The sequence below is a fragment of the Citrus sinensis genome, chromosome 4 (assembly GCF_022201045.2).
Source record: "Citrus sinensis cultivar Valencia sweet orange chromosome 4, DVS_A1.0, whole genome shotgun sequence".
In the NCBI taxonomy this organism is placed as follows: domain Eukaryota; kingdom Viridiplantae; phylum Streptophyta; class Magnoliopsida; order Sapindales; family Rutaceae; genus Citrus; species Citrus sinensis.
The window spans coordinates 5,828,247-5,900,105 of NC_068559.1; the positions used below are offsets into that span (position 1 = coordinate 5,828,247).

The 71,859-nt window shown below is 32.7% G+C and overlaps 6 protein-coding genes across 16 annotated transcripts; 3 read left to right on the forward strand and 3 right to left on the reverse strand.

The window, feature by feature from the left end:
- Positions 1-2,282: 2,282 nt before the first annotated feature.
- LOC107177862 (putative glycine-rich cell wall structural protein 1) lies at positions 2,283-2,747 on the forward strand. The gene has a single exon (XM_025101143.2). It carries the CDS (start codon positions 2,283-2,285, stop codon positions 2,745-2,747), a length of 465 nt encoding a protein of 154 aa, XP_024956911.1.
- Positions 2,748-3,405: 658 nt separating this feature from the next.
- LOC102622480 (protein BTR1) lies at positions 3,406-10,589 on the reverse strand. 2 transcript variants are annotated; one of them, XM_006485242.4, is made up of 9 exons: positions 10,321-10,589; positions 10,072-10,174; positions 7,971-8,209; positions 7,782-7,891; positions 6,253-6,446; positions 5,193-5,320; positions 4,216-4,311; positions 4,075-4,136; positions 3,406-3,978 (listed from the first exon to the last, which is right to left on the reverse strand). In XM_006485242.4, exons 2-9 carry the CDS (start codon positions 10,154-10,156, stop codon positions 3,882-3,884), a joined length of 1,011 nt encoding a protein of 336 aa, XP_006485305.1. In that variant the 5' UTR covers positions 10,157-10,174; positions 10,321-10,589; the 3' UTR covers positions 3,406-3,881. The 2 variants fall into 2 exon arrangements, with proteins under 2 accessions (XP_006485305.1, XP_006485304.1); XM_006485241.4 differs by having other exon boundaries at positions 10,072-10,181.
- Positions 10,590-13,255: 2,666 nt separating this feature from the next.
- LOC102621133 (uncharacterized) lies at positions 13,256-17,841 on the forward strand. Of its 8 annotated transcripts, none has more exons than XR_008054306.1 (8): positions 13,258-13,562; positions 14,228-14,418; positions 14,744-14,789; positions 15,557-15,639; positions 15,739-15,855; positions 16,823-17,254; positions 17,357-17,467; positions 17,563-17,841. XR_008054306.1 is itself a non-coding variant. In XM_006485238.4 (7 exons), exons 1-6 carry the CDS (start codon positions 13,340-13,342, stop codon positions 17,426-17,428), a joined length of 732 nt encoding a protein of 243 aa, XP_006485301.1. In that variant the 5' UTR covers positions 13,262-13,339; the 3' UTR covers positions 17,429-17,467; positions 17,563-17,841. The 8 variants fall into 8 exon arrangements, 3 of the variants coding, with proteins under 3 accessions (XP_006485301.1, XP_006485302.1, XP_052296201.1); XR_008054307.1 differs by having other exon boundaries at positions 17,574-17,841; XR_001508795.3 differs by having other exon boundaries at positions 13,256-13,567; positions 17,357-17,841.
- Positions 17,842-26,025: 8,184 nt separating this feature from the next.
- On the forward strand, positions 26,026-32,027 carry LOC102620844 (uncharacterized). Its single transcript, XM_006485234.4, has 8 exons — positions 26,026-26,314; positions 26,511-27,948; positions 29,171-29,292; positions 29,589-30,194; positions 30,287-30,599; positions 31,104-31,269; positions 31,425-31,527; positions 31,648-32,027. The coding sequence occupies exons 2-8, from the start codon at positions 26,788-26,790 to the stop codon at positions 31,763-31,765; spliced, it is 2,589 nt and encodes an 862-aa protein (XP_006485297.1). The 5' UTR covers positions 26,026-26,314; positions 26,511-26,787; the 3' UTR covers positions 31,766-32,027.
- A 2,496-nt stretch (positions 32,028-34,523) lies between these two features.
- On the reverse strand, positions 34,524-42,823 carry LOC102620580 (uncharacterized). Of its 3 annotated transcripts, XR_008053989.1 has the most exons (10): positions 42,570-42,823; positions 41,609-41,806; positions 41,386-41,508; positions 40,962-40,999; positions 40,712-40,880; positions 35,956-39,903; positions 35,769-35,858; positions 35,506-35,642; positions 34,727-35,145; positions 34,524-34,597 (listed from the first exon to the last, which is right to left on the reverse strand). XR_008053989.1 is itself a non-coding variant. In XM_006485233.4 (9 exons), exons 1-9 carry the CDS (start codon positions 42,651-42,653, stop codon positions 34,935-34,937), a joined length of 4,998 nt encoding a protein of 1,665 aa, XP_006485296.1. In that variant the 5' UTR covers positions 42,654-42,823; the 3' UTR covers positions 34,524-34,934. The 3 variants fall into 3 exon arrangements, 2 of the variants coding, with proteins under 2 accessions (XP_006485296.1, XP_024956853.1); XM_006485233.4 differs by having other exon boundaries at positions 34,524-35,145; XM_025101085.2 differs by having other exon boundaries at positions 34,524-35,145; positions 41,609-41,823.
- Positions 42,824-70,551: 27,728 nt separating this feature from the next.
- Positions 70,552-71,450, reverse strand: LOC102620005 (uncharacterized). Its single transcript, XM_006485231.4, has one exon. It carries the CDS (start codon positions 71,270-71,272, stop codon positions 70,829-70,831), a length of 444 nt encoding a protein of 147 aa, XP_006485294.1. The 5' UTR covers positions 71,273-71,450; the 3' UTR covers positions 70,552-70,828.
- Positions 71,451-71,859: the final 409 nt, after the last annotated feature.

Genomic DNA, 71,859 nt, shown 5'->3' on the forward strand with positions numbered 1-71,859 from the left:
CATCATTAATAATCAGATGATAACGTACGAAACCACTAGTAAGCAATTTTTGTTAAGTTGATATGCATGATCAAGGATGTTTATTAAAAAAATGTATTTGATTAGTGAACGAAATTGTGCATAATGATTAGAAATGAAAGTGCATAGAGAGCTAGGTGGTTCAATTCACAACAAAGTTATTAACCGGAGGAATTCTATAATATATCAAATGTGATACAATCAACTAATGCATATATGATATGTAAAATTGAATTTAATATAACCATCACATGCATGGTATTTTCTAAAAATAAATGCACACATGTCATAACATTATTTACTTATTGTATGATTGACATGATATGTGTAATGTATTCTCGAATAATCTAATTTCTCCAGCAAATGATGAAAAAAAAAAAGAAGAAATAGACCTATTGTAAGAAAAAACAAACACAGTGAGTTAATCAAATAAAACCAATAGGTAAATTAACTGCAGCAATGTAAACAATAACTGGAAATCACAACTGGAAAAGCAGTAAGGAAAAGAAAAATCGAAACAGAAAATGAAACCCGAGGCCTGTACAGGATAATTTCCTTAAAACAGATTTACCACCTACTGAAGTATTTTAGGTCTGCTGGTAACTGTTTCCCAGGATACAACGGGCACGAATTTTCGGTCAACCACAGACAGGTAATTCCAGCGAACCACAACAGTGGCAAACTCGATCAGAAAAACAGACAAAAGAAGGAGAAAAGAGAAATTGCAAGTGCTTTGTGTGCTGGTTTCAGTGTGTGCAAAAACAGAAGACGAGGTGCCTTTTTATACTCATGTGAGGATGTAACAGCAACATTGTATTGAATTTTTGAATTCAATATATGCCATTAAATAGTTATAACAACCAATTGGGCTGACATTCGCGTACGCAGAACGCGCACGAGTTTAAACCAAATAGGTCTTGAATGTGCACCCCCCTGCGCACGCGCGTGTGGAGAGAGCCTCTATCCTTATAATTCTTACTCATCCATGGTTAAGTGTTTATATATAAATACTAATCCCTTGGCTTCTTTTTCCCATGTGGGATAAGCCTCATTTGCCATGTGGGATAAGCCTCATTTCCTTTCAAATTTCTAACTTCAAAGGTGAACTTTGGGAGACAATTTCTCATTTACCCAAATACCATTTCGAGAAAATAAAATTACACTTTTGAAGTATTAACGGAATAGAATCCGAACCTCACAAGATTTCTCACTTTCGCTGAGTGAGACGCACTCAAAATGTGCCCTTAAAATAACATATAGACATGCTATTTTTTCAACACCTATCGTGTTCTTGAATGCAAGACGCCATGATTGAAAGCATGCTATGCAAATATGAAAAATGGCAAATGCAAAATAAGAATTGAAATTAGGGATGATATACTTGTCGTGCATGCCAGTTGTCAACCTTGCATTTGAAGAAATAAGGATATCAATATGACAATATCCCACTAAAATTCGTCAAGATGATTTTGATAAGGAATTTTGATAGGCGTGTTAGTGGAAGTGTTTATGCCTTAGGATTTTTTGGGGTCAATTTCCACAAATAAACTAAAATAATTTACAAAAGGGATGCAATTCCTACATTCTTAAGAAGACAAATGTTGCATACCATCACCACATGAGAAACTAGCATTGGCATGCATGCACTGAAAGCGGTGTACTTCAAATGTGAACAGATTAACAAACTGGTGCAGAAGCATTAAGCATCAAGCATGCACATGCATTACAATGGTCCCCTTCAATTCAAAAATGCTATGTAAATCGTATGTTTTAGTTTAGGACCCCTTTAAAGTCAAAAGTAGAGAGAGAGAGAGAGAGAGAGAGAGAGAGAGAGAGAGAGAGAGAGAGAGATTTAACTTTATTCTTTATATGCAAAGAGAGAGAGAGAGAGAGAGATGTGGCAGTGAGGCGAAGACAAGGAAACAAGATAATAGAGTACACACCCACAATATCACCGTCACCACCAACACCACTAACTCTAACCCATAGAGACACGTACGTTCTCTACTTATAATCTTTAAAATTACTTAAACGCTCTTTCAAAGAAGCTAGAATTTCGGCAAACGTTGGATAAAGGTAACCCTTTTCAGTCCTATATATAGGGACCCTACCTTGCCATATAATTCACTTATCAGCAAGAAACTATAGAGATTAAGTAGTTTTGTATGTACTGAGTGTGTGTTTAAGTAAACAGTGAGTGAGCTTTGTACATTGTTGTACTTCTTGTAAAACCCTACGTTTGAGTTTTTGAGAGTTCGGAAAATATGGCAAGGTTTAGGGTGATTGTTGGTGTAGCGTTCTTGATTATGGTCCTTGTGGACTGCTCCTTTGCCGCTAGACAATCAAAGGCTTTACATGGAGGAGGTGGCGGAGGAGGAGGCGGAGGCAGAGGAGGTGGTGGAGGAGGCAGTTTTGGGTCGGGGAGTAGGTATGGGTCTGGTAGTGGATATGGGTCTGGGTATGGAAGTGGTGGAGGAAACGGTGGAGGTGGTGGAGGCGGAGGCGGTAGAGGAGGTGGCGGTGGTGGAGGCTCCGGAGTTGGAGGTGGGTCTGGATATGGAAGCGGGTCTGGATACGGAAGTGGATATGGAAGTGGTGGAGGTAGAGGAGGAGGAGGCGGTGGAGGAGGAGGAGGAGGAGGCGGAGGAGGAGGCCATGGTGGCGGATCTGGATATGGGTCGGGCCAGGGTTCCGGATACGGTGGTGGAGGAGGTGATGAATCCCCATAAACATGAACACATGAAGGTTCCTGTTTCATTAGGTAGCAATTAGCAATGCACTCTTCAATCCCACTTTTTACTTTTGGCATTAGTAATTCTCAAATAAAATTGTAGCGGATTCACTTCATGCATGCATTTCACTTTTGGCATTTGTAATTCTCAAATAAAATTGTAGCGAATTCACTCCTTGCATGCGGTTTGTGCATGCATGGCGGGGAAAGTTGCATTTCTTTCTGCATGTGTCTCTACGATACTGCTATACACATGCTTTGTTATTACCAAGGTTTATTGATACATCAATGCAAAATAAAAATTTACCCGTGTGCTAGTTATAGCATTATTCAACCAGCCCTTGTATACATTTCACACCCATATCTATGGAAGTTTCGAAACCATGAACGTTTTGTCTACATCCTTATATTCAAGTGAAACGGTTTGTTGAACAAAAACATTGCTGTACATTAGGCTTTCTTCCAAGAGCGTTTCAACAACTTAAATAAGGAACTGGTAAAATTTGAAGCAACAACCAAGAGGCCGCAACAGGCAACTTCCTTTCCAACAGTGTCAAAAAAACTGACTAGAGTGAAAAGAGTTCATGTAAGATGACCAGTGACTAATACAAGACCTTTCAAGACAATCGGCCTGTTATCATATTAAATGGCAACACTAGGAAGAAATGACGACAGCATATAACATTCAATAAGGAAGCAAATGACAGTGTGTTTAAGCAACAATCATCCGTTAGGAGAAACATTGTTTCAGAACAAAAACCTCATAACTTAATCTAAAGCTTAGTTTCCTAACAAAAAACATTAATTTAATGCTGGTTAATTTAGAGAAGGCTACAACTGAATGAGAAACGAATGAAGCTAACTCTAGTATTCAGCAAAGCAATGATGGCCTATTCCGACGAACTTCTTTATATGGAGCTCGATGTAAAGCTGTATATTAAGAATCCCTGTATGATGCTCTGCCTCAACAAAAGTAAATACCGTTCTTCCTTCTATTCCCATTACTGTTATCAGATTTCTCACCAACTCATTTTGCGAGGACACACACATACTCACATGTATTTTAGATCATCAAATCATAAGCAGGTCCACCAAAAGATTGTCAACGACAATTAGTTGCAATACTTGAGAACTAATCCATCAACCGGTCGGAAGCATATGCTACCTTCTGCATTATCATGGACTCAGCTGTACGGATTGATCGCTGGGGCCCAGAGATTGTGACTTTCCTGCAAGCCATGTACCAGAAAGCAAAAGATTAGAAAAGCTTTGAACTATAATTTTCCAAAACAACAGATTGATGAACTCTTTGTTCACTTTTGTACCTCTCAGATGTTCCAGAGAAGAAATCACCCCTATCTGATACCTTTATCCTAGCCCCACTGATCTGCAATATTTGAGTTGCTCCACTTCAGTGCATACGTAATCTTATATAAACTAACTTAAATAATTCGCCATTCACTAACCTGACTAATTTCCATTATGTTCCTTCCACCACGACCAACAACAAACCCAATATGCTCATCCGCCACACCAATTGTCAGTGAGTTCGTACGATCATCCTAAAAATCAAAAGAAGGCTGTTGGTCATTCAAAATCAACATACTCAAAAGCATTTTTTACTCCGAGAATCAGTTATCAGAAAAGCACATTAACATGAAATATTAAAACAGAGATTTCTTATTTGAACAGGTTCAATGCATTCATTTGATACAAGAATTTGCCACAGAATAAACCACTTTTTCCATTAAGGCAGCAAATATACGATCTAATAAGTATAACCAGGATCCCACTCTACAAGTTCACATGGAGAGGAGTCCACAAAGAGAAGATGTAAATTCATATGCTTGAACAAATTGTCAAGCAACTATGTTTCCAGGACCTTAGAAACAAGGAAATTCCCTTTAAGCATTGTGACTAACATGATTCTATAATCTGTTTCTGGAAAAAACTTGAACTTTTAAAGTTTTCAGCAGTGCAGATATCAGCATGAAGATGCTATACAAAATAATAATTGGTTAAACTACCTAGTCAACTTAGTATCATCCGGGTAAAAGGTCAAGTTCTTGAAAAGAGGGGGGGGAGTTTCTATTACACAATTTCATAATAACCTGGAAGAAGATCAGGCAGCTGATAAATTAATCATGCTAATTTCAACCCAGTGTAAAAGTGAAGTTATTCCAGAAACAAGTAGCATAAGACACAGTGTCTCAAAGAGGTGGGGCCTGGCCTAATTCCAATGAGCCCAACCAAGCATGTTTGAACTTCTGAATTGCACACATTCATTAAGCCTCAATCTGGGCAAGCAGACATTCTCAGCAAATCAGCATTCATTAAGTCTTATCTCTTCATATATTGACAAACTAAAATGACAGATAATTGGCTGAGCAATTAAAATAATTAATAACATTCCAACAGGATTCAAGGGCCATGGAAGGAGAACCTTGTTATTCTGAAACTTTCTTCCACCCATATTGGGTCCATAGTGTGCTGCTGTATTGTGTGGCACTGCTGGAACAGGAGGCGGCACAGCCCCATATGGCATGCCGTGAAAACCAGAGAAGAAAACACCTAAAAATTCAAGTTAAAAACAAATTAAAATTCCAACATAATAATTGAGACAACGTAGTTCCAGCAACGACGAGGATCATGCTACATTAATCAACTAATAGACTATAAATTACAAAAGAGGAAGGATCATTAACAATTAGGGAACAAAGCCATAGCACTAATTACTAACCAAAATACTTTTGGAAATTAAAAAAAAAAAAAAAAAAAAACTACAGACATAGCATAATTTCAGTACTCACTAGGAACCATGTACATTGATCACAACACGCAATTTTTAGAAGTTACAACAGACAAATGAACATTAAAATTAGTACAAACCATACAACTGACTAACGACCAAATTCTTTTAAAATGTTTTTCTAAAAAAAAATTCCCAAATATCACAAACGAATCAACTCTTTTCTCTCATATACTGACTCAGAATTAGATATATGGTAATCTTCCCGAATGCTTTTTGCCAGGGTCAGGTTCCACTAATCCAATTCCAGTCATTTTTCCATCAACATAGCTGCTGTACTTGTTTGCTCTTGAACATTGTGCCAGCAGCAATATAGAAACACTAGGAAGCATGATTTAGAAAAGAAGGGCGGAGTGAGAAACGGAAGAATGGATAGGTGTCAAATTCCAGTTCTAGCTCATGGTACACCCCAAAATAAATACATCAGGAAATTTTAAACTTGCAAGATAGAGTGCTTTTGAGCCACTTCTTTTACTCAAAATAATAACTAGAAACTCCAGATTGAGGAAATCTGACTTTCACATTTCATACCAGAGCCAAAACACAATCACCAGATATAAAAGGTTAAATAAAGGTGTCAAAAAGAAGTTTAAAGCAAAGCAAAGCATTTAAAACTTGAAAGTAGCATACAAAAAACTACAAGGAGATGGTGTGACAACAGCGGGATTGAATACACTAATCATAAAAGACATACCAGCATATGTATAGGGAACTGTCATAGTCTGCGAGTAAAGAGTATCTTCCGATAGCTTTAACAGAATCAATTCAAGAGCCCTCATCTGCTCATCAAGAGTTCCTGTCAGGGTCACTAGCCTATCATTCAACCCATAATAACTATGATCCAGACGAGATATTTTAATAACAGCTTGGGAGTCATCCATAAATGACCTGCACAAGGTCAAAATGATGTCAGTGTTGACTTATTTTTCATTTTAAGGGCTTTGGTAGCGGATATAGGAATATATAAATGACCATTTGCTTTTCACCATATTCTCAGGAGCAACTGTTAAGGAACCACGAAATGCAAAAATGGTCAAACTTGAAATCCAATACAAGTAGAAAACTAAATGTAATGATCCTTAAAGTAACCCTAATTTTTACCTCAGCCAGGACTATGGTTTGGGCCACACAACTATAGATCTATTGATAGGAAAGCTTGATTTATTGTTATCTTCTTCTTCCCCCCCCCCCCCCCCCCCCCCCCCCTTTTTTTTTTAACTCAGAACAGGAAGAGGGGGAAAGGGATGGGAGTGTTTAAAGAAACAAGTACAAAAGGTGCTTCCTCTAAAGCAACCAACAACATACACTTGTAATCTTGTTTTATATATTAATCTAACTATTATAATTTCTCGTCCAAGGGGGAAAAAAATGCACTGTGGAGGCTATGGAGCTAGCAGCTTAAGCCATCATGAAAGAATTAAACATCTGTAAGAGTACGTGAGGTTTTTTTGATGCAAAATTTTCTTGGTTTCCATTGGAACAGTTACCATAAGGGGTCTGTTTGTGTCAAATGGTAGAAGGTATTCACATAAGATAAAACAAATATATGAAAGCACGAAATCCAAATATGAAGAAAATTTTACTAGGCATTAAGGTCAATATAACCAATCATTCGGTAGGGTTATATAATTTTATTAATAAATAATCCATTAACAAGTAACTAAATACTGTAAAGGACCCATAACTCTAACCATAAACCAAAAAGGGTTCACTTAGAAGCAATGAGTAAGCATTACAGCAAAAGGCCGATTCAATTTCACACTTAAGAAGAAGCAATCAATACTATTCCCACAAACCCCAAGATGTTTAAGATTTTACATTAAGGTATTAGCTTGGAAAAAATAGAGTTTAAAGTTAATAGCAAACAATTGTCAGCCAATATACATCTCTCAAGAATTTTATAGAACACCCTAAATGGACCAAAAAAACTATGTAGAGCTGCATGTGGGATGAGACTTGTTCATTACAAAAGCATTTCTCAGATCTTCCAGGTTCAAATACTATTTGTCGATTCCATAATACTTCAAAAAATGATTTCCCGTAAACAAACACCACATTTGTATGAAAATTATGAATAAAATTGTACTCATAACCCAGTTATTTTTCAAGCTCATCCAAAAGTTTCAACATATAACAGAACACAAAAATGCTTTCATCAGTTAAGGTTCAAAGGCATGGCAACTGAACAATTTAAAGCAGAAAAACAAGAAGCAGTCTTCATACTTTATAGTGGCCCCTGCCTTCCCAATTATGCTTCCACAGGAGCTATTAGGAACAATTAGTCTCAGCTTTGTCTTTGTCCCAACATCATCAGCCTGATCTTCAGCATGAAGCTGACCAAAAATAGAAACTATTATTACTAATAGAAAGGAATAGCCTTATTAAGTGCAATTCCAGCATCATAAAGAATACCTCAGTCAGCAACTTATCAATAACGAGATCCACGGCCCTGAGAATTTCATCAATTGTTCCAGAAATCATAATGATCCTATCAGTTGTTCCTGGAAAAAATTCATGACTGCGAGACAACTGGATTCTTGCTCCAGACTGTGACTGAAAATCATTAATTGTGGAGCCACCCTTTCCAATGACAGCACCAGCTAAGGGATTCGAGACAAGAAACCTAATGTATGTGGGCTTCTCGGTAGGATCTGGCAGAATCAAGTAAGATAAGAGCACTTAGCAAAAGTAGTAAGGTTAATATGAACAGTCTTTCCATAGATCAAATGCAGACTCAAAACCAAACAAAAGTGAGGGGAAAAAACTACAGAACAATAACAGACAGTACAGATGAGGCTGATTTAAAGGTATCTACATGTCACTTCAAATGCAACTATAATGCATTAACAAGAACACCTCAAAGACCTTAGGAAGTGCAATCATCTATGCTATAAACTAAATATTTGTGAACTGCAAACAATTTGATAGCTTTATAGAATAAGAAAAATAAACTGTAATTCAGGGAGGCAGCGCAAGACTTTATTGTCCGTTTATAGAATGAAGTGGAACAGCACAGAACTTAATCTTCAAGGAAACCAAGCATCATATGCATGTTCATAAATTATAATCAACTGCACAGCACTTAACTACACATAAGACATTGTATAGAGCCAATTAAAATGCTAGTTTAATGTGCTAGGAATATTTTGTTCTGGGTGCCATTCAGCCCAACTAGAAAAACCTCTAGGGTAGAGACTCACATAGGTGATGACGGGACTTAGTTTCTAGTCATGCTATGCTTAAAAAAAAAAAAGGTATATTTTCTGTTAAATGGAAATTCTGTATAATAAAAAAAAAAAAATTCTACAGTTTATCCCCTAAAATCAAAACTCTGCAACCAAATGAACCAAAGCTCAGTCAATAAGTTCTTCACTTCTCACAGGTCCTAACTAGAATCTAAAAAGCAAGCAGTTCCCAAATGCTAGAACAGAGGATACTTCTCTCTATTCACCATAATTGAAACTGTTGCAGAGATAGCTACATCAATTCAAGCCTAAGCACATCCAGACCAGAAAAAGAACTGAAAAGAGGTGACGGAATGGAAAATCAACTTGAGAAAAGTAAATTCGCAGATGAAGCAAGACACACACATATATATAAATATGTTAAACAAAACTCTTACATCTCAGAAAGTCCAACTTGTCACTCAACCACAAAGGCCATTTAACTGACATAACTCATTTTATAGTAATACATCTGAACCAAGCCAATTACTAGGACTGACACCGAACCTTGGGCAATTGGCACATGGGCAGAAGGAGGCAAGGTTGGGCAGGCATCGAGACATTCCTTACAAGTCCAACATTAACCTGGCTACATCTTCCTCTATTATTCCTTGAATCTCTCTCCTTCTCTATACAACTAAAATGAATTATAATCTCTATGGTTTCCTTATATCAAATACCAACAGCATGGGGCCAAAAAATAAAAAATAAAATATAAAAATAAAACAACAGGATGGGGAAAGGGAGGTGTTTGGTCAAGCATTGGGCACAACGTACACAAAGGAATTTTGTTTTCATATTTATTCATTTCTAAAAAAATAAAATGTTGGAATTGGAATGTCAGGAAACCTAAAGAATTTTGCAAAAATAGACGATAGCAGGTGACGGCAATCCTATATCATCTGGAACAGCCACATCTAAAATGCTGCAAAAAGCACTCACGAACGAAAATATCAAAATAAGAACCAATTCTTTTATCCAACAGCACAAATAATAACAATAGCCATTACGTTTATCACATTTCACTCCCAAACAAAACATACACTCAGATGCATTTCAACAGAACAATAATAGAAACTGTTAATCTCAGCATCCAAACAGAGCCTCCCCTTCAAAAAATGCCAAGAGTTAGGATTCCAATTGAAATAACAAATACATAATTCAAAACCAAAACGATTCACAATACTCGACCGAAAGAAAAAAAAAGATTTAAATTAAATTAAATTAAATTAAAAAAAAGCGCGCGCGAAAGAGAAAGAGAGAGAAACAGAAAAGATCGGATCAGAGACCTGAAGACAGCGACTTAACCGGCGCCGTAGATCGCTTTCCATGCACATCCGGCGACGGGACGTAAGACGACTCGTTCGTCTCCATTTTGCTGCTCCTCTTCTCCTTCAAACTAAAGAAATCACAAAAGATAAACTTACGCACACACTCACATTATCAAAAACAAATATAAATTAATTACATTAATAAAGCAAACACACAAAAAAAATAGAAGCAACAGACAGAGAAAGAGAGAGAGAGAGAATTTTTACTTGTAAATTAATATTTAATTGAAAGCTATGAAATTTGATCGTGATAGAAGAACAAATTTGATTATATTTATTTTAATATTTATATATATTTTCTTTTTTGTTTGGAGAAAATGAAGCTAGGGATTGCACAGATTTTGTGTTGCGTTGTGTTGTGCTGCGCTGCGCTGCTGCTGCTATCCATCCATGTTTACGTTTTTTGGCTTCTCTTTCATTGTTTGTTGTTTGATTTAGGCGTGAAAATCGCATCTTTTCTGATTTTTTATTTTTTATTTTCTAATTTCTTCTTTTCTTATACACGTAATATAAGCTGTACACAGATTTTTTTTTTGTAAATATAAATAAATTTATTTGTGATCACATATTTATATCATGGACTATTTCCCGTAGACCGTAGCTCATTTCTCTCCAGTCCACCGCACGTGCACAATTTTTTTTTTTTCGGTAAAAAAAATATATTAATGGATACTAAAAAATTTTTTTAGAGAATTTAAATAATTTTTTTATAAAGTATTAGGATCCAAGCTTATTTTTTGGATGATCATTATTTATTTTGTATTTTATTTTTTTATTTACCACCATTAATTCAACATTTAATTAAAAATTCAACTCAAATTTTTTTTTATAAATTAAAACGATTAATTTTAGAACGACAACTTAACAACCATATCTCACAGCTTGACACTTTTAATTAGAGATGGCAAAACCCCGGGCCGGGTCCGGGTATTGCCATGACCGGACCCTGCCCGGATGCAACCGGTCTGGGTTTTAATCCGGGTACCCGGATTTTATATTTTTTAATATTTTATGTGTATATATTTTTTATTTTTTGGTAATTTTATAAGTTTTAAATTTATTTCAATAAAATTTGACATGAAAATATAAATTTTAAGTGTTTAAAACTTTATATATGTATAATAAATAAGTTAAATAAATATAAAATATTTAAAATAATATATATTTTATAATTTTTTTTAATAAAATCTGGGTTCCGGGTTTATCAAGTGATGCCCAAGACCGACCCGGCTTCATACCCGGGCCGGGTAACGCTCGGGTACGGTCCGGGTCCGGACCGGGCGGGTATTTTTGCCACCTCTACTTTTAATTATTAGATTTTGTTATTTTCTTTTAATCCATGATGCTAAAGTTGTGGGCTATAATACCTTTTAGCCGTTCGAACCTTGGTTTAGAATATTTTTAGTATGCTTTTAATTTTTTTATAATATATAATGGAAAAGCGAATTTTTGTACTTTAATTAAATTAAAATTGAATAATATCATAGTTTTGTACGTTTAAATTGGTTTTTATTTTTAAAAAAATCTGAGGGGATGAAATTACTTTTTAAAAAATTTAATATATGGATTCTTCATTTACAAATTAACAATTTTCACAACAAATAATCTTGAAGTTAATTAAGTGATAGTAATGAACTAATGATGTCTCATTGAAGGTTATGATTTACTATTAGCAATGATGATTGATGAGACTCTATTGAGTGATTTAAAAGTTTATTGAAGGGAATAGGGGCCAGTGAAAAATGATGACGACGATGATGATGTTATTATGAGAATCTAATCTTAATTGTAATTTGATTTTGATGACAGCATTCGTGATTACTCACTATTTTAGTGATCATAACAGATGATAAGGTAATAAGAATTAAATAACAATGAAAATTATCATTAGAAATTATATCACAGTATAGCTGATAGTCATAAAGGAAATAATTACACATTTACAACAATATCAACATGCTACTAAAGTTGTGGTTCCCATATCAATAAATCGACTCAACTATTAAGGTAAGCCCACTAATGATAGGGATTGCAAAAAAATTGAAGGCATGTTATGTTAAGATCAAGTATAAGATCTGATTTTATTTTTATTTTATAAAAAAGATTGGGTTAGAATATAATTTTTCATAGTCGTTGGGTCGAGTATGGGTATAAAATATGAGTACATATATACATTCACTAAATTTATTGGACAATTAATTATTTGTTTTTAAAGTATTTTAAAAATTAAAATTAACAGCTAAATTCAAAAAACATTAAAGTAAAAAATTAAAATCCTAAAACAGAAATATTAGCACTTAGCAGTTTAATAATTCAAACGACTATCTAATGTAATGTCATCCTACTTATTTACTTAGAGATTTTAGACCAGACATTTATTAGACTATTTAAAATCTTGTCTTAATAATAAATAAATGATAATAAAGTAATGTTGAAATTAAAGTCAGTTGAAAGGAGTCAAGTTTAAATCTTGTCTTAAAATTCCTAAATGACACTAACTTTAAACTTAATCTTGTCTTAATAATTTTAAATCAAACTCACTTTATGGGTGCGTTTGAGATTGATGTTAGACGGCTGTACCTTAAAATTTGCAGCATTAAAGTATGTGATAAATACTAACTGCTGTAACTTGAAACCTATGATGATATGATTTTTCATTTATAATGGAAAATTTATTATATCTTTAATAATTTTATCAAAATTATCATTTAAAAATTATATTTATTATATATTACTGACTTTTATTTTATAATTATAATTTTTTTTACAGCAACTGTAACTTAAAATATTAAGTACCTCAATCTCAAACTCATCCTAAAATTTATTCAATAATTTCCACATATTTTTGTGTTTTAAAAGTGCTCTACTGACCGTCTTTGTGATATACCCTTGTATGTCCACATTGATTGTTACATGCGTTGTTGCTGAACTATTTTTATTCGTTCCATTAATTCATTTGCATTTTATTTTAATTGAATTTGCAATATGAAAAAACAATTATATTTAAAAAAAAAACCTTTAAAAAATTCAAAATCTTCATTATGAGAAAAATAAATAAAAAAGGAAACCACGTGACTCTCACGTGAATACGATCACGTGCATAACACGTGCCCTTATCTCTCTCAGCTCTCCCGAGTCCGGCTTCCAAAGTCTTTGGTCGAAAGTCGAAACTCGAAATGAGATAAGAGAATTATTAAATCTTTTAAAAAAGGAAAAAAACAGCAAAATGAAAATGGCGCTGAACTGTTCTTCATCAACCTGTATTACATTTCCATATAATAAAATTAGAAACCCCACGAACACAAGCTCTCTTACTCTGAAAACGGGTTTTTTTCACTTGACTCAAAAGTCCCCGTTTCGCGTTTCGGCAGCAACCTCTCCCGCAAAAGCGCGTTTCGTTGCCAGCCGCAAAGAGTCCGTTCGGGTTCGCCAGCTCCAGCGGCCTCTAAGTAATGTTAGCAACCTTTTTCTTTTTTCTATTTCATTTAAATATAAAACAAGCGTGTGTTTAGAAATAAAAGTGATTCTGAGTATCAAGTATTTTGTAAGTGAAGAAGCTCATTTCTTTAGCAGCTGGAAGCGTGTTATATGGTGTGTTTTAATTGTTTTCGCATTGCGAAATCGCTTTCTTGGTCAAAAAGTGAGTCCAAATTGCATCTTGCGTATGGGTTTTGTAGTGTTTAACTGAAATGTCTACAAGTGCTTTAGTGCTTTTGCTAAATGCTTTTTCTACAAACAAAAGCATTTGAAGTGGTTTCTAAAAGCACTTGTTAGGTACTTTTTCTAAAAACATTTTCAAGTGCCTTAATGCAAGGCATTTTTTGCGGATAACGCACCTTTAGTAATAGAGTAACGGTTTAAGTGTTCTGCAGAAAAGTATCTACAAAAAGATCCCACATACGACAATCACAAACTCAATTGTCAATATTTCATATAGAGAGTTTGAACGTATATTATTATTCTTTATCTAATTCAGCTAAACTCTACAAATTACACACAATATGCAGTTTTGGAGAAACTACTTTGGTGGTGTCAAAAGCACTTCCAATTACACTCTTTAATATTTATGCTTGAAAATTTGAATTTTTGAATATATACATGTAACGTGTTGCAGTTGAATATATGAGCTTGCCAGCGAGTCAGTACTCGGTGTTGGATGCAGAGAGGATAGAGAGGGTGGATGACAACACATTCAGGTGTTATGTATATAGATTCAAGTTCTTTGCATTCGAGATCTGTCCTGTTTTGCTTGTTAGAGTTGAAGAGCAGCCCAATGGTTGTTGCATTAAGCTCTTGTCCTGTAAGGTTTGTTTGTCTTGAATGAACTTGTTTTCAATCATCTTCTTTAGTTTATTCCATTTATCTTTGCTTGCTGAAAAAATTTAAAATGAGAAGAAATATTTGGGATTCAAAATGTAGGGTGTCGTCGTGTAACTGGTTAAGATGACCTGAAACTGAAGCAAATATAATTTTACTTACTCCAACTGTTTTTGCGTGCTGAACTATCCGTAACCCTTTTATGAAATAAAAGTTAAATTGGCTTAATATGCTAAATGTAGGATGTTTTGTGGAGTTATTGGGATATGCTTGTATGATTATGTTGTGACATGTATCTGTTGATTGGTGTCAGCTTGAGGGCTCACCGATTGTGGTTGCACAGAATGACAAGTTTGATGGTAAGCAAAATAACGGGCTTTAACATCTCAAAAGAACTAAATGGATTTGTTTTTCTTTTCGTTGTAATTGTTAGGATAAATGACATATGTTGTTATGTAAGCTATCAGAACTAAGCAAGTGACTATTGTTTGATGAGAAAATTTACGTGAAGCATTTGAATTATTTGTTAGTTGGTCAATTTCACAAGAGTAACTTGATAATGTTAAGTAGATTTAAATTGTTATGCAAATTGGACTTATATTTTTAATTTGGTGATCTCAGATTTTCATAGTGTACTTGCAATCCACCAAATTGCTTATTCAATCTCAGAATGAAACAAGTGGACTATATATTGTCTGGTTTGATAAGTATTTTTAATTGGAATAAAGAAGAGTAGAAGAAATTCATTGATGGAGTACAGTCTAATGGAATTGGCTTTGTCTTGCATAAATCCATGGCAAAGAAAGTTTGATGGATTTTTTTTTTGCCTTTGACATGATGAAATTCTGTTCCTTTAAATACATGTTAATCTATTTATGCCTCTCAAATTTCCTCCAATGAGCAGTTTTCAGTTGTTGGATCCTGCTACCTTGATCTTTGTATCTTTTTATGGAAGATGGTAGAGGATTTGTACCATCATCAATATTCTTTGTAAACGATGCAAATAAGAATCGGAGAGTTTCTCTTTTGGAACAATTCCATGTTGGATTGAATTTTAATTCTGAGTTCAAGTTCAAGCAATGCTCTTCTCAGGACTGATTTGGCTCGCATTTCTTGTGCTATGCAGCTTCTATGATAAACCGAATATCATGTGACAGCAACAGTCGCAACTCAGAAGTACAACAATTAACTTCAGATGCATTCATCGAGGTAGGGCTTGCATATTGATGACTTCAATTGCAGCATAAAAATAAACAAATGACCATTTATTTCTCAATATGTTTTTTGTGTTTCCCATTGGTACTCTAGGTTAGCATTGAGGTCCCATTTGCATTTAGAGCTTTTCCGGTGGAAGCTATTGAATCAAGTGGGACACAAGTCCTAGACCAGATACTTAAGCTCATGCTTCCACGCTTCATGTCGCAGGTTAGTAGAAGCATCTGTTATAGTTTCATTGAAGTGAATTAAGTAGAGTGCAGTTTAGTTGCTAATCCGATCACTGCATTTTTAGTTTATTCTGTTATACGTTGTCAATTGGTTGTGTTAACATTATTTTTCTGTTCTTTAAATCTCAAAATAGATGAAAATCACAGTGTAGACTATAGAGGATGTGATGCTGGGGTGTAGAAAAACTGATAGCTATAATACAAATGATGCCAAAGAATCGACTTAGATCATATAAAATTGTGTGTTTTTAAAGTTGGAGTTGTTCAAAAAAGATTTTAGGGGGAAAACACACAAAGAAAGAAAGAAAACAACTCACTGGATTTGGTTGTTGGCAAGACTGTCGGTTTACATGGATTGTTGGACAAATAAGTATTCACAACAACTTCGGTTTGTAATGACTGCTTCAGGTATCATAACATAGTGAAAGTAATTATGATTTAATGGATGACTGACCATAACCTTCAATGAAAGAGGATGATCTTATTCCAATCAGATATAGCACCAAGTTCAATTGTGAAATTGAGAGCTAAATAATGAAAGTTGATGGCTGGCTTGCGAATGGACCATTCACTAGGTCCTCTTAGTTGTTTATACTTAATGCTTCAGGTCAAATATTTGTCAGAATTAGAGCAGATAAAATGAAGTAAAAAATATAGGCCGTTAAATAAGTTTTTTGTGTTTATCATTGGTATGGTAATTTACAAATTTAATTCCTTATGAAGTTGATTTAATATAAAACTAAGCACCTTAAGCATTGAAGCTTTTGCCACTCCTCACAGGTAGACAAAGGACTTGTTTCCAGCTGTAAACTATGCTATTTTTATTGATTGTAAAATTGTTTGTCTATTGAGAATGTGGAGAGACATTTATGCTAGCTAACTGACTAAGAAGCAAGAAGAGAAAACTAACTGTTTGTCTCTTCTTCTCCCCTTATCTTCGAAGTCAGAATTTCATTTGCGAATGGTCACCAGAAACTAGGGGCAATTGGAGAGACTTAGGAAGCGATGCTGAAAAAAATTATCTAGTCAGTGCTAACAAGTGGATTGTTTTAATGTCTGTTACAAGTCCTACCGCAATGCAAGACAGCAAGAGCATAAGCTTTGACCGGGATTTAAATATGTTCCTTGCCGATCCAATCTGCTGCTATTGAACATATGCTATACAAGTGCTTTCATGTAGTATGATTGGGTGTCTCATGGAAGCAAATGGTTGTGTTGTGCTTCATTGTGTGTGAAAGTGAAAAAAATCAATCTTTTAAACGGAACATTAAAAAAGGGAGGTATCGGTACCTTAACTCCTGCAAAATATGCCCTGTTTTCATAGTTTTGCTGAATGTTGATGCCAGTTGCTGGAATAATTCTTGCTCAGCAACAATTGGGTACACTCTTTGATATTAAAGTGAAATGTTACAATTTAAAATGAATATTTGTTTTTCATTGTTGAGTCCTGATATATATATATTTTTCCATTGTTGTTTTAGCTTGTAAAAGACTATCAAGCATGGGCGACAGGTGATACCTCCAGGCAGCCCCTTGGAACCGGAGAGATTTGATGTTGCAAAGAACAGGACTTACTCCATTGTTTCAAATCTGTGAGCTTCTTCAACTGCGCCACTGCAGATTCATGTTGTAATATAGGCTATTTCAATCCTGTATGCTCTAAAGTACACCACTTTGTTCATATCAGTTTATTCACAGGGAGAATCAGTTACTCTGGAAGAAATCATTCACGCCCATTTAGTTGCTCCAGACTGTTAGCCGTTCCAATTTGTTGACAGCACTGCAGGCTCAGCTGCTTCGCAATCCGTCTTATATTTCTAAATTTCAAGGTGGTAACTTTGAACATGATATGCATGTATAATTGAATTTTTAGCAATTATATCCCGTAGGTGTAATCAATGTGAATTTCTTCATGAAATGAAAAATCCGACTTGCAAATATAATGAGCAAGTATTTGGTGTTCTTATTGAGTCGTTCAATGTGCCGGCAAATGTAATGGGCAAGTCTTTGTATTTGCACATTGGATATTGTCATTACATTGCAATGAGCAAAAGTCATATCGTGGGCAAAATTGCTGTAACATGATATAAATTTTAGTCCCATGACAATGTTTGAGACATAATCCTTGTAATTATTAAGCTAGAGAAGTAAACTTGGGTTTCACTTTAATAATATGATAAAGAAATTATATTCATTATTAGGCAAGTTATCGGCGATTCACCAAAAGATTACCTTGTCCTAAAAAAAGCCACAAAAATTTGAATTTATTCGATTTTGTATTTCATTATTTACGATGTATATTAATCGTTTATTAAAAAAATAAGAATACCTTTACAGGATGATCACTACCATAATTTGTTTCGTGATTTCAAGCAGCCCGTTGGAGCCGAGAGAGATTTGATATCGCGAAAGAACATGACTTACATTGCTTTGCGGCTTTAACTTTGTTCAATATTTATTGGGCTAACTGGCATCCATAGCTTGAAATGGGCCATCCTAAACATTGGGCTCGATGGGGATTGATTTCTGAGAAATGCTCCTCACACCCATTTAATATTCTTATACACCCCTTATCTAGGAGTATAGTTTTATTGGTAGAAGAAATTTTATTAAAGGACAAAAATGAATTTAATTTAACAAAAATATATTTACAAATAATGTATCCTAACTATATTTAAATGATTAAATTCTAATATTTGATATAATTATTTTTTTATAAAATCAAAAGAATCGATGAAGAAATAAATTACCTAATAATAAGAATTTTTTTGAAATAGTATGTTCGCGATTTAATTAATTAATTTTTTTAGATAATAGTAAAATTTAATTCAAACTTGTAATTTTTATCTTTTTTATATATAATTTTCATAAGAAAAGAGCTATAAATATAAAATAATGGGATTTCGTAAGTGTTTTGAACAAGCATGTGAGGCGCCGTGCCGGTTGACACATGGGCGTGCAAGTGTGAGCCTCGGTATCAGGCTATCAGCCGACATGCTTCTAGGAAGCAGATAAACTGGCAGAGAAACAAATCAATCCCAATCCAGCCCCACCCCCACCCCCAATGGGCCCAAATCATGGCCCATTTAGTAGAAACCTATGGATGCCATGTGGCCCAATAAATATTGAACAAAGTTTACAAAAGTTTCGCAAAGCTTACTTACATTGCTAGGAAGGAAATTTATTTTTTATGAAAATTAAAAATAAATGTTAAAGAGAAGATACTTTCTTCATTTCAGAATACAAGAGGAATTTTTTCTTTTTATAATGAAGAAATAAGAGAAGAGGACTTTCCATTGAAAGGAATACAAACTCCCTACTGAAAAGAAATTTCAATTTAATTAAAATAAATTCCTTTTTACTAAATAGGGGAAATTCTCTGAATTAAAAAGAAGATAGATTAAAAGACTTTTTTTTCCATTGAAATTTGAAGGAGAATTCTTCATTGGAAACATAAGTGATGAATTTAATTAAGTAATTTTCCTCTTCTTATAATAATCCTAATAGTATTTTTCTGAAAATTTTTTTAATCTGTAATAATTTTACTGTTTTAATTGTAAAGAAATAAAATAAAAAAGAAAAAGAAATAACTGATCAAAAAGAAAAAAAAAAGTGCAAAAGCTTTTCATGAGATTTCCACTAGAATGATACTAATGATAGTGCTAGTGATAAGCTCAATAATGTAGGCCATGAGTATCCAAGAAAAATCTATGAAAGCTTTCAATTTTTAATAAGAAAATGACAATACAAAATAGAATGAGACAATTAGAGGTCTCCAAACGGCCAAAAAGTGGGTGTCATTTCAACATATATATGTATAACATTCACATCTTTTTTTTTTTCATCCTTAATTTCTCTATTTCCTTTCATTCAATTTTAGTGGTGGATAACACATTTATTTTGATCTTATTATTATTATTCCTCAAATTTCTCCAAAATCATTAGAAACATAAAATCATGTTTCAAAAATATTATTTTCCTTTCACTGATTGAATAATTGACACAATATTCCTCTGATAGGAACTAGACATTAGCAAAACCCAAAAACCTTTTTAACGCTATTCTCTCATTTTTAACACTCTTAAAGAATATATATATAAAACTCTATCAAGAACTTAGGATTCTAATCTTGTTAAAGCAAATGTCATTTTGCTTCCCAAAGAGCCCATAATTTCTGACCAATTTATGCGAAGAAATCGAAAAACTCCACATGCAAAAACTCCAATATTGGCTGATGGGACTCATGATTTTCTGGCTTCTTGGGCATGGAGTTTTGCTGGAACCCTAGAGAATTATTCGGGAGACATGAAGAGAAGAGAGGAGACAAATTGCATGGGGATAGAAAATTTTTTAATGACATTTAACCTAACAAAACTACACAGTTTTGGGTATCCCTGTGCCTTTGTCTTTGTAGTAATGGAAGCTTATAAATTATTGCACCTTTGTTTGCGGCTTCGTTTTCTTATCCTTACCTAATTCCACATGCACACATATCGTTTTAGGGTTCATCACATTGAGTGTTGTTGAGCTGTATTTATTTTTATTTTTTTAAAGCTAACGACTAGCTTTCTTTTTGGTTAAATTAAAGAACGGGTTTGGGTTCTTATTCTCAAACTATGAGTGAAAAAAAGGGCATAAATGAGTGAACTTGAAACAAACACAACTTGTGAAATAATGTTTTTAAATATAAGTTTTGATGATTTAAGTTCAATCTATGAAACTTATGCTTTGCTGTTATAAGTTATTAATTTTGGAATTAAATCTCCTTTTTACCTATGTGTGTGAAGTTTAAACCACATATCTCTTATATCGATTTAATCGATATTAGTACCAACTGAATTAACTGACACGTACATTAATATTAAATTTTTTTATTAGAATTTAAAAAAAAATTAACCAACAACATGAAATTGAGCTTAAGAATGAAACATAAAAAATTTTCCCACTTTGCGCATTATTAAATAAGAGGGGACAGACCGGCATATGCAGAAACCCGAAGGCAACGAATCTTCATCATTTGTCCATCCTTATCTATATAATAACGTGACAATACCATTTCTATAAGTGAGGCGATGAAGTTTCAATTGTATATTTTTTAGCCTTATCCTAAATTCCAATATATAAAACTTTAAAATGCAAAGAGTCAAGTGAATGAAGCTAAAACGCTTCAACATTCTCTGTAGGGAAAAAGTGATTTAAAAAAGGTAACAAGCATATGTAAAATGCAACGGAGAGGAAGCAAAGCGGTGTGTCGCCATGCGAAAGTGCAAGCTCATTTGTGGGCTCCAATGGACGACATTCCCCTCTTTTTTCACTTTACGTGAGGCTCTGTGTGCATGGCCGATGCCTGCTTCCAATTTGGAAGTAGACAAGCTCGCGCTTACTCTCAGTAATTGCATGGTGTCTCTGCCTCAAAAAAGTTATTGAGAAACAAGAAGGAAAAAACAAATGAAAAGGTCTTCTGCCCTACATCATATGTAATCTAGCTTAAGATTTGGAGTACATCTTTTTTTTTTTTTTCTTTTTTATGAATGATGTGAAAATTTATTTTAAAAAAGAAAAAAAAACTACTAATCAGTCAAGTAAACCGATATTTGGAAACATCCTAAATAAATTCTCATGTAAATATTATTTACGAATAAAGACATGTGAGCAGAGTATCCCACCAAATATACTATGAGCAGGCAAATACATATATGTATGTATATGTTTGTGTGTATGTGGGTATATATGTAAAAAAAAAAGAAAATTAGCTAGAACTTTCAATTTTTTTTTAACTTGGAAATAATAATAATAATAATGATAATAATAGGTTGCCCTCCTTGACGTTAATTTGTACATGTAGTTTCACTGTCAAATTTGAAAATGTTAATTCATGGATCCTGCATGATTTTTTATACCCATTAAATTGACATTGACAGTCAAATTTCTCAATTCTATACTTCGCAACTTAGTAATTGATATTTTACCTTATATATTTATGTCTTGAAGCATGCAAATGGGAAAAAAGGTGACCAAAATTTTCTAACCATAAAAGTAGTGGTCATGATTCTAATAAGCCATAAGCAGCAAGGCAAGTTCAAACCTTTCCATCAATGGGTCCATCAGCCAAATAATTTTGTTCTCACTTCAAGATTATTATTGGCATGCTCGTGATCTCAAGTACCTTTCAATTGAATTCTAATAAAAATAACTTCTAAACTTAAACAAAAGAAAGATAGCTTGTGAGCTCAACTTTAAATCGGAATTAACAGTGTTTAACAATTTTATAACTTTCTTGCTTCAAAAGAAAGCAAGTCCTGAATGAATCTTGTTTTCTAATCAGTAGAGGAGTTTTAATGATAGTTTAATGTCATGTTATATTATAAGAGTAAGGCTATATATATATATATATATTATCCCAAAGTTTATTTTAAGTCATTTATCCAAATGAGCGGCTACTCAAATGTTTTTTTTTTTTTAAATTCAATTGAATTCTTTTAGAAGAAAATTAGTGACACATTAAAAATAGACAAAAACTAAAGAGTGTGAACCATAGAAGCCATTCAAAAGGACTCCAATAATAATAATAGTAATAATAATCTTCGGTGTCTATATTACTAATTTACTATTAATTGTCATCTTATAAAATGAGAAATTGGAAAACGAATTACTTATGCTTGTGTATGTTAGGAAGTCCAAAATTTTTGGGACACTGAAATGATCCCGAAATTCTAATTTGCCCAATCATGTGGACATTCTTGGGACCACCTGCTTCATTTTATATCATAACAACTCTTTAGAAATCTTATAATATTCATCTTCATGATGGTAAAATTCAATGTCTAATGACTCCAATCAATCAATAATTTATATGTTGATGTCATAAAAATATCTCTAGCTACACCAAATTTCTTATCTGAAAGTCATTTTTTAAAATCCATGCCTCATTTTCGCTTGTGCCAAGTCAACAGTAGATAAACTTTTGCTTTCTGTAAGTTCAACAAAAATATTGGTAATCGGCGAAAAGGAATCTTATTCGCTGGTACTGTTTGGTGAATGTGCCCCAAGCCACCACCTTCCTCTAGAATTCACAAATTTTAAAAATGTATATAGGGTAGTTTTATAACGAATAATTATGTATGGACATTTGCACATTCTAAATCCCGATTAAGCACCATAAAAATCACTATTTTGTAGCATAAAAAACTCGATATTTTTAATATATTTTGTATAATTGTTGGGTATAAATACGTTACAGGCCGTTGAACTTTTTAGAGCAGTGTTACATATCTCAATTTGTTTAATTCCATAAAGTTATCTCAAATGATGTAGCATTCATTAATTGATTGTTAAGGATAATACAATTAATTTACTTGAATCTCGTATAGAATTACGAACCAATATGTGAATAACGTATCATTTGGGATGGAATTTAGAATTAAAATTTCGAAATGTCTATCATTACTCGTCTTTTTAACTAGCCATTGAGGCCTCTTATAGATAATTAGTGTGGCTCTAATACCATATAGACATTTATAACTAGAGCTAAGTCATATTAATAAGCACTCACCTCAAGCATCCTAGTCCATAAGATGTAATTCTCAGTCGATACGGGGTGTTTCAATCAATAAAATTCATACTTTTATCGCGCTTACATTCTCAATGGAGAATTGTAATTCGATTCTTATAGTAACACCCCATAAAATCCACAAAATTAAAAATATTTAGTAAACATCAACATCAATGAAAATGGCAACCTAGCTAACATTAACATGCATGAACAGATTCAGATTTTCAAGGAGTAAGACAAGGGCCTGATTTCCCTCGTGGCAATTCGAAATCCTTAATCTCTAGCTAATTCCTTCACATAAACAAAGTGCTTCTCTACTCTTTTTCTTTTTCTTTTTTCCTCTCCTCTGCTTTAACAGTTGTTACTCTCCAAAAGTGATTCTCATTTCATTCCCTTCTACTGCTGTCAACTTAAGTACTTTCTGGCTATTAAGTAGTTTTCTATTTCTAGGATTTTATTTGGATTACAAGTTTCAAATAAGCAACAATTCTTAACTGTAAGCGTTCTTCACGTTATAAAATTCAGATTTGATATGTTAAATAACAAAGTGTAATTCTTAAAAGTGTATTTCTAACGAGTTCTTATTCAACACGACACATATCGACACGAGCACAACAATAAACACAATGTAATGATAAATATGTATAAATATTTTACTATATAATCTCATTGTTATTCACTCAATATACTATTACTGATGATATCAGAGCTTCTTAATTTGAATATGATTCATATCTAATATCTTTAGTCTTTACATTCCTTCTTTGCTTATTGTCAATACCAAAATATAGCTTGTTGAGGCTGAACTACATTTTTTAATTTTATTTTCTTTGATCTTAGTTTGACATTGCAAAGGCAAAGTCATAATCCCTAGATATTTAGTGAATTTTTTTTTTTATACACAATGGATCAATCATAATGACACGCCATCTCTACTTTTAACCAAATTTTGTGACTCTAATCATTATTTGAAATTATTTATTTTCCAGTCTTATTTTATGCTTATAATTTATCCCATAAACGTTGAACATCAAGTGTAAATGTACACTTAACAATATTTTCTTAAGTGAACTTATACAAATGATTAATGTGTGTTACACCAATAATAAATTTGCCAACACAATACTTTATGTATTTTCGTTGTTGTTTTTTTTTTAATACTTAATTTATTTTATTCATTCAATGAGACATATTTATAGTTCCATCATGAAAAATGAGATAAAAATTATGGAAAAAATTGAAAATGAGATTAATGTAAATATATTCCCATTCGTAGATGAAATTTATATATGTCATGTTTATAGTTACTTGTAAAAGTATTTTCTCTAATAGTAATAATGACAGTGACAAATTGCCAAAATCTTTTATTTTTTATTTGGTAAATAGTAGATTAGTAAGTATTTTCTTGGTAATAATTGTCACTTGAATATATTGAAATTGAACCCCATTGAAATTGGTTGAAATGTTCTCAACTAATTGAAGACATCTTAACTTAATATATCCCATTAGTTAGAGGAATGATTTTCTTTGTTTGCTTATTTTTAATTACTTTTTAATTATCCTTTAATATTTAAGTTGACCTTATCAGTAAATCAAATGCTTTAATCCAATTATTTTCTCCCCTCGTAACTTTTTTTTTTTGACAAAGCTCAAAATTAATTTTTAAGTTCTTACCTTTTTCAAAATTCGAACTCAGGATTTTAAAAAATAATATTATCAAATTTTTTTCGATATTTTAATATTAGCTCATAGATTGGAATTTCATAAAGGTAGAAATGTAGTATTATTAAATAATTAATAAAATAAGAAAAGAAAAGAAAATATGGCAGATTAGGAGGGTATACATATGCTATGCCGCAGCTGTTTGGAAGTGAAATATTAAGAAATATATTTAATTAAAATCATTTGACATGAAATTCTATTACATAATGAAAGAAAAACTTCGACCAAATATTTGTCTTATTAAATTTTTTTTCTTTGAACAGAGAGCCAAAATCATCACAGCAACATATCACCGTTAGATTATTTGTCTATTTAAATCCAATTGTTAATGATTAACTAATCTTTTTTTTTTTAAATTCTTTGGGCTACCTTATCTTTTTAATATTTCTAAATATTTAAAGGACACTTCTCGCCTTGTTATTGAGATTATTAAAGGGATTAGTCTCATTTTGGCTGTGCGATTTTATTAACTTATTATTCTTAGATTTTCAAACTTTACTTCAACTTGAGTTACGATGAGTCTCGATAAACATATTCTACTAAATGGTATAATACTAGAAAAATATTGTCTTACATAAGTCTTGAGAATTTCCCATATTACATAATATGGATTTTAGGGAAATTATTTTAGCGTGAAAAACGTAACAAGTACCTCATTATCACATAAATTCAAGTTTAAAAAGATAATTTTTAAAAAAATTAATGACGTGGCGCAAAATGATTGATCCAACAGTAAACATGAAAATGAAAAGCCAAGTGCTGACGTGTCAATGCATCGTGGATCGGTGCTTCTCTCTCTCTCTCTCCCTTCAGATCCGCGGCCTTTCCTTCCTTCCACAATAACAAAAACCAAAATTAAAAAAATAATAATAATAATTAATTAATAAAAAAAATCTATAATAATTTATATATATATATACACACACACACAAACTCTCGGAAATATAATTTATAAATTCTGACAAAATTTGCTTTTGATTGATCTCCCTCCCTCTCTTTCTCTCGCTCGTTTTGTTTTGTTGAATCAAAGTTTTCCGTTTCGTTTATTTTAAACACATTTCGTTCGTGGTTAGGGTTTTGGATTTCTTTTTTCTTTCATTTTCTTTCGTTTTCTCTCTCACTTAGACGAGAAACAAACACCACCACCAAGACAGCGGCTTCAGCGGTACGTTTTTTTTTCCCCTTTTTTTTAAAATCTCATTCGCATTTCTCTTTTTCCCTTTGACCAAAATTCAATCTTTCTTCTTTTTTTGTTTTGGCATTCATACTTCTCTTATTTAACTTTCATCCAATTTAGAAATTTTTTCAAGCATTTTGTAGATTTTTTTTTTTTAATTTCGTGTTTGTAATTTTATTATCAGGTTGGAATTATGGGAACTTTTTGCGCGGGAATATTAGTAGGGAATTTTATCTTTTTTTTTGGACTTTTTGAATGAGTTTGAGAGTTAAATTAGGTTTTTCTTTTTCCCTTTTTATTCTGTTCGTGTGTAATTAGGATTGATTAGGGGCTTGTAAACATGATCCCTGTGTTATATAGGCTTTAGGGATTAGAATGTGCGTTGTTGCCGATTGAAAGAGGGATTATTTAGGTGGTTGGTTTTGAGTGTTGTGGTGTTGGAGAGTGGAAAGTAGGTGAGAATGACTGATTTTCAACAATTGCAACAAAAACCCGAGTCTGCAGATGATGCTTGTGTGGATTTTGAATGTGGCTTGGAGGAATTGATGCGTGGACACTTGGATGATTGTATGTCATTCGCATCCTGTAGCTCTACTCGCAACCCCGAGGACGACGATGATGAAGGGGATCAGTTGGTTAGGAGGAGAAGAAGGTCGGACCTTGAGGGCGATGACTTGGCAGAGTCTTCTGCTGCCCGAAGGCGACACTCACGCATTTTAAGCCGGTGGGCTGCAAGACAGGCACAGGAGATGATAACCACGATTGAGAGGAGGAATCGCGAGTCCGAGTTGATGGCACTTGCAGGTTTGCACACCGTTTCAATGCTTGACTCCTCATTTTTGAGGGAGTCACAATCCCCCACTTCCAGGCGGCAGGGTGCTGTGGAGAGGCCGAGTACTCAAGCCTCTGCGATTTTACAAATGTGGAGGGAGCTGGAGGATGAGCATGTGTTGAACAGGGCACGTGAGAGGGTGAGGGAAAGGTTGAGGCAGCGGAGGAGTGTTGAGTCTAATACTAATGTCTCGACTACCAATATGTCAGAGAGTCGAGGGAGTGAAAATCAGGGTAGTTTGGAGGATGCAAGTGAAAGTGAGAATGAGTATGGGACCTGGTCACATGATCAGATGGAGTCGCAAAATGAACATGGGGATAATAACGGGTCTAGTAGGGAGCAGTCTCCTGATCTCGGCGATGTTGAGAGGGAGAGGGTGAGACAGATTGTTCGGGGATGGATGGAGAGTGGTCTTAGTGACCATTCTTCTAATGCCACCCAAAGGAATGGTAGTCCAAGAGCTGAATGGCTTGGTGAAACTGAGCGCGAAAGGGTTAGAATTGTCAGGGAGTGGGTGCAGATGACAAGTCAGCAGCGTGGAGCCCGTGCAGGGCGGAGAGAAGATCAGGCAGGTGGACTTGGTGCACATGGAGAACAAGTTCGTGAAGGGTCAGTTGCTGACCATGATGAAGGGCAACCAGAACATGTTCATCGGGACATGCGTAGGCTGCGTGGAAGGCAAGCTATACTTGACTTGCTTGTGAGGATCGAGAGGGAAAGGCAAAGGGAACTTCAGGGTTTGTTGGAGCATCGGGCTGTCTCTGATTTTGCTCATCGCAACCGCATTCAGGTTGGTTGATTCTCATGAATTTTTTTTGTTCATTTTATAAGTATCTTGGTGTACCATTTTATTTCATGCGTAAGTGTTATATATTTTCAGTGTTTCCATCAGTCAGCTCTTGGGAATTGGCATAGTACTTCAAATTGGAGTTTGAACTTGAAAGTGGTTTAGATATGTTTTCTGGATTAAGTATATGGTGTATAATATGGTTATTTACTAATGTAAAGTGCATGCTATAATTTATCTAAAATTGAGTTTGATTTTTAGCTTTAGATTTAATACAGCCTTCATGCTTTTTTATTTTACTTCTCTGGATTTGTTGTTGTCACAGTAGTTGGTCTAGTTGCTGAATCACAGTAAGCAGTATTCACAATATTTTTTCCTTCAATTTATACATGATAGTGTGATACTGAATTCTCCCACTTTAAAATGAACAATGCCGCCTTCTGTGGAAAATTGGGCTATCATAAGCCAGTCTTAATGGTTCATTTATGACTGGAGTTTCTATATAATTTTGTTCCATAAAGAGTTTGTTACATCTGTTAGCAAAATACTTGTGAGTTTCCTCCACAACTGCTAGGTTTTTTGAGTTTCCTTCTTTGACGAAAATATTTTGTTCAGTTGAACATTCTGGGTGGATAGTAGTTTGACTTGTATTATTCCTTGAGAAACTTGATCATCTCAAGTCTGTCCTAGTACCATTTGAAAGGCCCACAGATAGTAGCAGATTATGTTTATTGAAATGGTAGTTCAATAAGTAGTTCTGAACATATCATATTGAGCTTGCTTATGGCCTATGCTGGCTTAAGAAGATATCAACTTTGCATTATGGATAAATTCACTTATTTGTTATGGTCCTGAATTGCACTAAATTTTCTTTCTTTCTTTAGGTGCTATGAATATAAATGATAGAGGTATTAATTCTGTTAAGCTTTGTTGGACCCTAAATATGTATACAGTCACTTCTATATATCCCTGTTGGCTACAACTTTCCATATTTGAGCCAAAACTGAATTTTAGTGAATTCAGGCAGTATTTACTGCTTCTGCATGTTGGATCTTACAATTTAATTAATATTCAAACCAGTTCTGATCAATGACCCTAGCATATCATGAATTTGTGGTTAAAACTTCTTTATTCAAGACATTTTAGAGCTACCTTGTATACTTTTAAGATAATATGTTTTCATGTATTAGTTACTTAACCGCTAATACTTCTTACATTTTCCCAGTCTTTACTCAGAGGTAGATTCTTGCGAAATAATGAAAGACCAGTTGAAGAGGAGAGGCCACCTTCAATGGCGGCTGGTGAACTGCTTCAATTAAGACAACGGCACACTGTATCTGGTTTAAGGTATGCACATGTCTTGCTAGCAAGCCTGAAGGATGTTCTTAATTTCTCTTTTCACGATGTTTTTTTTTCTCCTTTTCATCGGAATAACATTTTGTATGGTGCCTTTCAGCCCAGATAATAGGTGATTCTTTATTTAGGGTGATTCTACTGTGGGATATTAAGCCAACAACCATAGTTGAGCTTAGTTGTTTTCTGACATATTGTTGATTTTATAAAGATGAACATACATATAGTGCTGCAAACACACTGACGGCTTTGTTACACTTTTATTATAATAAGTTCCATTTCTTACACAGGGAAGGTTTCCGCTCCAGATTGGAAAATATTGTCCGTGGTCAAGCAAGCAGCAGTTCTGATAGCACGTCTAACAATAATATTTCTGAATCTAGAAATGAGCGGATTCAAACAAGTCTTTCACAGGATGCTCAGAATGAAACCAATGAGATTTTGCAACCTAGAAGTGAGGAAAGTGACATCCATCGGTTACCTGATCAAGCCAGTGGCTTGGGAAGCAATACAGCTGTTGGGATTGCTAATCAAGGAGGGAATTGGGAAGAAGAAATTAGTGAAGATAATAGAGGAAATTGGCAGCAGCAGTACAGTCAGTTTGATGAGTCAAGAAATGGTGATGAAGCCGAGATGGATACAAACTGGGAAGAAAGTCCAGTTAATGACTGGCCACAGGAAACTCCTGGCAATGTGGACAGAGAACAACATCATCCACAAGAAGCCCAGGGTGTTTGGCGTGATGATGGGTCTAGAGAAGCTGTTCAAAGGTGGTCAGAAGGGCCTTCCGGTCCTGCAAGAACTCGTCGTGCCTTTCCTGTTAGAAGATTCAGTAGATTTCATCCGCCTGATGACGATAATGTGTACAGCATGGAACTCAGAGAACTTCTGAGTAGGTAAGTTGAGCTTTTACAGCTTGCCCATTTTTTCATGTCACAAAAAACTTGTTTTCACAATTTATATAACATTTTCTTTTCCCATCTTGTAGGAGAAGTGTTTCTAATCTTCTTCGTAGTGGTTTCCGCGAAAGTCTAGATCAGTTAATACAGTCATATGTGGAAAGGCAAGGTCGTGCTCCCATTGACTGGGATCTGCATAGAAATTTGCCAACTCCAACTCCCACTTCACCAGAGAGGGATCAGGAGCAGCAGAGGGATGAGCAGAATGAGGATCAGCATGACGCCGACAACAGACCTTCTCTGGTGCTACCATCTCCACCAGTACCTCCTCCACAACCACTTTGGCACCAAGATTTACATCATACTAGCTGGTCTCGTCACAGCATGCACCGATCAGAAATTGTGAGTCTTTTCTTCTACAGATCTGGAGCCTCTTTATTGGAGCTGTCAATTCTTCCTCCACCCCAATTCTCATATTTTAATGTCTGTCCTGACATTCTGAATAACATTGTAAAATATAGAGGAACCAGTAGGACTTTCTATTAAACCAAATAATTTAGTTTGGATTAGGATTTACAAAACTTTCCCCAAAACTTATCACTGAATAAAATTGGAGCAATTGGATGAAATTAGGATTTCATGACATTTTTCTGTGGATGACTGCTGCTGAGAGAAACCCATCTATCCTTGTGTACTCATATTGCTATAGGCAGTCAGTTAATGACAAAAATGAACAGGATGATGGCTGAGATATTCCAATTCTTTTTCATGAGTCTTTTTTTTGGTAATTATGTTTGTTTCTAAAATTGTCCTCAATTTTTGGGTGCTGGTACCCATTTCTGGCATGCTTCTGCTAATTTCTGCATTTTAACCTGGAAACTGAATTTTGGAAGTGGAAATGTGCAGGAATGGGAGATGATTAATGATCTGAGAGCAGACATGGCAAGGCTTCATCAAGGTATGAGCCACATGCAGAGGATGCTGGAAGCCTGCATGGATATGCAGCTGGAGTTGCAGCGCTCCGTTAGACAGGAAGTGTCTGCTGCTCTGAACCGGTCAGCTGGCGAACAAGGTTGGTGTAACTCTGCTCTATATCGTCTCTACCTTGCAGAGGATAGTTTCATAACTGAACCAGTTGATGATTCCTTAAACTTGGATTTACATTTTCATTGAGCTTTATGGCTGTCTGCATTTTTTGATTCACATTCATTTACTTTCTTGTTACAGGAATGGTTGCAATGACATCAGAAGATGGATCTAAATGGGCTCATGTGAGGAAAGGGACTTGCTGTGTTTGTTGTGATAGCCATATTGATTCTCTGTTGTACAGGTATGCCTGCTTGTATTTGTGATGATTTTTCTTTTATCATACTGCTTGTACGTTCTGATCTGTTATTGTTATTCTCCTTTTCCCCTTTTCTGGGAACAAAAATTGAATAACTCTCTGCAGATGTGGGCACATGTGCACCTGCTCAAAATGTGCAAATGAGTTGGTTCGTGGTGGAGGCAAGTGCCCATTGTGTCGAGCACCAATTGTTGAGGTAATCCGAGCATACTCAATACTGTAAAGACAGGTGAAGAACGAAAAATAAGAAAGGAACAATAAAAAATATAATAGAATGAGTGGTAAGGTGAAGGGAGCCCATGACAGTTCCTGTACATGAATGAGAAGCTCCATGGGCCCTTTTGTGTAGAGTGTTCATTATTGTTCAGTTTTTGCCCTTGTTTTTCTGATTATATGTGAAACATAACACAGTGTATAATTGGAATAACAAATGGCACCTTTGATTCGTCATTCATGCGTAAATAAAAGTTCAAAGATTCTTTTAATTGCTTTCCATAACTTATGAATTGCTGCTCGAGTTGTTGGGGTGTGGGGGGGGGGGGGGGGGGGGGCGCGGGGTGGTGCAATTTGCATGAGAAGTCCAAAAAATTTGGTCGTGAAGTGAAATTTTGGTAGTGTGATGTAATTATGATCTATCGACATGACCTGTTCAGCAAACAAAGGCCATTTTGGGAGTAATGAATCGCCGCGCCCTTTAGAGTTTTTCTATATAGGGCTCAAACTCGGCGAAGCAGCTTCAAAATGTGGATATTGTGGAGTTTTTGGTACTGTTTTGATGTGCAGTTTTCTGTAAACTTTTGTGCATTAGCTTGACAAGGCTAGTATCTTACCAATGAATTCACTTAACGAGTAAGATCAGTGACAGAAATGAGCTTCGATTTATATTTCTTATAATGTTTGTATGTTAATTCATTTCCAAAAAAATAGAGAATCGAGGCATAACCTTGCAATGATTCACCAACCGAGAGAGATGATTCTCAAGTCAAGGGAGTACCACAAAGCACAGATGCTAGAAATTAGCATGAATTTTGTTTGCCAGGGATTATGAGAAATCAGTATCAAACCCCGTACTTGAAAAGATGGAGGTACCTGAACCCAAGACAATGCACCCATTTGTCCGTACATTTTTTATTCTCTTCTTCATCCATTTTATAGTGCCCTCTGTCAAACTACTGGATAATTAAGTTTTCATTTAGTCACATCTCTTGTGACTGAGGGTGCGTTTACTAACTAGTTAGTGTTCCTATTTCAGTATTTGCATCTTTATTTAAGGGTGAGTAAGAATCCTATTAAGTGGGTTTCACTTTTCTCTTGGAGTGAGCCCCCACCTCTTCTTTTTATATCCTTTCCTTCAAATATAATACAATTATGTTTATTAAAATAAAATATTAAATATAATATAATTATATTTATTAAAATAAAATAATATTAAAATTTAAAAATAGTAGTTTACATTGATCTTAAGTTAAAGTTACTTAAAAATAATAATATTATATTCACGTAGATTTAATAATATTAATTTAATATATTTATTTGAAAATATAGTGGTATTGTATTTATTTGAAAATATTACTAATTAATAATAATAAATAGTTTATTCTAAGAAAATATTAATTCTGTACTATATTATTAATAATAACATTTCATTTGTGTTACTCTTATCAATAATTTTTAATGTACATAATTAAAATTAAAGTTAATAAAAAATTTTATGATTTACATAATTAAGAATATGAATAATAATTATTAACTTATATGATTTAAATTAATAATAACATACATAGTATATTTTAAAAAAGTATTTTTTTGTTCACTTCATAATTAAAAATTATAATTTTTCAATAAGGATAAAACTGTAATTTGAAACAATTCACTTCTAATCCAAGATAAAATAAGCACATAAATAAAATTTTAATTTTTACTTCACACTCTTATTCTGTTGTAAGTTGTTTTAACTTACTCTCGCTCTACACCCTTAATCTCGAGATTCTCACTCCTCATGATTTCCAATTCAATTCAAAAAGTAGATGTTATCTAAAATGTATGGAGAATGAAATCTCAATTTGTGTTCAAAAAATAATAATTCTATTTCCAAGTTTGATAATGCAACCTAAATTAAAAAAAAAATCCTTCATAGATTTGTGCGAAAAGGAAGAAAAAGAAATGCACGAGAAAATTATCAAATTGTAACTGGCAATTTGATTGCAGAGTAGAATTGAATTCATTTTTGCATAAACTCTCAAAATCTCTTTTCATAATGCCAAATCATAATCAAGAAGCTTCCTCTCATACGAAATTTTTATAATGAATAAATTTATATTGATATATTAATTCCAAAAGTAATAATTTTGTATAAATCACTTGATGAATTTGTGGGTCTTAAATTGTCCTGGAAAATATACCCTTTATGATAGAGATCTTTGATATTTTCACTATTTTTTATGAAGAAAATAGACATAAGAGTATGAGAGGAATCTTTTTTGGATTAAAATGGGTGTTTGAAGTAAAACTAAAAATTTCATTGATGGGTGTTGTGAGAAATTGAGTTTGTTGAGTATTTTAATGAATTCAAATAAACTTCACCTCGTACTCAATAATTCCACATATCTCAAATGATATTCAATGATAAAATATATAAACTTGTAAAACTATATATTTATTCATTTCATTATCTAATAGATGGAGAACACATCATTTAAAATAAAATCTCTTGAAATACTTTCATTTAACTTGTACTGTCTCCCTCTCACTGGAAATGAAATTAGCATAAATTCTAAACAGGGGTGCTGAGAAACCTGACGCCGTAGTTGAATTAATATTTGTATCCCTTTGCCTTCTCAAATCTCAACCTTAAGCAAGTATTGAAAGCATTTGCATTCCTGGAAAATGAGTTGTATTCATCATTAATGTAAAAACTCTTAGAATAGAAATTGAAATCGACGACCAAAATCCCAACCATGACCAACAATTAAGGCGCGAACAAAGTCAAAAACCATCCATTTGGCAAGTTTCATGATACTCAAGACGTATTTCATGTCAATACGACTTGTAACACCTACAGAGTCAGTCAATGAATCGTAATTACTAATTAGTTAATTTTACAGATCCTCTTCCATGATACAAGTTAACTATTTAGCAGTTTAGTGTTACATCATTGAGTGTTACAGGAAGATTATTTCTATACCGAATCTACGCTGTTGCAAAACTTTGTACTTCTGACTTGATCCACTGTAGAAAATTTAGAAGAGGCTGATTGTTCCGCACCATGCCCCTCCCCGAAAAATATACATGATTTTCTTTTTCTTTATTGAGGATGACTACAATTTAGTGAAAAGAATGAGTGAGAGAACCCAAAAAAATAGCTCATTACAAGTTTCCGTGTACCATTGGATTCAAGAAAACCATTTCCGTCCACTATTGACAGACTTGAGTTTCATCACAAGTTGCTCTCTTTGAGCTTCTACCTCAGCGCACTTCAGGCTCATTTGAAGGTAACATTCTTGTAAATCTTTCAACTCTGCTTCAAGTGATGATACTTTCCGATCATATCCATCGTTCTCCATTGGAGTATCTAAAGGACTGGTTAATTCCTTGGACAGTAAGCTGGACACAAGCAGAAATTTGCAAAAGTAGTTAGTGTTTGGTGTGTATATTGAGTAGAATGCAGGTTCATTGTTTTCTGCCTTCAACATTTGAATACTGCATGCTTGATTTCTGGAGAAAGTTGTGACAGACAAGCAAAGCACAAAGACCAATGGGTTTGAGAACATATTCACACTCATAACAAGAAGGAACCACTGTTTCTGTGAGTTTTGAGTGCCGCAATATTCCACCCATTGTGAGCACATAAAGTATACGAGAAAAAAAAGTACGGGTATTTTGCAACTAAGAGTTCAGGGATAAGGTTTAAGAGGGCACCAGTAATTGGAATGTTAAAGCCTGGTATAAGTCACAAATACCCACCTCTTAAGCTGTGATTTATACATGTCATTTGCCTCCAACGCATCAGCTAGTTCATTCTCAAGGGATTGGACCTTTGACAAAAGATCCGTTTCCACATCTTGAGATCTTCCAAGATTACAATGTTTTTCATCATCAACCTAAAACAAAGAGAAGGGGAAGGTATTTATACACAGATGGAACCATGAGAGATAACTGTATAAAGACAGAATAGACCCAAAATGAAAGTATGAAACTAAATATTTAAGTATTGAAGTGAAACTAACCTGTCTTTGGTTTTGATGTGTGCATGACGTTTCTTGACTGGTTCCCATAGACGGCTTCTCATTGAGATGCAGATTGTTTTGCTCTTGCTCCTGTTATTTCAGAAGCTAAAGTTATAAATTCATAAACAAGTTTGTGTTGATTATGATGACATCAACTGATATAGACGTGAAAACTGCTGATACTAACCATCATTGGGGGATGTGATTTGTCATGGATGGAAGTGGTGGTAACATTGGAATCAGGATGAGGAAGGGTAGCAGCAGACTCACACCCATTCCATTTTACTTCTTTGTTCTGCTTCAACTCCTCTTCAATAGCTTGAGCTCTGCTCAGGCAGTCTTCCTTCTCCTTCTCAAGACATTTTATCCTCCTCTGGAATTGGCTATTTTCCCTCCTTATCTGGGCAAGCTCATTCTTCAGTGCAGCTTCCTGCGAACCCAATGCCTCTATTGCAGCTAAATCCCCCTCCAGCCGCAAAACCTTTTCCTGAAGGGAAACTTTCTTACGTTTGCAGTCGTCCAATTCAGACACAACCTGCTGACTAGTAGAGATTTTCTGCATAAATGAGATTCTCTCAGCTTTAAGTTCTTCATAATCTCCAGATAATATCTGAAATGACGCTTCCAGTCTTTCATTTTCAAATTTGGCCTCATTGAGCGATTTCTTAAGACTCAGAACTTCATCCTGAAACTGCGCTGTTCTCTCCAATTGAACTTTAAGGCTGGATATTTCTTCTGTAAGCTGTAGCCTCTCATATTCAGAAGCTTTGAGTTTCAACTCAAGCCCTCGAATGGTGCCTCTAAATTTTTCTTCATTGGGTTTGACATCTTCCAGCAAATTCAATAGCTTTTCATGGTCTGCCATTAGAACTTCCTGGTTTTGCCTTGCAGCAGCAAGCTCACTCTTAAGTTGTTGTATCTTTGTCTGAGATTCCATCCGGAGGGTACCAAGGTTGCTCTCTGATAATTTTAGTTTCCCTTGGACTTCTTGAAGTGCAGCTTCAAGCACAGCTTTATCTGCACGTAGATGAGACACTTCAAGTACAGCTTCTGAATGTGTTCCATCCTTTTCATCATAAGTGGCAGATATCTGTTCAGTTAGGTGTGCGACCTCTCTTTGAAGGTTCTGGGCTTCCACCGTCTTCTCCATGTACATCTGATTTAACAGACTCTCTTCTGTAACACTTTTATCTTTATGTTTTCTGTTTTCATGTAGCAGTGCATCTAGTTCTAAATTAAGGGCTTTCTCCTTTGAAGAAATCTCTTCCAGCATTGATAAATATTTTTCTTCAAGAGCTTCAACTTTCATTGACAAACTGGAAAAACCTTTCTCTGATTCCCCAAGTTGCGCTTCCAAGACTGCACAATGCTCATGTAAATTCACTTTTTGCTTTCTCAGCTCTGCATTTGATTTCTGGAGCAAACTGCATTCTTCAATGAGACCTTCAGCTGTAGCTTGTAGCTTTGGATTTGCTACTTTCAAATATTCACACTCTTCTTGAACTCCTAGCCACCGCTTTTGCATGTCTTGCAACTTTTGTTTCGTTTCAACCTTTTGTGCCTCCATTTCAGCTTCCAGTCTTCTTATCTCATCCTGGAGACTCATAGCATGAGTTGCTGAATTCTCTAACTCCAAGCGACTTGATTCCCTCTCATTAGTTAAATATCGTAGCTGTGCTTCCAGCCCACATATCCGTTCTGATAACTGTAAATTTTCTTCTTCTAGTTCATGCAAGTGAACTTCCATTTCATGTTTGCTGCTTTCCAACTCTAAAGATTTACTTTCAAGATTCCTGTTGACTGAAACCTGAGAATCCATATCCCTATGAAGCACCATAATTTCACTTTGTAAATCATTCAGGCATTTAGAAGCAACGGTACCTTCTCTAAGCATTATTTCAATACTTTCCTCCAATTGACTTTTTTCCTTTTGAAGGTCAGAAATCTGATTTTCCAACTCATTTTGACAATGTCTAAGAGCCTCGACCTCTTCTTCCTTCCGCAAATTGTCAGACTTGAGCTTGTCTATTTCAGCTATCTTTTCTAACAGTTCCTTAGCTGTCTCTGTAACATCAGATTTAAATTCCATGCGCTGACTGTCGACTCCGTGAATGTGAGTGCTTAGAACAATTTCATTTGAATCAGGACCCTGTAATCCATTCTGGTCTACATCTGAGTTTGCCTCCACAGCTGTGATTTCTTTTTTGGATTGAATTTCATCTTCGGACAAATTAATTTTCTCTTCAAACAACCTCTTCAGCTCCATAAAATTGTTCAATATAGCCTCAACTCGTTCTTTTTGAGTAGTCAAATCTGTACTTGTAGGAACTATGGATTTGTCAGATCCAAAAGCACTTGGTTGTTGAAGAAGTTGTTGCTTCTTTAGATTGGCTAAAGAGAGTTGGATCTGTTCATATAACTCAGAAAGCAGTCGAGACATTTCAAGAAAATCATCTGACTCATAAATCTTACACAGTGGACAGACAGCTGCAGGATGGTCTTTACTCTCAGCTTCCTTTCCTTGGAAAAGTTCCAGCTGTTGTTGCAATGCAGCAATCTGAACTTCCTGCTCCTGTACTCTGAAACGACTTTTGCAGAGTTCACCATCAAGATAACAAACCTTATCCTTGAAAGCTTGCAGCTGGTTCTCCAGGTCATCAGAGCTATTTTCATAAGTAGAAAGTCTTTCAATGAGTGCATTCCTCTCCTGCAGCTCCTCTTCAAGCTTGCATATTTGAGATTTCAGCTGGACCACTTCAGATTCAGATTCAAAGACAGACTTGTTGTCCGGGCATTCATGTGAAGAGGCACCACCTGTCAGAAGATCCTTTCCTGATTCTTTAAGCTTGAACAAAAGTGCTAGGTTTTCCTCGGTAAGTTCGTTGCAGTCCTTCTCAAGTTCCAGCACCTTCTGTTTTAGTACATCAACTTCTTTAACTAGATCGTGATCGTCCTCATTTCCAAAGCTTTTTTCCTTCAATGCTTGAGCACAGAGAACTTCGGATAACTTTGCTTCCAAATTGACAATGTTTTCCTCCTTTTCAGCTATTCTACTCCTCCATTCTGCCTCATAGTGCATTAAAGTCTGCGTCTTCAAATGCCTCTCCATCTCTATCTCATGGCTTTTTTCCACCAGAGATTTTTCCAGAAACTGAACGGTGCTCTCCAGATTCTTTTTGGCTTCCTGCAATTTTTGTAGCTCAAGCTCTAGGTTTCTGTCATCCTGTTGTTCAATCTTTGCATTTAAATCTCTTATTGGATGTTCAACAATACTAACTTCCTGATCAGAATCACAAGAAGTGTCCTGTCTCTTCTTAACTAAAATCTGCTTGGCTGTATTTATCTGCTTACTGTCACCAACTACTTCTTCAAATTCTGACTTCATTTTAGAAAGATCTTCGATTTCCATTTTCTGTTTTGCTAGAGTCTCTTCCAGTTCCTGAAGTATGGAAATAAGTTCGATGTTTGATTCTTGTGTCTTGTTTAGCTGTATTGCCAAATTAGCATTTGATTCTTTCTGAAACTTGATCTCATCTTCCAACTCGTTTATTTTTTTGTCCGTATCTCTGGCCTGAAACTTCAAATTCTCAGTTGCTGTTGATTGTACCTCTGACTCTTTAGCCAATTTCTTCAGCCATTCAATCTCCTGCTTCAAACCATCACATTGAGCATGTGATTTTGAAAGCTCCATTTCAAGACTTGCCTGACGTGCTAATTGGTCCAGCGACTGCTGCTGGACTTTCTCCAAATTAGTCATTAACTTTCGAGCATTCTGTTCCCACATCCTGGCCTCAGCATGAAGCTCCTCAATTTTAACTTCTGCAGCTTCTAGCAAGTCTTTAGATGAACCAGCATTCTGTAAAGGTGATGAGGAAACACCACGAGGAACTCGATTGAAGTCTTCTCTTTGATTTGATGCCTTTGCATTAAAGGATGACTGATTTGACCTAGATGCATCATTAAAAGAATAAGAGCCATGAGGAGAACTACTTGGAGAACCAATCGGATCTTGTCGTCCAGCAAAATTGTTAGTGAGCCCACTCAAGTAACTTAGAGGAGAATGAGTTTCCCTGCCAGAGGAGCCCTCCACAGAGTCAAAGCTATTACGAGAGCCTGATGGTGAGAAACTCATGGTCTGCAGGGACAGGATGAGAATATGTTCAAATGCAAATATTATAAATTGACAGAGCAAGGCTCAAATCTTGGACAGTGTACTATTTGTTATCCATAGTACGTTTCTAATTCATTTCTCATGTAGTCAACAACAATCTGTTGCATATAGGCAATAAATTTGCCTTTTTGTGAAATATGTTGTAGGTAATAGAGAGAATTGAAAACCATATCTGATTCAAAGATATGCCTCTGAAGATATTGTCATATAAAGATTGAAACATTATGTTGTACAAATCGCTGTTGTTTTCAAGAAAATGTATTAAATTAGCTGGTTAAAAAAAATTAATATATTAATGATGACAGAAAAGTTGTCAAAGCTAAGCAAGCATGACATGAAGAATGCTTAATGATTCGTATGCAACCAAAAGGATTTTTCTGAATGACTAAAATAAGACTTCCGTCTTACAACTTGCATCCTGTGCTAGTGCCCAACGCTTCATATGGTTTGTATACCTTCAGGATAGACAGAAGATATGGGTTTGAGACCATCTAACATTTTTGCAGAGGGTGAGGATGATAAACTGGTCTTCCATCAGTTGTATCATGAGCACAGTGCCAGCTCCGCATGAGTTTGCAGCCATCATTAAGTTATAATTTTTAGATGCAAAAGATATCAAAATAAATTTGGAGGAATTCTACGTCAAATCCTTTTTTATACTTTATTAAAGGAGTTTCTTTATTGTAATATGCATATGGACATGTGACAGGTATGTGGTAAGGCAAACTGTTCAAATACCAAAAAAGAGCATTACGAGATCAAGGTTACATACCCTGCTATTTGGTTCTCCTGCATGATATGTTCCGTCCAACTGGTTGCTAGATGAAGATCCAATACTTCGGTTGAATGTACCATCTGAAGCATCTGATTTGTTTTCCACTTCATCGTAGTCAACATTCACATCCTCCATATCTGAATTTGTGCCTTTCCACTGCTCATCCCTTTAAAAGGTGCAGCAACTCTTTCACAACAACAGAACAGAATGATAAAAAAATTATGAAGTTTTGCATTGAACTGCAAACCTGATTTTTGCTCTTGGTGTCAGGCACTGAATTTTAAGCTGTCAACCAAGAGAAAAATACTTGTGTCATAGATTGTTTACAGTTAATAACTTCATGACCAAACCAAGTATATTTTTTGCTGACAGATAATTTGCAATATCTCGTCATGTATTCAACTGAAATGAAAGAGCATGTTGCCATCAAATACATATATATATAATGAGTTTCCAATCAGGGATCCTGACTATATTAAAGTCTGGAATAAGTTGAAAGGCAAAAAACCACCGACTCCAACGCAGTGTATTTTGTCCTGTACATATTGAAATTTGTGATTTTTATCTTTTAGCTTATTCCTAACTTGAATATGGTCAGGGATCCCTTATTAAAACATTTCAAATATATATACGTATATATAGGGAAGCAAAACTACTTAAAGATGTCTCACTTGTAAGGTTGTTCCACTGTTACATTTTTTCAAAGGTAATGTAAGAGGAACAGAAGTTTTTGAACTCATGTAGCTTGCTAAGTTAACCAAAGCCTCTCCAACAATGCCAGATCTAGATGATCCCTACATCAATTGCCGTATTTGTTATATTAGTTAATTTAAACCGATTCAAAATAATAAAATCAAATAAATGCTTAGCAAATAATCGAGGTAGGAATCAGACCGTAGTGACAACAAGCTTAATGAGGCATTCTTCAATCTCTTTCAAAGCATTGTCTTGCGGGATCCAAATTGACTCTGAAAATGTCTCAATCCATCGGCAGTTTCCATTCCGTACTGGTGCTTTACTTGACTTAGCTATGGTTTTACCTGTCTCGACCAAGACAACAGACACAACAAGCTTGTCCCATCCTTTCGGTACCTGCAATTCCCATATAACTGAACACATAATCGCTAAAAGACCATCACCTAACAAACGATAGACAGAAAAAAAAAAAAAATCTAAAACGAAGTTATAACAAACAGTCTTATTACTTTTACCGGTTATCAGTCAATGGTAGTTCCAATCACTTACAAATTAGCAGAAGTGCTTTTGGTGTAAAAGCACTTTTGAATCTAACTCATAATATTTGGCTAAAATAAATAAAAAATTATTTTATAAAAGATAACAAATATTGAATAGTTTGTAAACGACAGCATTTGCTCGAAAGCCATTCCTCTACAAGATCAGAGGTCAAATTCTCAAAGCAAATCACAAATATGACATCGATATGCTCCTATTAGACCGATACAAAATCTCTCTTATTAAAAAATAAATCCAGTATATTGATAAAACAAAAATAACACGTTCTCGTACTAATAAACATTCATACAAATTATTACCAAAAAAAAAAAAAAAAGAAATCCATTAGCATTGTTGTCTCAGACATTAAGTCAACCCGCAGTCAACGAATAAACAAGAATAATGAACGTATAAACACCTCTAATCCACGCCATTTTGACCTGCTATGGTAAACTAAAAATATGCAAAAAATAAAAAAATAAAAAAATATATATTAAAAAAAAGCAAGGAGTAATGGAGACGCTGATGAAGAAGAAAAAGCAATAAACAAGTAAATTAATGCGCATTTAAGTGTAAAAAAAAAAAAAAAGAGTTATGTGAATATGTAGAAAGTGATAAGAACCTGAAGAGCTTGGAAGTGAGAGAATTTGAAATCGAATTTCTCTCCAAATTTATCAGACTTGTTTTTGTGTAACCTGCTGAACATTGTTTCTTTTTTTTTTTTTTTTTAGGCTCTGATTTGTTGCTTCACAATTTCGTTGAAACGAAATTTCTTCATCAATAAAACAGAGCAGCAGTTTTCACATGCTTAAGCGAGAGAGAGAGAGAGAGAGAGAGAGAAAGAGAGCGCGTTAGCTGTTTCTTTGTTTATATGTTTTCCATCGGATTGGGTCCGAATTTAAAATATTTTCTTTTTATTTCAGTTTTTTTTTGTCCTTATTTTATGGTTTATTTTACGAAGGCCCCCTAACATTTTATATTTTTCTGGTTACTGCGAAACTTGAAAATATATATCTCAACGCTACACATTTCTTCGTTACAAAGAAAAGAAAAAAAAAGTTTGGTTTTTGTGGTTCGGTATTTGATGGATTAGTGGATTAGGTTTATAACATGTGAATTTGCTTAAAAATTTGTATTTTATTGCTTTTTCTCTTGTCTTGGTGAAATGAGTTGTATTATTTGATTTTATTCCCATAAAAAATCAATCATCGAATCTAATGAAATAAGATTGGATTATGCTCTAATTCAAGATCATTGAACTTTACTACAAATTTTTAAATTAACTAATATTAAATCTGATTTAGTTTCAACTTTCAATAGTTTATTAAAAAAAAAATTTATATGTGTTCTATTCAGCAATATTGGATATTCCTACATAACTTCTTACAATATTTCCCAAATAATCGACCCTTTTTCTCGAACTTTACTTTTGGCAACTCTTGAGTTCAAAGCAAGTGTTGTCTAATTATCCCACAAATTACAAAAGTCTGGAAAAGCTCTACTGCAATTTTATGAGGCAATCCACATTGATGTACTGAAAGTAAAGGCCAAAAACAGTCCGTCCCAAATAATTGACCCTTTTGCTCGCATAGTCTCACGAAATCTTCCATCTTTACCTCACTTGTATTTGAAAACAAGTTATAAGCTTTATTATGATAATCTCTCATTGGCTGTCCACGAATTTCATTATTAATAAGAGTATGCACAACTTCTCATACCAATTTCTCTTAACATATTACTAATTTCCCCAACATAGATCTACTTGTTGTTCATAGATCAATAAGAGTATTGCTCTGATAGATAGCTCTCCTATTAGAATTTTTAATATCTAAACTCATTAGCTTACCTTTATCTATCTAAATAACAGGTCTCAACTTGGGAAAAAGAATAGGTAATAGACATAAAACCACCACTCAGGTTCTATGTTTGTTTGAAGAAAATGCTTAGTTAATTTGATGCGTCTAACCAAAATATCCCTTCGTCATCTAATTTTTTGATCTTCCTAGAATAATTTGCTCTATATCGATTAATTGTTCCCAGATCGCAATTGGTCCGGTAGAAATTTCTCAATTATAAAATTTATCAAAATCTAGGATAGTGTGAAAAAAAAAGTGGGATGTTGTACTTCTAGGATTGTATTTCGTATTCGAATGAATCGCATAAACATAAAAAAGAAAAAAAATCAGTTTTTTTGCTATAGGCCTAGCAAAAGAAAGATTAAGCTAGGAACCTGTCCTAAGGAATCTCCAATATGATAATATTGTATTAAAATTTTGTTGAGATCAAGCTTTATTTTAGGGGAAAAATGTAAGAAACGTAAAATTAAATACATTACTAAGTTGAAATGTGTTGAGCTTTTCATAATTTTTTGCCACATGTGTAATAAAAGTGTACAATTAAGATTTATTTACATATTATTTCTTATCTAATAACTACTAATTATAATATTATAAAAAGTTCAATTCACCACTGAATCTCTAAAAAAATATAACTGAAATTTCTACTTTGATATAGGAAAAATTATGTTGAAAAAAGATAGTAGAAAAATCCAACGGCATTTACCATTAATTAAAGTTGGAGTTGATCCTAGATTTTCAATAAATTTTACTTTACCTCAAGCCAACAATCAAATCCTTATTTTATGGTAAGGAGTGGGAGTATCATTAAGAAAATAAAAAATTAAAAAGAAGGAAGAAAGAAATGCGGGAATATTAGGTAAAAGGGAATGATGATTTATCTTTTTGGAGGACATATGATGCATTATTGGCTTACATGACAACTAAAGGAGATATTTCATTTGCTTACTTCAATTGGAGGTTAATGAGGCAAGAAGTATCTATTTTATAGCATGGCTAGTTTAAGTTGATGCATTCATTTATCTACGTTACCAGTCATGATGCATGTTTTTCTGGCCCTTTGATGCCATATCTCATTGCACTTGCTGATCATCATGAATCAACCAACCAAAAATTTGGCTTCTCCAACTGAGATGGAGTGGTTAAACAAAAGGGAAAAGCTATGTTTGAATGCAAATGATGGCACATGATCATATGTTGACTCTTTTGGAGTCATTCTAATGAAAATGGTAAGAGTTTTACACTTCCACCCTGTCCCATACAAAAACTAGACCTAATATTCGTTAGGTTTGTTTGGTCCTTGTGAAACCATAGTGTGTGTGTGTATAAATTAGAATGTCAAATGAGGTATATTTCATTGATTCACATAAGATACAGAACCAACATACATTTAAATAATGTATGCAATAATTTGTAGCTTATCTTCAAAATTTTGGTCAGTTCAACTATCCAATTTAAGATCCAATATTCATATGGCTTTTTAATCCTTTTGGAGATGAGAGGATGAGACAAGATAATGAGGGGGGTGGGGGGGTCAATGTGGACGCTGTTAATTAGATGGTTGGTGCAAAGATGTTAAGAGTGAAAACTTGTGATGTCAATTTTGAAGGATGGTTGTTCATTGAGTAATGAAGAGGAAAGCCATAATTCCAGGTTGTGCTTTAAAGTGATAGTACCCAACAACCTTGATTGAAAGTTCAGTATAATTTCTTTTGAAAGGTCCCCTTTTACAGCTTCTTGTTTTCAACTTATGACAGCATTAAATTCATGACCAAAAATTTTGAGGTTTCAAGTGGAGAATAATTTTGTTACGGTAACAAAGCGAAATTTCAACTTATTAGTCATGACTTCAATTTAGAGGTTCAATTTATTGTTCTTTTCATTTATGAATTCTTTAGACTTGAAATATTGTGAGATGATTTTGAAAATCGCATTTTTTTTCTATTTGTCATAGATTTAATTTCTTATTTGTAATTATAAATTCAATACTAATTCATCTATTAACTAGTTTAATCATTAAATTAAGAGTACATTAGTCTAATGTGAAAACTGCACGGTTTATGTTGGAGATGACTATATGAAGGTGAAGTTTCCTTGAAAAATAGAAAGAGAAAGAGTTGAATTTCAAGAGAGACAGCTAGCTAATCATTAAGTTTGGACTTAAATGAATAATTGTGTAAGAAAGATAAATATTTAACAGAATGAGGATGAAAACAAGAATAAAGGATAATTGGGGCCTCAACATGAAATATCTCCAAATCAGATATTTTGGGTTTTTTTTTTTATTGTCAGAACTCAGAATTTACGAGCTCCGCCGGGCCAATTTTACACGACAAAAGCAGGCCTCCATTCTGTTATTATACACGTGTTGATCTCTCATTGGCAACTTGGCGTACGGTGGACCCGACACTACATAATTAATTTGTTTTTAAGTTTTTAACTCTTATTTGTGAACTCGATTCATTTAATTAATTAATGAAACCGAGACTGCAATGCCAAAACTTTAATTCATGAATGTTGTTTCTTCCAGATTCTGTGTTTAAATCAATGTTTTAAACTCCTATATTCTCACCTCCGCTTATGCGTTTATTTTGTCCTCCTAATGAAAAATTCTTGGTTTTAACGACAAATTTTTTTAATTAACTCTTATATACTCTCTTTTTGTTTAAATATTATCTTACATTTCTATTTCTATTGTGTTTCTTAAACCCAAGCTTAAAATTAACATAAATTAAGATAGATAGACCAGGCTAATTCAGTAGAATGCTTTATATCTCATTAAATTTTAATATGTGGAATCATTTTTTTTCAACTTTAAGAATCTCGTAGTGAACATGTTTTATTGTTGAACTTTGTCATTTGTCGATGTAATCTTGTACTTTTCTCACTGTAGTGATATATTCTTACCCATTTTAAAATATTTTTAGTGCATTTACTAGTTTAAAAAAAAAGAATTGATACATGCTTTAAATATAAATAATAAATTATGATAATAATAACCAATAATAAAAAAACAACAATAATAATAGTATAGTATATCAACTGAGTTTGAAATCTTGGTACAAACTTAGGTTTCTCATGATGAGACTTGAGCCAAAGATGAATTTGAAATAAAAAATAGTAATAAGAAAAATATGATGCTATAAAGCTTATTAAAAATATTATACAAAACTATACTCTAAATTTAAATATTAGAAAATAAAACTATAAATAATTTTTTAATTTCTTGTCTCATTTCTTTTTTTAATCTATGAAGTGGTGATATTTGATCCCCTTAATATATTTCACTAGCCCCCATTGAAAAATAAAAAAGATTAAAAATAAATAATTTTTCTTCACTCTCATCTGTCTTTTTTTAAAAAATTGATTCAAAATTTGAATCAAATATTAACTCTTAATCAAATTCCAAAATCTCATATTATCACACATAACAAAACTAACATAATTAATAACAACAAAACACATCACTTATTCATAAAATTTAACAAAACCCAACATTGAAACTTTGGTGGAGGTGATGGTTATGCTAAAGAGGAAGTGAGTGGAGGGAGAGATAATAAAATAAAATAAAGACCAATAATTCTGTATTTTTTTTCAAGAATTATTTTAGAAAGTAATAAGATAAATTGAAAAGTGAGGACGGATGAGACAATTTGAGGGAGTCAATTATTATTACTCATAATGATGTTTTAGTTCTAGGCTGCCACTATTATGCACCAGTTCCATTAATAGACCATTTGGAATTAAATATATGAAAAAATAAAGAACCGTAGCATATTTAAGGGCGGTACATTCAACGATTGGTGGGTGAGTATGAAGATCAAGGGAAACCAGGAGAAGTAGGAAGTGGTGGCCCACTTGATGATCTGGTAACAAAGAAGAAAATGCATGTTAGATTTCACTTGTGATGTCTAAGTGAAATCAGGAAAAATGTGAAAAAATAATAGAAGTGAAATCAGAAAAAAAAAAGGGGAAAAACATAAGCGATCAACTTCGTTGTTCTTGCATTTATACAATAGTTATGTACAATGTAGCAAATCTAACCCAACGACATTCTAAATTGTAGCAAAGACAAAGTGTGAAAGTGACATGAATGGAAATTATCATAGAATGAAGGTGTGTGATAAAATATTTTTAAATTTTTTACTTTAGAAGTGAAATGAAAGAATCAAAAACTCAACTGTGATTTAGCTTAGAAATGGTAAGAGTTCTTCCATTATTCTTTTCAAGTTTAGTTATTTACTAAAGGAGATACATAGATATTGAGAGATGAGATATTTGTCATATATGAATATATTGAATGTGTAGGACACAATGTGGAAGCGAAATGAATTTAACAATGATGAACCAAAAATGACAGAGAAATTGAGGGATCCCAAAAATATGTATTTTTTATATAAAATAAATGATCGAATATAGTTAAAAAAATTTGTCATGTTATAACTTCAATGCAAATGGTGATGCAAAAATGATAATGTAGGGGAACATAAGCGAAGAGAGGAAGCAAGATTCTCCAGTGAAGAGGTTAATATTAAATTTTTCTAGAAATTGGTGTGAGAAAGTGGAATTGTTTTTAGGTGACATATAAAAAACATATGCTAAATTTGATCGTATTGTGCAATAATTCATGATTTGGTGACAGAAGGAAATTGGAACATCAGCAAAGAAATATTGCCATGTCAAAAATGATGCATATTATATAGAAAAGACGATGACTGAAGCAAGTGATATTCTGAAATTCGATACACGATGTGCCTCGGAATGATTTGAAAAAGTGGTATCGACTTTTAGTGAAGAGCAGAATGAGGTAATACAAGAAATATGATTTGGAAACATTACAAAAATAAGATGTGGGCGGTTAAAATGAACACTTTGTGGTAGATTGGTTGACAGTTTCAATGTGAAAAAAAAATACTATAGAAATCTGTGGAAAAGAAATTTTAGTAAATCCTCAAGTTCTCAGTTGCATTATGGGGTTAAAAGACGTGGATTTGGATATAGTGCTAAAAGACGAGAGGTTAGACATACAAGGGTTGTGTGAAATATTTCATTTAACAAATATGGGTATTCATATAAAAAGAGTAGAAGAAATTTTATTAAATCAGAAAGTTTGGGATGAACATTTCAAGGTTGCGTTCACACTTTTCACTATTGCAACTCTACTTTGTCCCACAAGTGGTTCATATATTAGTGTTTCCTATTTGTTTTCCCTGGTTGATGTAAAAAACATAAGAAATAGAAAGTGGGCTTCTTTTAGTTTTTACAAGTTGGTGCAATCTATAACTAAATATAAGGAGGAGCATCTTACATATATTAATGGTTGTCTACTATTTATGTAGGTTAGTTTTTTTTTTTTTAATTTTCCCTTAGTTTGCCTCTATTCTTTTAAATAGATAAACGTGTCTTGTATTTAGTTTTAACTTTTTTTTCAAAGGTGTCACAAAAGTATGTTAATTTTGATCAATTATAAATGTAAGTGTTGTATTTGAACTCTATTGTCTATGGTAATATTGGAGGAGATGTTTCAAAGGTTCTCACTGTCTTGTGGAATAAGAAAGAGATAAGACGGTTTATTAAGTGATTGGATAAACATAGTGCTTTTGACAGTAAAGAGGTATGTTCTCTATAAAGTAATCCATAATTGAATACAAATTTAATAATTATGCCGAAAGAAAATCATGCTTAAGTTTATTAGGAGATTTATTGATAAACAGTCTAAAACTTAGTGATATATGTATGTTCTCTATAAAGTAATGCATAATTGAATACAAATATAATAATTATGCCGAAAGAACATTAGGCTTGAGTTTATTAGGAGATTTATTGATAGATAGTCTAAAACTTAGTGATATATGCAGGTAGTAGTCTGATATATAAGTTGTACCAATGTAGTGAATATCCATAGTGATTGAGACAATAGCGTTAATCATATTTTGTCAGATCTATATTTTGTGATTAAGAAATTTGATTAACAAGCAGATGATATTAAAAGGGTTGTCTAGGAATATAGAGGTACTAACCACTCGTGTAGAATCTCAAAATAAGTTTTTATATGACATGATATCAATGGTTAAGGCATGGGTTTCGTCTAAATGTCCTTGTGATTGAGACACATTTGTGAAACAAGATAGAAATGTATGGTGAACCAATGAAGTAGACAAACTTTAGAGGGGATCGAAGAGAAATTTCAGCCAGTTGATCTGAATTGGAATGTGATTGAAATTGAAAAGAAAATAACTAAATTAAAATATAAAAATGTATATGGCAAGCACAACGTGTTCGTTAAGGTTCCATTTAGTCAATTTTAGTTACACGGTAACATATAATTGGCGATTTTATATGTGATTAAAAATATTTTTTTCAGGTTAAAGATAATGTTTCAAAATCAATTCCTTTGTTGAACTCGTCCATAGAGAGCATTGAGGAGACCGATGAAATATCACTTCAAGGTAAAAGAAACTACAGCTCACCGTATAGAGCAAGTCCATTTGTGGCCTCAAAGTAGAGCATGAAATTACATATTCATCCACCCACGAAAGAAAAGAAAAGAGACTTAAGGTAAAAAATGGCTAGTGTCTCATTTGTTATTATATCACCATTAATTTATTGTATATAAGATATATAAGTTAATATTTGTTTTATAATTTATCATCAGGTTGAAAATAATTTTCCGCACATCATTAATTTTCTAGACTCACCCGTAAATAGAATTGGTAGGAGTTCTGAAATGAATTTTCCACCGTCTACACTTTATAGAGCTGGATCATTTGTGGTGACAACGCCAATATCGGATGAGGTCTTGCGTATTTTATCATATGCATTGGACGACAATCTGGACAAAGGGTTGAAAACTTCAACATTTTTTGTCTTATATCTTTTATTAATAAATTTGATTTTATTAATAATGTGCAAGATTAATAATACTATTAAGAAGATGAGTTAATAACGTGGTCCATTTTGTTTGTGTATGGAGAGGCTCGCTGAATTGGAGATAAATTTTGTTTGTCGAGTTAGAATGTTATCTTTAAACCCAATGAGGTGGATTCACAGTGAAGTGCGTTGTATATATTATCCTTCTATTCTGCATATGATATTCTAAGTATAATTTACAAAGTTGGTTTTGCAGATTATTACAACTATTACTGAAATGTTAACATACCAAAAGAGATGCAAGTTGCCAAAATCAAAAGTGAATTGGTACTTGCCTTTGCAATTTTCGGTGACTATTGCACATAGAAATTTTCATTTGATAATATTGAATTATTTGTTAATAATAGTATATTCATATATGACTTAGACAATATGCAAGACAAGAGGTAGTAACCTGAGTCGTTTCATAGAGGACAGTAATTTTATGAAAAAATTCATGCCAGAACTTTCTTGTGGTTCTAAGGTCTGTATACTGTATGACTAAGAAATCAGTTCAAGAAAAAAAATTCATCATTGAAGGTGTGGTATAATTTGACCTAAAAAAAATTTAAATGGTTACCTGATTGGATTATCACAGATATACATCCTGATACATGATGGGAATTGTCACTGGTACCTGATTGATGTTAATATTCAGAAATATGAGTTGAGATTTAGGATCCTTTATGTAGTTCAAAAAGCAATCAATCTTATGCAGAACACGTCGACAATATTGTTAGACCCTGTATTATTTAAAATCAAGAGTAGTTTTAATTACTTTGAAAGTAAGGTTGAATACGTAAACAATTAATAATTTTTTTCGTTGCAGCTAGCAATTTTAGACCTCATTATGAATGAAGACATGAAAAGTTTACAATGTGAATTGAAGAAATTTTCAACATTTGAAATTTTTTATTGCAATGACATTCCTAAGCAACCAAATGATTTTGACTGCGGACTGTATATTATAATGTATATGCAAGGTTCTCCACAAATTTTTGACCCTTTGTATAAGGTATCATAATTCTTTATGAATGCATTTATTCCAATCGTAATAATGTTGGATGCTTTGTGCAGATATAATCAAATTATAATTTATGACAAAATGGATGTGAATATTTTATAGCACAAATCAGACGACGCAAAGAAGACACTGACCCTTCAACTTCTATCTGTGAGATGTAATATTCTTCGAGATTTAGTGTTGGATTGAGCTCGGTCGCACTATCATAACAATTAGAGTAAGTCCTGTGAATTTACACGTCACATAGATGGAATAACAACTACAAAGGCCATGTACAAACCACGTTATTTAGGTCATGGTCGTCACAAGTAACATGAACAATGTAATTTTTTAGATACATAGTAGAACGTACTATTGTCACCTGGAACTTACATATTTAAAGTATTAAAATGTTAATGCTAAGTTATGAAACTCTCTACATACAATATATTACATACAACACATCATATATAGAATTTCCAGCGTTACAATTAGTAATATTAAATTAATGGATGAGAAATCATAGTAAATAGTGGAAGAGACAATTTCCACAATAACTGGTTGACTGTGGAATTCAATAATCTGCGAAGTACTTGAAATTGAAAAACGTAATTGCAAACATATTGCATGGCCAATTTTGTACAATTATTGTCTTAAAGAGAAGGTGCAGGATCATTTAAATCATGTGTTTGAAAACCAGTTAATATAATGCTCCCATTAACCCGAGAGACGCATGCATTTGTATCGACGTTCTGATTCTTCTTATATGTGACCTCTGTCTTGCTCTGAACTGGGCAAGTACGCTTTGTGTGACCTTCCTTTCTATAGACAGTGTATCACCTAACTGTTATTTTCCCATTGTCTTTATATTTTCTATTTCATCAATTACAAGCAATCCTTCTTTGTCAATTTGATCTCGTTATTTTTTTATGTAAATTTTACTTGCGTGCTTCTTAAATTGACGCAAGTGGGTGCTTAAAACCGGCGTTCCATTAAAAGAATCAAAGACATCCCTTGATTAATCATGTCTCATTCTTTTGAGCATTCTATCAATCTGTAGTACAAATTCAAAGACTCTTAATTTCTTATGTACATACCTATTCAAGTATGCATTCATGCTCTCCAATCTTTGGGTGCTCCTCATTTCACCAAAGAAATGACCCTGTAAAAATGTCTCGGGCCACATGTGATGGTCTTCATACATTCTTTTAACCCAATCATGATTGTGCAAGATGTATCTATTAATTAAATCAATCCATCGAACTTCAAAGTCTTGCTCTAGCATATGACTGCACATGAATTCATTGAATTCTCTGGTGAAGTTTTCATTTCCTACATTTGTTTGTACATTTCTAGCAAGGTACCATGAACACAATCTATGAGTTGCATGCAGGAATACAGTTTGAATCGCATTTCTCATTGCTATATCCCTATAAGTAATTAGTGTTTGTGGACATTTACCATCTATGGCCTCCAAAAAAGTCGTTAGCAACCCCATGTAAGGGTACTCAGTTCCATCAGATAGAAGTGTAAATCCGTACACATTCATTTTCTGATAATGGTTCAGTCCTATAATAAGCACGAGAGGCTTATAGTATGCATTTGTTCTATACGTAGAATCAAATGCAATAATATCATCAAAACAAAGGTAGTCGGCCCTTGAACCCCCATCGCACCAATACAAGTCTGTAAGTCTGTTATGGGAATCTAAAGTGTGTTTAAAGAATGATCATGGGTCCAATTCCAGTTTTACTTAAAGATAACACGAACACGTCTCGACATTTGAATTGAAGTAGCTACATGTTCGACTTCGAGCTAATCGATTATGCAGGTCTGTTTGCATGAATCTAACCTGGTCATGTCCACTCGAAACATTTACCAGATAATCATAGATTTGCGATGAACGAACACTGACCCAATGCAAGGAAATTGCTGTACCCAACTCTATATTTTCAACTTTTCTTCTCCACCTCAAGAGCATTGTGTGATTCACTAATGCTAAGTCATGATAATGAGTATCAATAAAAGCAATACACACTTAACAGTTACTCTGACGTTCCAAATTTATAAAAAAATGTGCTTTGCATTATGTCCTTGTCATGGACCTCAATTTTCGTTTTCGTTTTTTATTTTGGTTGTCAAGATGCTTCTTTGCACGAAATCTTTCTTTTGAACAAACACACTCTTTGCCTTATATCTCCCTTGTTATTTCTTTGTACAATTTCTTTTCGAATAGAAAAGTTAGGACTCCTAGCGCATGCAGCATAAAATTCGTGCACCTATTTTGTATTTTTAAAAACCTTGCCAAGCACCTTGAAGAATGTTTTACCTCCATCAACTTCGCTAAAGTTGAGGTTGAGGTACCATTAAGATTTGTACTTATATTACTCGTGAAGAGAGTCCTTTTTGGAAGGTTAGATTCACGTGTAATTGACGAGATCTTGCTGAAGCTTGTGGACAATCTTGATGAGTTCGATGAGTATCTTTAGGGGTCTGTTGTATGGACTAAAATTTATAACTCTATTATCAAGGCAATGTCTTTGAGGGCATAAAATTTGGTCCATAGAAAGATTTCAAATAGAGTCTATACAGAAGAGAAGTACAGTCCAAAAGAATTTGTATTTAGTCTTATGGTAAGAACAAGTGCTGGTTTTATGGTAAGAACAAGTACTGATATTGGTTGAAAAAGAACTATATTTTGTAAAATACATAGCATACCATTAATCGTTAAATACTCATTGTATATGTTACTTTTGTAAGCATGGATGTTCGAGAGCATCTCATTGGCTGGGAGAACATGTGGGCCTCCTCCACATATACTTAGATGGAAAACATGTGGGCCTCCTCCAGATAGACAAGTGAACGATTTGTTTCAATCTCTGCTGTTCAATGACAAGTCTTTGATGTTGTTAATGCATGAGGACAGAGATGTTGAGATTGCACGTTGGTGAAGCATGTTGAAATATCACTACCACAAAAAATTCTATCAATTCGTCGAGGTTGCACCCATAAAGTCAGGCAGAAGAATTTCAAACTTAGACTTCAAATATAAAACCACCGCATTCCAAAATGTGAGAAAATTCATACTATTTTATGTACAACATTTTACTTACTGACTTTATGTACTTTGTAATAGTAATGATTAATTGATTATGCACAAAGTTTTAGAATTTTGTATTGACTGTCAATAAATTATGTTGTTATACATGATTTGATAATGTACGCATTATTTTTATAATAGAAAAATAATGTCGTCATGCCAAATGTCGGCCTTGATAATAACTTGTACACTAATATTGTCGAAACGATAGTCAAAAGTGTAAGAAATGAGTTAGAAAACTTTAAGAATCAAATCAAGGCTGAGATGAGAGAAGATATGAAGTTGCACCATATGATAGCTATAGATGAGATAAAAAAGCCAAGGAAAGTGAAGTTAGAATCTATTAAAGGAGATGATGATGGACCAAACTAATTGGAGGTCAGTGAAAAAGTTTATAGCATCTTTGAAATAGTATGGAATTTATAATTTTTTCCAGAAAAATTCATATACATTTATCATGCAGTGTTCTAATACATGTGTGTAGATTGTTGGGTACTCTAAGGTTGATAATTGCCAAGTTGATGTTAATGAAGAAGTTTTCCAAACGCCCCAAAATAGTTTCCCAAATAGTGGGAATATTCATGTTTTGACAAGGTTCAAAAGGGTTATATTAAAAGAAGTTTGGATGCTTTGTGCAAATACAAATATTGAGTTAGTATGAGAGAAAATTGCAGGGGAGAAAATGATTGAGACAAATGAACTTGTCCCAGTTGAGTCATTATTGAACCATATGGACTTAGATGATGAAATTAATATAAATAGTTTAATTAATACAAAGATTAGAGAAGGAATGTGGAAGTGGATTGAAAGTTCCCCTACCAACATTATTCAAAAATTTTTTGGAATATTGAGTCATTATTGAACCATATGGACTTAGATGATGATTGAGACAAATGAACGTCTCCTGACTGGTTAAGGATAATGGTGGGTAATGAATGGATTGAAGGTGATGTAATTATTTTTTGCTTAATTGTCGTAAATAATTTAACAACGTGGTTTATAATTTTATATTCATTTTGTGAAACTAACTATATTTTTGGATTGTTATCATATGCAGCCTATGTCTATATATATCAATATCATTCACCTTTGAATAATGAGGTACCTTAAAAATGTTGGAAATAGATGCGGTGTAATTGACCAAGAGTTTTGGGTATGGGCAATAACAATCCAGTAAATAATTGTTTAATGTGGCATGGACTTGCATAAACTAGCATATTAATTCGCATAATAACTCTTTTTTTTTAGGCTTTGATGGAAGAAAATTAGGCACATAATCATAGACTGATATTGAGGTCATATGAATGTTGCTTTGATGAGGCCATCATAAAAAGATTTGTAGAGGGCAAAATAGAATGGGCAAATATCGATGAGACATGTGTTTTAAGTTTATATATGTATGCCAATGAAAATTCATGGAGTGCATTGGGTAGTTGGGAGGATAAATGTTGTTGATAGAACTATCATTATTTATGATCTAGTCTTAATGTCATTTATTGATGATAAGATTCTAGCTTCCGCTCACCTATTGTGTGTGCTAATGTCGTGATTTTTAATACACTGCCTTGGCTTCTCTGTTAGTAGGAGGGATATGAATATAAACCTTAATCCTTACAGATTGGTGCAAATTCCATTTGGTGTACCACAATAGCATTTTGGGTCTGGAGATTGCGGACCCTATGTTTTGAAAATAATTGAGTACTTAATATTTAACATACATTTCCATTTCAGCTTTGAACATGCAGGCCCAATACGGAGGAAGATTGGGGCAGAAATCTAGATGGTGGCACATGCTCCATAGAATTATAAAAAATTATGGCTCTGTAGTTAGATTGTGGTATAATTTTGATTTTGTCTTTGTTAAATTTAACGCCCATGATGGGCTGGATTAATCTAACGTAAGTAATAAGATAAACTATGAGTTTGTCTAGGATTCTTATAAGATTAAATTAGTATTTTATCTTAATCCTAATCACATAGATGTAGCTTATTCAAATAACTCTAGGAAGTTGATTTGAATTAAACTATACTTATTGTACTATATAAACATTACATGGGTGAGTGATAGCACATACAATAACAATCATAAGAATCAGAGTAACATCAAAAAGAGAGTGAGAGAAAAGGGAAAAGGCAGTGAGTTCTTACTTCGTGAATTGAGGGGATTTTCCAAACACATGATTATCCTTCGATCATCAGTGACATAAACTCGTAACGATCCGTTTGTGAAGGAGATTTGCTCATGAAGGTTCCTAGCAATTAATTCTTGTTCGTTGCGATCTGTTTGTGCTAGTTCCTAAATAATCCGCTCTTGGAGATTGAAGGGAGTTTATTCTTTACTCTTGCAGATTTGTGACGATTCGTTTCCGCGTCAACCAATAAGGTAAGGATTTGGTTGAACAAAATAAATTGCATGATTTATTTGGAAAATCATCAGTGTTCTACAATCATGCTTATGTATTTTGACTTGTATCTCAGTTGTAAGTTTGTTGGCTTATGTATGCACTTAATCCAAACCTTATATGTTATTTTTATGTATTATCTATGGATTGTGGAATCAAAGAAGTTTTGGCTCTTAAACCATCAACTGGTGACCTAAAGAGACTGATATTCATGAAAATGAGTCTGAATGTTCTATTACAACTACAAGATATATGTAAATGCATGAGAAATAACTCTAGCATGCATTCTAGGGGGACAAAAAACAAAAAAAAAAAAATAGAACCATACTGCAACTGCACAAAACCAAAAAAATGCTTTCAGAAATGAATTGAGAGAACATAAAATAAAACAGATCAAGCTTCAAGCATTAAACTAATAATTGTTGCCAACAAATTTTAGCTAAATACAAAGATAAAGAGCTTAACATATTCAAAGGACCTAAATATCACCTTTAGTGGACTACCACCTGCTACAAAAAGTTTTGTCATCAAGACACCAACTCAAAATTCAGGACCCTAACTCGGTTCGAAAATTTAGCCAGTCCCACAAATTATGAATGACACTAGACTTCAAGTTAGATTTAGGCTTGTTTCAATTTCATAAACAATAAGAAAAAAAATTTACAAACTTTTTTTTATTCCCTTATGTTGCGAATGAACATTTCTTTGGTAAATTGGAAGCCTACACTAGTTGTTTTGTTGGAGATGATGAGCACATGCATGCTTGCTTTAACACATATAGCATATAGATATACTTAGTATGGAACTCAATAAAGACTCTAGCTAGAACTACTGTCCAGTCTTTCATGAAAGCATTTCTCATTCTACAAAAAAAATCATACATAACTAGGGTCAAAACCAAAATAAGAACTGAAGAAACTAAAAAACATGGTCGTAATATTTGGCAAACAAACAAAGGTTTTAAATACAAGCCAATTCACGAATGTATATTTCTATATCTACCATCCAATATCTCATTTCTTCAAACTTATCATCTCGTTTGAGCAAAAATTAGGGAATTATAAGAAAATTACCTTAAAAAAAGGTACTAAAAGATTTAATAACCTAATAACATAATTCTATAAAAGAAAAATATAAAGCAATTACAAAAATAAAGTTTTACTACTACATCCACAGGTGGAATTGCAAGTTTAGAGAGTAAATGAAAACCAACCTTTCATTTCCTCCTGCGTCTCAATTTCGAAAAGGGAAAACATTGATATAAACCCACACAAAGTTTTAGTTGAAAATTGAAATTGCTGATAACAAAATCCAGTTCATTCAACCCAGTGTTATATAATCAGAACAAAGAAATCTTACTCACTGATACTAGTAGAATGAGGTACAGTAATAATGCCCGGAAACCTTCTGCTGCTCAGAGCTTGTTGACGTTAAAACCAAAAAATTATACAGATAGATAAATATGGGGGAAATCCATTTTCAATAATTTCAAAATACATCAAATAAATCATCTTAGACTCAAAAAGTATTTCTTCTTAAATGAAGACCTTAAATCAAGGCATTATTGCATTAATGAAATCCAATAAATCCAGCAAAGTCAACAACAAAACACACTACTCTCAAAAACTGATAACATAATGCATAGCTTATGATTGTACCTAGTGGTGCTCCATTAAATAAGGACTTGACCCTGATCCTTAGCCAACTCGGAATACTAACGCGGATAAAAGATATCTTGTGATTTCAACCGAAATAACTGGTTACCTAGTCATCATTATTGCACATATGTGACATTTTAATTCGCTGCATGTCATGTCAAAATGAACCATGCATACATCAGGTGCATAGTAAGAGAACCCTTAGTTCCAAGAGTATGGTTTGATCCATTTAAGGACCAACTAGGGTTCAAGCCTGTCATGGGCTATTGAATTTTTTTAAACAAATGGTCTTTTGTGGCCCGCTAATGAAACCAGTGAGAATTTTAAGGAGAGTAACGCTTTTGAAACCCCTTTAAAATACTTATAACACCCTTTAAATGTTACATCTTAAAATATCTTCAAATTAATTGATAAAATATAAATTCAAATGGTCTTTTGTGGCCCGCTAATGAAACCAGTGAGAATTTTAAGGAGAGTAACGCTTTTGAAACCCTTTAAAATACTTATAACACCCTTTAAATGTTACATCTTAAAATATCTTCAAATTAATTGATAAAATATAAATTCATTTATTAAAATTAACCATCTTCTTATAAAATTTTAACCAAAAAAATTATTTTAATTGCATAGAAATCCTAAAATATTAAATTTATCTTAAATTTTTTTCTTACTATATAATTTCTATCTTCACAACTCCAAAATTTTATAATTTCTCAAAAAAATATCTTTCAAATAAAATATAAAATGTAAACATAAATATAAATTATGACAGGATGTGGGTGTAAAAATTTTGTTAGAAAATAATTTATTCAAGTGTTTAATAGAATTTCTATTATGTTAGGTTATTTAAATAATTTCAATTGAAAATGAGTTTTATAAAGAATTTTAAAGCCTGTAAAAAGGCCTACCTTTTTTAGGACTAGAAATGAACCTTAGGCCTAAAATTCTAATAATTGGGCCAAATAGTCTATTATGGGCGCTATGGAGCTCAACTCGGGCTAGATTTTGAAATAATATCAAGCATCATTTTAAAAATGCCTTTACAAAATGATTCTTCACTTAATTGTACATCTTTGAAATTCTGTTGTATGAATTTCGAAAATACATCTGTTAAAAGATCCTTCAATATGAATAGATATTTAGATTATAAGAGAATATTTATTCATATCTTTTAAACCACAGTAAACAGACTCTAAGTTATGACTCTACAATTTAGCCATTCATAATTTATTGTGAATAAAACCCACTCCATCTACATTTCTATTCTTAAAGTATTACTAAAAGGATCTTCAAATAAGATTTTACATTTCATATGAATAGTCACGTCAACAAAAAGATTTTTTTAAAAGCTACTCAAATGAAAATTTTCAAATAAAAAATCCTTCTCTCTATATATTGAATAAAGAGAATTATTATCTCATTTAAAAAATCTTATTTAGAGTCTTTTGGAGCTTCTAATTTAGTATTAAATTATTTATGTCTCATTATTCTTGAATAGATAGAAGTTTTTATAATTGCTATTATTTTGGAGGAAAAAGTTTGATTGAAATAATATAAAATTTTAATTTTTTTTAAAAAGTCTTTAGAGAGAGAATTTATTTTTTTACTCTTCTATTTATTACGTAGGTAAATAAATAAGTATTTTTTCACTGTTCTTGAATTTGTCTATTTCAATTCGTCCCGATAAGATATACTGGATCAGCCTTGCCTAGTAATACTAATACCTAGCTCAATCCAGTTTTACTTCTAGCTAAAAACATTCCCATGAAGTTCATTGCTTAATCAATTGTATGGCCTTAAACTTCTCTTACTTGGACATATGAGAAGTTGAGCAACTGGCAATTAAACTCAAATTGAATTATACATGCAGCAAGAAAATTTTTTAATCACTCTCCAATTTGGCCATGTAATTGAGTTTCATTCTTTGATGAGAGCCTCTTAATATATAAGCCTATTAATATGAAATTGATCTGGCATAAATTATGTGAAACGAAGGAATGATTCAAGAAAAACTTGTGTATTTTTTTGAAAAGAAGCGATTGAATCATAAACTTTGGATAAATTATTTTTGTACAAATTGATATAAGATAACTACACTTGTTAAAGTAAATTATGCGGACATAGAAATATTTTTATCTAACCAATGCAGCAATGTCTCACTAATTTTGTATAAAGGTTGTGGCTCTATTAATGTAGTTTTAAAAAAGGTTTGTTCAAGAAAAGTGAACGTTTGTTTAAGAAAAGTGAATAAGGTTATTTATATAATTAAAATAAGTGTCCATAAAAATAGTCTACATAACAACTAATAAAAGAGATAGCATACGCTCACATCTAACTGAATCACACTCAATTTAATTAATATTCATATCTCATTTAATATTTAATTGATATCTAATAAAGAGTAATCATAAACATCTCATTATCTAAGTCTCTATTTAAATTTTAATTAATATATATTTATTAAATAATTTTACAAACTATAAAATCAGATCCTGAATGGATCGTAATGGTAGTAGCCACGATAAGAACCCACGTTAATTGATGTCAGATATGTCTTGTAAGACAAGACAAATCCCAAAAAAGGGGTTTCATCTAAAGTACAAAAATCAAGGAATTTATTTCTGCTTTTTGCATGATTTGCCTTTTAATATTCCTTCGGCAATAAAATAATGAGTAAGGGTCCGCCTGAGTTAGTCAGCCTTGAAATTTCATCTAGTCCGTATACTTTATGTTATTTATATTTTATTTATAAATATTATAAATTTTTTTAATTTTAAAATTTTGTTTAATTAAATTACTTAAACTGAAGAAATCGTAGTTAGTATGAGCTGTATTACAATTTATTTGTTTATTTTGTTTTAGAATTAAAATCATAATGAGTTAAATTGTAAACCAATTTTTATGAAATCCTTAATTAATTTTTATCATAATAATTATTTTGTATTTTGATTATTATTATTGTTATTATTACTCAAAAATTAATTATTAATAATAATTATCATTAATTATTATTATTAACAATTTAATAAAAATTTATTATTAAATTGTTAATAGATTAATTAATTATAATGCTTTTTATTCTTGTTATTAATAATAACAGTAATCTATTTAAAAAATATAATTATATTTATGATTATAATAAATAATAATTATAATTATAATTCATTTAATAATTATTATATTTTTTAATTAAATAAAGGTTAATTTGAGAATTTAAAATTATGGGGGTGAATTCATATTCTAGGGTTTCAATAAAATAAAATTGAGTATAAGGGGTTAAATAAATTTTTATAATTTAAAAATTTTATAATATTTATAAATAAAATATAAATAATATAGAGAATAAGGGGTTATATAAAATTTTAAAGGCTGACCGTAAATGTAACTTAGGCGGACCCGTAAGTAACAATAAACTAAGGTAGTGTTTACTTTCTGTAGTGGGAGTGTGAAGTGTGGATTCCTCCCACTCCAGTATTTAATTACCTTAAAAAAAGGAGGAGTGAGAGTGGGAATCCGTGGGTCCCACCCAATTTTGGAGTGGGGAGTGGGATTCCCACTCCCATGGGGAGAGGTGGGAGTGGGAATCCACTCCCCCCTCTTCCCATTTTATCCTTATAAAAATAAAATAAATAAATAATATTTAATAAAATAAATAATATCATATTTATTAAAAATAATAATTATATCATATTTATTTTATTAAATTTAATAAAATAAAAATAAATAAATATTATATTTAAATTAATAATATTAAACATTAATTTTAATAAATATTAATTATTTATTTAATAATAATAAATATTTTATTCTAAAAAAATATTAATTTTGTACTATATTATCAATAATAATATTTCATTTGTGTTGCTATTATTAATAATTTTTATTCACATAATTTAAATTAAAATTAATAAAAAATTATGATTTACATAATTAAGAATATTAGTAATTATTATTAATTTATAAATATAATAAAATATTTATTTTATTTTCTAAATATATTTTTTATTAATTTTTTAATTACAAATTATAATTCTGTACATAAGGATAAAATTATAATTTAAAATAATTTACTCCCAATCTAAGACAAAGTAAACAAATAATTAGGATTCTGATTGACAATCCATACTTTTATTTAGTCTAAGTAAACATCCTACTCTCACTCTCACTCCACACTCTTAATCCAAAGATTCTCACTCTTCAAAATTCTCACTCCAATCCAAAAAGTAAACGCAGCATAAATGCATTACGCGGACGTAGACGGTGCATGGGAATTAAACAAGGAAGATGCCTTCGTGTTTCTTGCAATAAAATTCCATAATCAAAAGTTGTTTCTATTTGCCATTTCGCCATATCTTTTGTCTGAAAGCCAAATGCTAAATCATCAATAATAACACATATATTTAATGTGTGGGTCCCTTCGTAAACAATCTGCCCTTCTTCGTAAGGCCTTTGTTTATTTTCTTTAATTAGTTTCGGATTTTTTCTGGCTTCGATTTTGATATGTTAAGGTGGTGTCGACAAACATTAGGTTCATTGGACTGCATTTATTACTACTTATATTATAATATTTTCTAATGTAGTGTTGAAAGAAAAATAATGCATTTGTTCAAGTCCGGCTCTCGTATAAAGTCACCACTTTACCTAGTATTTTATCTCTTATGAGCTGACTCGGTGTGAACGGGGGATTAGTCTGAGTTGTGGTACGAGCTTAAAAGTGTCTTTCACAGTTGGGGTCCACTCAAGACCACCTCGTGATTCAGACCAATAATAATAATAATGCATCTTCCTCATTATTTCTTAGAGCCTGAGATGGAAGGAATGTATACATATATCATAACAATATTAACCAACTCAAAAAAAATAAAATTGTCAGAATTTAGAACTGGAGATTCTACTTCTGTATAATATTTTTCTTTTACTGCATTTACTTTTAAGTCGCAATGCATATTAAAGGACTCAAACCCACGATCTAAAAAATAAATAAATAAATAAAGCGTTCATGATTTAGCTAAATAGTATATAATTTACTAATTAATAAATACTAATCTTATATATTTGTAAGCTGTAAACTATATATTTTAAAGTATATACACCATCAGATGGTTAAATTTTATTAATTGTATGACCTATCTTATGGTGCCAGGTTAAGAATTTAGTAAAATGAGCTAGATATACATGTGCACTGACTACTTTTGTTTTTGTTTTTGTTTTGTTGTTTCGATTGGACGGCATATTTGTGTAGCACTTTTGGCATACAACTAGCATGTGAAAAGTATGAAATCTTCCTTTAATCTAATCTTCACCATCTTTACACTTCCGTCACTTTCACTTAATATATTCATTCAGAAAGTGCTTTATGCTCTTTATTCAGTCAAAAGCTAATTGAGATTAACATACAAAGTGTAGCTTATGTTTTAAGCTCTCTGTTGTGTTATTATAATTAATATTTTGACTCCTCCCCAAAGATGACTATTATTATTATTTTTTTTTTTGATCATGAGATATTCTGGGGATGACCCCAACTATGAGAGGCACATTTAAGCTCGTACTACAATCCAGACTAGAAGTCCCCACTCGAACCGAGAGGCACAGGTTCTCCCAACAAAGGCGACTTTCCTGTGACTCGAACTGGGGAGCAAACCCAGTCAAGCCACTTAAGGGGACTCTATTGCCAGTGGAGCCAACACTTTGTTGGTCCAAAGATGACTATTATTAATTATATATGTTTAAGAACGCTATGTTAATGCAGTCTTTAACACCTCACCCAGCATCTATTAATTCAATCAATTTCAAGTATATTATATTATTAATACAGAGACACACATAAACCTATTAACATAAATAAGTGGGTGACCATAACGAATAATTGTCAAATAAAAGTCGCTAATTATTAAATATTTTAGTTGTTGCGAGTGTTGATGTTTCATGAAAAAAAAAAAAAAAAGAAGTAATTTTAAACATACTTTAAAAGAATATAAAATGAAGCCGATTGTTTTTGACGACTTGAAAAACAAAAACTTAAATTACTGTTGATCGATTCCTAACTAATTAGAATAATTTATTTTATGAAGACACATGTTAATCAACGTACAGGAATCATCTATTATATTTACTATGTGTTTTTGTCGTGCATATAGTGTTTTCTTGACTATTATTGACACATGGGAAGTTTATTTATTACATGTAAGTTTATATGTATATGAAATTTCTCCAAACTTGTCTCTTACAATAGCCAGCTAGCTAGCTCGCTAGAGTCCACATTTACCACCTTCTCATTTTGGCTTATTAGAATTAATATTAAAATTCACTAAGGGACCTGTTGATGTACACGTACAATGTGCTATATACATATTTTGCTTTTAAAGAGTGTGAACAAGTTGATAGATTAAATTGGGAGGATGAATTTTACTCCCATTATATTGAAACAAATTTCAAGAAGGAAGCTTGTGAATAAAACAATTCCGATGTCAAGGACCACGCAATAAAAACAGTAATCGAGGACCCACTTCCACTTATATATGGAGGATCACCCATTTGAGATGAATTTAGCATTGAAGCTATCACAAACGTAATGCTTTATATAGTATAGTGTGTGTGTGTGTGTACACATATCCACTTATTAAGATAAGATAAGGCTTGGGATTACAAATAGGTTATTAATTAATTGGGTTGAAAATATTCTCCCCAATTATTTAACTCAGATTTAAGTTCTATTTTAATTTAATTATTTAAAAAATAAGAAAATTATTGGTATACATGTCCACCAAAAGATATGATTCAACACACAACATGACTGAGATTTGTGATGATGAGTTAAGTTATACAAGTTAATAAAGAATTAATTCTACAAAGCTTGTCTTGTGGGGAGGAAATTCGCGTGCCGTTAGCCTACATAATTGAAGAAAAAAAAAAAAAAAACAGAGTGATATGGAGGTAAAGTATGGACTAAATTAATAATTATTTAAAAGATTATGTTAAATTAATATATAAAATTTGATAAAGAGATAGACAGTTTCAAAAAACTAGTACATTTATTTATGTAGTATTGAAAAAAATACAAAGTCATTTGAAAAATCTAAATGTCTGCATTCTCTTTATTTATTTATTTGCATTCTCTTTAATTGTTTTTCTCTCAATTTAAATTCCATAAATAATATACATTGTATAAATTATTGTCCCAAACAACTTTAAAAAAATATTTTGCTCCGTCTTAAACTTTAATGTAAAATTGGAAATATTTTCTGAAACATAGATATAATTATTACTATGCGAAGACAAGTTCCTTAAGACAAGATTTAGAAAGATTATAACTTATGACAATATATATTTTATTCTTATTTATAATTGGTCCAAATTAGGATCAGACTTTTATATGACTAAATGAAACATATTTTTCATATATGGAACATATTTTTCAGAAAGATTTTAATGTATGTGTGTGTGTGTGTGTATAATATACATCATAATATTTTTGGATCTTGTATGCTTGGATTAGACGTTAGATCGATTTATTTCATGCATTTGTGATCATATATATACTCGATGAGAGAGCGTTCTATACGCCCATATATGAGGTGTATATCTATATAAAGTTAAGGATAGTAATAGGGTAGGCTTGACCAAAATCAATAAAATTTTGATCCTAATAGGTCGATCTAAATGGATTTAGAATAAATATATATGTGAATAAAAGATAAGATTGAGAAAAATCTAGATCTCACTCAAGACAATTCAAGCCTTGTTTGGTATTGTTGACGGGCAATTGTAACTTAAAAGATATATCAGTAAAGATTTTAGTAAATACTAACTGGTATAGTTTAGAAGGTGAGTTAATTTTATTTAACACTTATATGATAAAAAATCTATAATATATTTATTATTTTTGTAAAAATTATTATTTAAAGACTATATTTACTATACATTATCAATTTTTATTTTTTAGTTACATTTTTTTAAGACACCACTATTTTATTCTACGTAGTCTCTATTTCATATATTCTACCTCTTATTTCTATATAGTATTCAACATCTCGTAATTTGTAAGTATTAAATATGTTTTGATGTACTTTTTCGTGAAAATTTTTCTCTTCTTTTTTAATGAAATTTAGAATTTAATAGATATGATCATTTTTTTGTCTTGTAATCTTAATTTTTTTTATTTTCTCAGTATAATAATAAAATAAATATACTAATTAGAATATAAAAATAATTAACTTATTATGAGTCTCAATCTCGTTTGTTTTATGAATCTGGACATAGGATAAAAAACATAGACCCATAATAAATCCATGATAGATATGAATCTCTATTATTGATTTTTTATCATGGGTCTGGATCTAAATATAAAATTGGGGCTCCGCCTCAAACTTGCCCCATTTCTATATCCACATGCTTTGTATACAAATATACACAAACTATGATTTTGTTGATCAATACGTACATACAACTAATGTTGGCTTTTAATTCCCAACCATTGATTTTTAACTACCCATCTCTTTCTTTCTTTCAAAGCCAAGAATAGGCTCTATGAAAAAATAATAAATAATGGGATCACCAATAGATATAAGTTTTGTTTTGTTGCAGCTCAAAGCAGATTACATATTATTTTTAAATTTTACACTGAAACTCGAACCCATTCTCACATATCTGATAATCTGAATAAAGAAAAAGAGTTGCTAGTGGGTGGTTCTCAAGTGGGTGGAAATTAAGGTATATAGTCAAATTCACGTTGGCAGTGAATTGTGAATTACTTCATAAGTGCATTATTTAATTTCTCAAAATGTATAACACAATATTAATTGCTCATTCAATGTAATTAATACACTTAAATTTCGAATTCTAGAAAAAGGATCTTGGGATCCTATGCAGTCTATGTAAATGTCTTTTGTCTCGAAACCAAATTGACTTCTTCGCGGAGGACAGGTCAGAGGCTGACAAAATTTTCCAAGCAATCTTGTTGTCAGTAAGCTCTCAGAGGGCAACTAACTAGTAAAGTTTTGGTGCAAATAATACAGTAAACCAATAGTAAATGAATAACATATTGGTTTTCTTCTTTCATGTTCTAGTAGATAGACTTATCGAAAGAGACAAATCATCCCCCCCATTGAATATTAAAGCCTATGACATCGCACATTGCCTCATTTTGTACCCATTATTAATTAATGGTACGCACGTAGTAGATGCACACAACTCTATCTGTCATTTTCCGCGTGAAGAAATAAATTAAGAAAAGGAAAAATCAACTTTATCAATCCCAATTTTAAAGCCGTGTCAATCACTCAAACTAAACATGTCAATGGGTAATATTGAACAACTGATCTAACAAACAACTAATTAAACAATAAAGAAAATGAAGATCACAATCTTCTTCATACCAAACACGATTTTCACACATAACCAGATTATTAATCTTTCAAATCTCACTGACCCAGACGAGATAATAACAATTAAAACTCAAAAAAATCATAAAAATTGGTACAAATTTCAGATCCATTTGTTGTCTGAATTACATTGCATCTTTTAACTAATTTGTACGTGTAATAATATTACGAACAGCTAGATACACAAATCATCAAATTCATCAAGACCCTTTTTGATCATCATAATAACAAACCAGATCACATGAAATTGTGTATACAAATATATGCTTTTTCATTTACATATATGATGAATGAGCAGTGCAGCTTCTCTTGAAATTGGATTGGAAAAATTCTTCAACTTCATCCCGGTGCAGGATCTCAAAGAACTGAAAGTCATCAACAGCCAGCAGCTGCCGCTTTCTTTTGCATGAAACAGTACTGCTTCGTGTCTTAGGTTTCTTTGGCGCTTTAGGACAGCACAAAATCTCAGGAATCTTGTGTTCCTCTGATGTTGGTGTCTTGCATAATTCAGTTTCAGTACCCTCTTTTTGAATTATGACACCAGCAGCTTCTTCTTCTTGTTGTTGTTGTGTCAGGATCTTGAGTGGGGATGATTTGAACATTTTTGGTAAATCTTGGCAGAGTTGTAGATCTGTGGACATGGTAAATTTAAAAAAAAACAATAAAAGAGAAAAAGAAAAAACAAATTGTTGCTGAGAGCCAGAGATATAAGAATATATTATAAGAAGAAGCTAGCTTAGCCATCAGTATTTATATTGGAAAAAGGGAAGCTGGCGTGTGAAAGAAGGTGAGAGAAAGGGGGTGAGAATTGAGATTGAAAGGGGGGCGTTGGATTCTTTTATTCTTGCACAAGTCTATTACCATTACTATGCTATCAGCTTTGGGAAAATGAGTTGGGAGTTTTGGGAAGTTATTCAAAAAGGTTAAAATTGAGTTATGTGGAAAGTGGGAATAATATCAGATAGCTTTTTGTGGTAGCAACTTTTCCATTTAAGCACTTGCTGAGTTGGTATAGAGTAAAGACTTTTGATAATTAGCTCATAAAATTTGATAAATAGAAGCTATACCATTTACTCTTTACCACATGTATATCGGTATATGAATAGTATTAGAATTATCTAAAGTATTAATGTGACAATGAGTAACTGATAAACGAGCAATATTCTTCAAATATCCCAAGATTTTTCTAAAGTTAGTTAACCTGGAAAAGGACAAATATTCATAATTACCTGGGGTAAAGATTAATTCTGATAGCTGGAAAGATTTTCTTCTTGTAAATTAATTAAAATAATTGCTTTACCAAATGCTTTTATGTAATTGTACAAATTACATAATGCCTTTAGTAATTTTGAGATTTTTTTTTATAACCTCTCTAGATTAATGTTAGGATTCAGTATTGATTTGAGTTGTCCTATCACCATTATCTTCTTCTAAAAGATTTCTGTCATCACTGTACATTAAAACAATGTAAAATTAATTTAAATTTTATTATTATATCCAATGACACAACTTTCAGAAAAGATCAGTATAAAGATCAGATCATAATTGAACCTAAATGTAACCAGTAAAATATTGTAAATTTTGACAGCTGATACTAAAACTTTATTATATATGTTCTAGGTTTTCAAGCGTAAAAAGATAACCCAGTATTATATTTATAAACCACATTCTTCCTCGAACACCAACTGTTTATTTTTTGTCTATATATGAATAAACGATCAAAGAATTTATGGATCAGAACAAAAAAAAGATGTATATATGTATTATTATAGAAAAAAACAAATTGAAAATGAATAATTAATATAGAAAGAATGAATAATATCACCATTCATCTAACAAAGGGTGTCACAACAACTGTAGAGCTAAGTAGCTGGGCAGCGTGGCTGGTATCATTTGTCTTGTGGCTTGAGAGAATTCTATGTTGGTCTTTTGTTTTTTAATTCTCTTTTACAGCCTCCATGGAATCTTCCCAACACATGGTTTAATTGTCTGGATGCTATCATGCATGTCTATGCATTTCTTGCACAGGGAATGTACTGTTCTTGCAGATCATAAGGCTAAGGTCCTGATTCCACTCTAGGTCTTCTTTCTAAGGATGCTATTGGACTCTCTTGTTATCAGTTTGCTTGAGGAAATTAATGATAGCTTTCCATAACTTTTCTTTTTTTTCCCCCTTAATTTACCGGCTAAGGCTCGTTATGATTCCTTTGATGGGATGTAAGCCATTAAGTATCTCTCTAACATCAAGTTCATTCATAAATGAAAAATATAACTAAAAACCATTGATCAAACAAAATTCAGCATACTAAATTACTGATCATTAAAAGTTTCATCAGATCCAACAAGCAGACAATTGAAAGAAACCTAGCTAGCTATAGCTAGCTCAGCCGTAGTAGTAATTAAATATACATATGAACGTGTAATAACACTTCTGATTTACATACAAAGATTATTCATGAGTCATGAATTATAAACCTTACAAATAGAGATCATTCAAAAGAAAGAACAATAAAGAGGAAAAGAAAAAAAAAACAAGGGAAAGTTGTAGCTATGAGCTTGTATTAGAGTGTTCTTCATGTACACTTGCATCTCTTCACGATCATGGCGGATTTTCCAGCAAGTGACTCGAAACTGGATTTAAAGAACGCATCAACCTCCTCTTTGTTAACGATCTGATGATGAGAGACCTGATGATTAATCTCGCCAAACAACTTTCTCTTGCATGCAATTCCCTTCCTCTTAATCACCGGCTTCCGCGGCGCCGGTGGTGGGGTTAAGGTTATGGGAATCTTGTTCTCGTCTTCCGTTGGAGTGTGAAGATCCAGTTCATCGTTAATATTACTCAGTAAGATTATGGCCGCGGTGGCGGCAGTATTATTATTACTAACCTTCATGGTGATCTCTTCTTGTGCTTCTTCTTCTTTTTCTTCAATGTTAACTACTGACGGCTTGATCTTTGGTGAATCATTGCTGATGATGATCAGTGGTTGCGGCTGATGATCAATATCACTGGACATGGCTAGCTAGCTCTAGCTGCTAATTATTTAAAGAAATTGAAATTTGTTTGTTTGACTTCTTGTTGGTTGTGTTAAAAGATAAGAGAGACATATGATGAGGGGTGAAGATGAGGAGTCTGTGTAATTTGTGTTTATTTATAAATAGGAGAAAATGGGGAAAGGCGTACGCAAGAGGGAAGGCAAAAGAGATTGAAGGTTAAAGTGAAGTTGTTGGATTCTTTTATTATTTTTATTATTTTCTGTTTGTCCGTAAACATCAAAGGAAAATGACGTAGTCTTGGTGAAACGATAATAACCTCCCACACTCTCTCTCTCTCTCTCACTATATATATATATAAAATTTTCAATCCTGTATTTTAAAATACGAGAAAGTTTAGAAAAACTTTAAAACCTTGGCTTACAATTTTAAAGTATTATGAAATTAATACTTTCTCTGTTGAAAATTGATTAAAAAAAAAAAGAGTTGAAAAGTCAATTTCGAAGATATCATTTGAATTCAATTTGGAGATAGTCGAGAAGTTTGATAAGCAATTGGAAGTGGTCAAAACTATTGAAATGGTGGTTATTAAATGTTGAAAAATTGGCTT

Excerpts from the sequence above, each read along its gene's own strand:
- LOC107177862 (XM_025101143.2), top strand. The coding sequence starts at position 2,283 with ATGGCAAGGTTTAGGGTGATTGTTGGTGTAGCGTTCTTGATTATGGTC.
- LOC102622480 (XM_006485242.4), bottom strand. The coding sequence starts at position 10,156 with ATGGAGACGAACGAGTCGTCTTACGTCCCGTCGCCGGATGTGCATGGA. Across the intron at positions 6,447-7,781 it reads AAGGCAGGGGCCACTATAAA|GTCATTTATGGATGACTCCC; the intron begins GTATGAAGACTG and ends GACCTTGTGCAG. Across the intron at positions 3,979-4,074 it reads TTCTCTGGAACATCTGAGAG|GAAAGTCACAATCTCTGGGC; the intron begins GTACAAAAGTGA and ends CATGGCTTGCAG.
- LOC102621133 (XM_052440241.1), top strand. The coding sequence starts at position 13,340 with ATGAAAATGGCGCTGAACTGTTCTTCATCAACCTGTATTACATTTCCA. Across the intron at positions 14,790-15,556 it reads ACAGAATGACAAGTTTGATG|CTTCTATGATAAACCGAATA; the intron begins GTAAGCAAAATA and ends TGTGCTATGCAG. Across the intron at positions 15,640-15,738 it reads CTTCAGATGCATTCATCGAG|GTTAGCATTGAGGTCCCATT; the intron begins GTAGGGCTTGCA and ends TTGGTACTCTAG.
- LOC102620844 (XM_006485234.4), top strand. The coding sequence starts at position 26,788 with ATGACTGATTTTCAACAATTGCAACAAAAACCCGAGTCTGCAGATGAT. Across the intron at positions 27,949-29,170 it reads CTCATCGCAACCGCATTCAG|TCTTTACTCAGAGGTAGATT; the intron begins GTTGGTTGATTC and ends ACATTTTCCCAG. Across the intron at positions 29,293-29,588 it reads CACACTGTATCTGGTTTAAG|GGAAGGTTTCCGCTCCAGAT; the intron begins GTATGCACATGT and ends TTTCTTACACAG.
- LOC102620580 (XM_006485233.4), bottom strand. The coding sequence starts at position 42,653 with ATGTTCAGCAGGTTACACAAAAACAAGTCTGATAAATTTGGAGAGAAA. Across the intron at positions 41,807-42,569 it reads CTCACTTCCAAGCTCTTCAG|GTACCGAAAGGATGGGACAA; the intron begins GTTCTTATCACT and ends TGGGAATTGCAG. Across the intron at positions 41,509-41,608 it reads TTAAGCTTGTTGTCACTACG|GGATCATCTAGATCTGGCAT; the intron begins GTCTGATTCCTA and ends CAATTGATGTAG.
- LOC102620005 (XM_006485231.4), bottom strand. The coding sequence starts at position 71,272 with ATGTCCAGTGATATTGATCATCAGCCGCAACCACTGATCATCATCAGC.